A 60,948-nucleotide genomic window follows, 5' to 3' on the forward strand; every position below is an offset into this window, starting at 1 on the left:
GATTAAATGCACCAAATAAAATTTTACCATTATTAAAATAGATATCACATTATATATATATATATATATATATATATATATATATATATATATATATATATATATATATATAATGTGATATTTATTTTAATAATGTTACACCGCTCAAAAGCATATCAAACGATTTTAGATTTTTATACAATTCAACATAGATGATTTATACGATATACGTTTTCAATCCAACGGTGAATTTTATAAAATCTGTATTCGTTAAAGTGTTATTGAGCGGGGGTAACATTACTCAATTGTTACACCAGTGTAATTTAATCCCTCCTATATATATATATATATATATATATATATATATATATATATATATATATATATATATATATATATATATATATATATATATATAAATTCAAAATACAAACTCTAGCCACTTTAGTTAATTATTTTAAAAAGTGAAATTTTATTTATTATACTACTTGACTTATAAATGACAATTTTGAATCATCACAATTTTTATTTTAGTTTTTGTTGATATGTTTAAAATAATCAATGTATATATCTTCCTCAAGCTTATTTTTATCTATCTATTTAATTAAAGTCAACACTGTGTTGTGTGTTTGTGAAATTTGGGTATACTATTTATCGATAGACTTTTGATGAGGTAGTTGCCGGATTGGGATTGGTATGCCTGCCAGTGGCCAAGACAGGTGCTTTTGTTTAATTTATTGATTGATAAATTGACATAATTTTTTCTTTTTGAGGGTTAGTTAATCAAAAGTGATTGACAGAGTTACTTTGTTGTCTCGTGTTAATTATAATTATAAACATGAAATTTGATTAATCTATAACTATCGAATATATTCTCCCATGTCTCATGTTTCATCTGATTTTTTTAGGAGTATTACGATTAGAACAATCTTTTAAATATTTTCTCTAACACTTCTTTTTTCTTTTTTGAGGTATTTTCCTAATTTCCTTTATCTACATGTACATTGTCTAGGGGCGTCAACGTGTGTCACGGAATGTGCGGAACATGTTTCCCATCTTTCTGTCAGTCTTGATAAAATATCAAATTATCATATTTTACTAAATTTTGACTGATTCTAATATTTTTACGATCTTTTTAAAATTTAATAAAATTGAAAAAAAATCGACTGTTTTTATATTCACCTAACATTCATTCAATTGATTTTTTAAAATTTAGTAAAATTGAAAAAGATTCGACTGTTTTTATATTGACCTAATATTCATTCAATCGAAAAAAATTCCACTAACCTGAAATTCAAACTTTTCTAAATCTTGGTTTACAAAAAGTTGTTATTAGTTTTTAAATTATAAACATTGTTATATAAATTTTTTGAAAATGCAAATATGAAAAATTTGCAACTAGCTAGGATGTACACATTTTTGTCAAGACATGTGCGACTCCATTTGCTTGGTACCTAGTAACTTACAGTATAGTTGTCATAATGTCATAATATAAATAAATAAGATAAGTATGTTGTTTAACATGGTTAGGTCTTTGAGGCTGATGCTAGCGTGAGAGACCAAGTGGTATCTCTCACTAGTGAAAAAGTTACTTTAAACCCTTGGATGTGATAAACCGCTGTGATTGTGTACATGTAGAGAGAAAAATTCCTGCTATTATAGCAGGTGAATAATACTATTATTTATTTATATCTTAAATTTTTTTTTTATGCATATCTTAATTTTTTTTTTTTTGACAAATATCTTAAACTTTTTTAAACTTTGATTTATTTACGAATGTAAAAAAAAGTTAGTATTATTTTTTCTCTTTAGAATATATGTTCATAAGCTATGAAGCACCGACACCTTTATGATTAGGCATGTTGCGGTGTCTGATACTCGTATGACACACGTATGATACGTGTCAGATAGCTCATATCGGTGTTAGAAAAAACTCAATATTTCCTTTACTTCGACACTCCTTTGATCGGTGTCGAACACCTGTAAGACACTCATACGACAAGTGTCGGACAAATGTCCCAAAAAATTTTATTTTTTTATTTCTTTAGGCACATATCAAACATATCTAAAAGCGTTAAAGATGTGTCGAAACAATAATATTGATTAATGAGGGATTGAAGACATTACATTTTGATTACCATATTTTTAGTTTTTTTGATAGTAGATCATATCTTGTTTGATAACTTGTTTTATAACTTATTTTAAGAAATAACTTGCTCAAATTTGATTTACATGTATACATTTTGATCATCAATTTATGTTTTATAAATATGTAACGATGTCGGTATCTTATTTTTTTACATTAACGATGTCGCAGTGTCATGTCAGAGTCAGTGCTTCGTAGTTCATAAGTCAAAAACAACACAATAGCTTGAAATAGTTTTTTGGGAACAACATAGTAACTTAACATTCCAAAAAATTCAAAATCAAAATTAGGGATTTTTTATTTTTTATTTTTGACGGAAAATTAGGGAAAACATAAATTTGGAATTTAGGGTATTTTTGCAAAACTGAGTTGGTATTTTTTTTTTTTTGACAATCTGAGTTGGTATTTTTTAATCTGTGTTTCATGTGATTTTGTAGGTTCCGCCACCGTCAACTTTAACATGGTCGTCAATGTCAATTTCATCAGGTTTCGTCGACGCCGTCAACATAGAACGATGGAGGCTCACACTAGAACAAGACAATGCTCTCCCCACTTCATTCGATCTCGCCACTATAGCTACTGCCCTTGCTGCCGACGAAGTTGCGGTGGTTGAATAGAAGACAATATTTGCTCTTATTGAAGAACCAGATCAAAGGTGTTTGAGATTGGGACCATAGATTAAGGGATTGGTCAAAATTAGGGATTAGGGTTTTAGAATTGGGTTAGAGAGTGGAGTTGCATGGCGAGGAAGAAGCGCAATGAATATATAGAAGTAGAGATAAGGAAAGGAATAAGAAAGATGAGTTTTTCTTTTTTTTTTTGGTTACAAAAAGATGAGTTTTTCTGAGAAAGAAGAACATTTTCTGTACTGATTATCAAAAAAAAAAAAGAACATTTTCTGTACCAAAAGAAAAGGAAGAAACTAATTCTACTGTAAAAAAGAGTTTGAGATATAAATAAATAATAGTATTATTCACCTGCTATAATAGCAGGAATTTTTCTCTCTCCATGTACACAATCACAGCGGTTTATCACATCCAAGGGTTTAAAGTCACTTTCTCACTGGTGAGAGATATCACTTAGTCTCTCACGCTAGCATCCGCCTAGGTTTGATGCCACATCTATGTAAAAAATAAACAGTTTAAGAAAGATTATATATATATTTTTTTTAAATAGTCTATTAGCTAGAAAATTCACCTTAAAGCTGAATGAGTGAAGTGTTTGGAGTTCGAACCCCAACTCCTGTACATATAGTATGATATTCCTACCAACTGAACTAAACTCACATGAATATAAGATCTTACTTCTAATGCTTATTTATCTACAATATTGTCTCATCTCATCAACTAATTTATTTGTACATCAAACACTTTACTACCTTCAACCTATGTACTCAAGTCCAACATTTAATATCCCATTTCTTCCTTTACAACTGTATCTTTAATATCCCATGTCTTCCTATTTATTTGCAACTTTTTCCTTAATTGGTTGTTAATTTGCTTGTGTTCATTATGACAACGTTTTTCTTCTATTGCAAGGCAAAGTAAAGACTAATAATTACAACTTTGTATACTTTTTTTAATATAATAAATACATTTAATTTGTTCTTAAAATATATTTATTAGATACTAGTACTTTATCAATACTTTCTTTTTGCATATCAGCAGTGCTAATTTATACTGCCAAAGTAATTTTGCACAAAAACACGAAAGAAGCTTTTATGAGCAAATTTACAAATTTGGATAAAAGAATGTAATCACCTCCCCTTCTATCCCTTGTTCTCATTTGTAGACTAATTTAGATTTAAGAGTAATTTGATTTGATTCCCAATTTTCTCTTCGGGAATCACCTCCACTTTAAGGGTAATTTTGATCTTCAATTTCACTTAAATAGTTAGTTGAAGAATTAAACATATTGTTTGAAACTTTGAATATTTAGAAAGTTCATACAGAGTAAAATGATTTTAATTGAACACTATTAAGGAACAGTAAAATTAATCTCTTAAATACCAATCGTCAGTTAGTCAGTGGTGATTGACGTGAATTTGATAGGGAACATGATTCGATCTCCCGTAACTGCGATCGGGATGGACTGAAATCACTTAATATCAGAACTGACCCCGAACCAGATTAAACTAACGGTAAAAGCCAAAAAAATAATTAATCTCTTAAATTAATCGATTTTTAGACAATATATATACCGAATTTTCTTTAAAAAAAAAAAAACTGACGGTCACCGTTTTAGAAAAATGTTTCCAATGTGTTGGGATTATAGCGATTTAATCACTATGGTGCTAGTTCTCGTGTGCTATCTAAATGACTAGAAATCCTCACTTTGTCACTAGTAGGGCACACTACCTAATTATCTTGAGCGCCAACCTTCATTAAGGATCCTTCCAATCCCGTCAGTGATGAATAAACAATTTTTTCACCAAGATATGGGGCAAAACCAAATCAAACCTAGAAGAATTGAATTCATCGGTGGAAGAAGTTGAAAGAGTTTTCATTTTTTCTTCTATTTTACCCTAGTTCGAGGAAAGGTGAAGAAAACAGGAAATCAAAGAGAAAGGTGAAAAGCTTTTATAAAATAAAACTCCCGCTTCTTTATATTGTTTTAGAAGAAGATCAACGCACCAGATAGAAAGAAAAATCAAAGCAAATTCAAGTATTCAACGACCCAAATGATGTCGTAACTATACTCGGGCGTGTCACTGCACACATACTAACAAGTGTGAAATGTAGCGCTTGGAGCACCCGTAAAAGTCTCTTCACTTCTGCTCAAAGTCCATGCCACAACGCAGTAAGCGAAATAGTCATAAAGCCAAGAATTCGTTACAGGTCACAACGGGCTCAAGTCAATCCCAGTCAACAAACACGTTCATTAGATTCGTCTTGACAAAGCATTTTGGCTCCAGCCTATAATACGATTCAAATCCTTACTATATTCCATTGGAAGATTTCGGGGGGGGGGGGGGGGGGGGGGGGGGGGGACTAAAACTCATAATACTAGGTAAGTCCAATACGTCCCAAGGTCCATGTCAGTCACCCATATCCCAGAACAAGAAAATAACTCATACAGTGGGACCTTCAAAGTTGTTATGCATATCTACTCCTACAAATACACATACTCTTATTGGAATTAACTTAATAATTTAATCATAAAACATGTTCAACGATAAAGATTAAATTCATAATCTTACTTTAGTGCGGAAGCCAAATAAACATATATATGAGCATGTATATAAAATAAGATCTATGACATGTTGATTTATCAAGGATTAATATTAGCAATATCTGGATGACGAATCCATAAGATGAATTAACCGTAGAGTCTCTTGGTAGTAATCCTAAAACACAAAGAGAGAGAGACGGACGACGAGCATCCATTGGCTTGTGGTCTTCCTCAACCGGTACCCTAATGCCTTGTGTTCTCTCCAGATGGGGAGAAGAAATTATTTGCTCATCTACAGTATATTGGGGACCATAGCCTATATATAAGGTGATGACCAATTACGGATCCCATTATCCCGAAATGAGTCATCCTGACATCCACTCATATTGAGCTCATATCTAATTAATTAATTACTTAATTAATTCTAAATAGAAATCTAATTAATTAGCCTTTTACTTTATTTGATCATTTAATCAATTAAGACTCATAATTGATAAATAACTAATATAATTATATAAAGATATTTGTCCACATAATATTATTGGAATATAATAAAATATTCCAACAACTCTCACCCTCAAGATACACACAATTCATCTAATTTCATACACACTCGTCTTAAACTATTACTGATTTAAACATTGAAATGCTAATATTTTTGCATTTTCTATTTCTCCACCGTACCTCAAACTCATCACCACTATCAGCAACACCTATATATGTCACTGGAGGAACTTTTTTTTTCTTTCTGATTATTCAAATACGTAGGGGAATGGCCTTGTATACTAGTTATTTAAATATGTAGGGGAATGTGAAAAAGTTTGTAATTTGGATTCCCTTCACTTAGAAGATACCACAATCACACAAAGAAACACTACAAGAAAATATCAGATTAGCTACCACAATTTCGCTACAAATCATATTTGCGGTTAATTTCAAGTTACAGAAGTGACTTTTTACTACCAAAATAGTTGTAACAGTTATTACTTTACTATTATTTAGGAAAATTCTAAAACACCTTTTTCCAACAAAAAATATTAAATAAAAAAGAAAAGAAAAGAAAGAATCACCCTCTCGACTCTCGAGAACTCTCTCCAACCCAACGATTTCGGAAACTCTCCCTCTCTCACTTCACTTCACTTCACACAGTTACAGAGAGATTCCACCGCCGCAGATCGGAAATGTCTCCGCCGGAATCACAACGCAATCCAATTCCCTTCCTCCATGAACAATCCTGATACCTCTTATCACTACTACTCCATTTCGTCCGTTTCGTTGCTTCGCTCTCTGATTCTCCTCTCTCCGTTAACAGTAACGGACTCCTAACTCCTTCCGTTACAACAATTTTCGCCATCTCTAGGTTTTTCTCATTTCACTTCAACGATTCAACTCCATCTAACTCCGAAAACGCAATTCGATTTTTTCAATTACTGAAGGTACACGAATTTTCGGTTTAATTTAACTGTTTAATTATTTATTTTGATTTTGTGTGTTTTTCCGGTTGTTGATTTGAGATTTTGGTGATAGAAGTAAGAGATTCGAAACGACTTGCAATTTGTGATAAAGTTCCCGAAAATTTCGTCAAGGTATTGTTATTTATCATGCTGCTTTGGTGTTAAATTGAATGTTTATGAACTTAGTTTTTTTTAAAAAAAATTTATACTGTGTTTAGTTGAATATTTTGTGTGTTATGCGCATAGAATCATATGAATTTGTTGTTGATTTTGAATGTTACTTGATTGATATATGACACTGATAGTGACAGTGCGTTACGGACCGCAGAATCACACTGTTTTGGTGTTAATTTGAAGGCTTATGAACTTGAGTTGGCTCTAGGTTTTCTTTTGATAATTTTTATATTGTGTTCAGTTGAATATTTTGTGCATTATGCGCAAAGGATCATAGGACTTTGGTGTTGATTTTGATATGTAAGACTGACTGTGACAGTAAAATTCACTTGATTAAGTGTGATTATCATTTCCATCAGTTGCAAAACATGTTAATAAACTTGATTGGCTTGTGTATGCGGCACTGCATTTGATATGTAAGACTGGCTGTGAGAGTAACGTTCACATGATTTAGTGTGATTATGATTTTTTTTGGCATTTATAATGATGATGATAAAAATGACAGAAAAATGCAGCCATTTAGTTTGACTGATCATTGTTCGTAAACATCTATTTCTTGTTGTATAATTTGATTCCTTTAGTTTTTCTTCAAAAGCTTTGTATCAATGATGTGGTATATCATATGTCTTTTATTTGTCAATTCATAATATGCAAGAGGTAATTTGAGTTTGTATCATTTTGATTAATGCTACAATATCAGTGATGTGGTAATTTTTATGTTCAAATTTCAGATCCATTGAAGATTACCATGGATACATATGCAATTAACTTCTATTATATACTATAATTGAATTTGTGGTTTTATTCAGGTGGGAAGACTACTCAACAAGTTGTAAGAAGGAACTTTAAATTTAATTTTAAAGGTATATAATTGTATTGTTGACTGTAAAGGAACTGTAAGAAGAAACTTTCAATTTGAATCCTAATATTGTTGACTGATTCTTGTCGTCAGGTTGTACCTAGAGAGGAACTTCATCTTGTTGGCATAAGCTTGATGCTTATAACATCCAAATATGAGGAGACATGGGCACTAAAGGTTAAATTCCATTTATATGGCTTATTGAATAAATTTTTATATGATAAGCCACAAGTTGTTTTCATATTAGTGCTTAGCTGTTTTTATAAGCTATATCTTGAAGAGTTTGTTGAAGTACGCTGAAAAGAGCTTATAGACATGATAGGTTGTTTGTTTCCATGTAAATGTAAATGAATTCCATTATAGGTATATCGTGTGGATATCAGGCAGGCGGCATAGTTTAGTGCCGTTCGATGGGTTGTGATGGCTATCATGAATTACCTTGCTGGCTTTTGGTCAGATATGATGATACAAAGTGGTACAAGTGTGACTTTGACTCATAAGATTATGCAGGTATGTCAATACACTTGTGTGCATTAGTTTTAACGGATATTGCTAATTCTAAGCTTTCACTGCAGTCCATTGGTTTTGTTGGTCATGGACTTAGCCTCATTGGTTTAGCAACAGCACAAAACCCCTCGGTTGCTTCTGCTTGGCTTACATTAACCTTTGGCTTGAAATCTTTCGGTCACTCTAGATTTCTTGTGAACTTTCAGGTTTCTGATTTCTGATTACATCACCCTGTGTGGCAGTTGGTAAAAGATAAATCTGGTAGCTATATGTTTGGTTTAGAATTTGCTAGTATAGGAACTAAATTGGTGAGCTTCTATGTTGGACATTTGAACGAAACTATTTGAATATAATTGGCCAAGCTTTACTTTGGTGGTATTATAAACGCTGGCGAAACCCTTCAGTGGAATTTTATGGAACTTGGGCTAATACATACAACACATTGGAATTGACTATTATTAGATTATATGGAATTTTTACTATTGGTAGTGGCATGTATGACTATCGGTAAAATAGGATGAAATATGTGCAAAATTTGGTAAGAGGTTAGAAAATACTTGTCTTTGTACCTATAGATTAAGATTCCTTACATTGAATACTGTCTTGATTTTTTGTTTTAGGAATGGCAAATACTGCTGGAACAGTTGCTTCTATTATTGGAATAGTCGGAGCTGGCTTTTTTGTTGAGCTATTTGGTTCATTCCGAGGATTTTTGTTGCTTACATCACTCTTATATTTTCTTGCTGCCCTTTTCTACTGCCAATTCTCTACAGGAGAAAGAGTAAATTTTGATGATCCTGGTGAGTAAATTTTGATCAACCAATTGATATTGAATCACTTTGATTTTCTTTTATGATTGCTCTGTTGTATATGCTATAGCTTGTTTTGGAGATTGATGCCAAAGACTTTGGATAATCCATGTTATAGATTGTGCTTATGAAGTCTAAAGAGTTCATATTCCTATTCTAATATTATTTTGACCTGAACAAAGCACCTAAATTGCCTCATCTTACGAGGCCCAAAGGGCATGTGATGGAAGGGTGGATTACTCACATTTTTCTTCATCTTCTATAATCCACCGCTAGTTAATTCATGTCTTTATTCTTTATCACATCTTTATTATTTATCACACTTCAGATTGGTCAAGGAACTTACAGCAGTGTTTGTAGAGCTCGCGATCTTGAAACTAACAAAATTGTTGCTTTGAAGGAATAATTACTTCAAAGCTTTCTGGTAGCTTGTACCTTATTTTCGAATATATGGAACCTGATCTTACTGGCCTTTCAACAATGTCTGGCAAGAAGTTTACTCATCACAGGTACATTCTTATGTTTATGTCAAAAACATTGGTTTCTCCTTTTGTATTTGATTTAAGGAATCAAAGCCATTGTATCTGTTGGATGGAAACTTTTCAGCATTTTAAATTGAATATTTCCTCTAGGATTATAGTGAATTGTAATGCAGCCAATGAACTTAATTTGTTTATCATGCAGCCATTTAACTTGTTATTTGAAGCAGACACCAAATTTGTTTTAAGCAAATATGATGGTTAGAAAGTATGCTTATAGCCTCAGTTTCGATTTTTTTAATAGACGATAAATAATTGATAATTAGCTTGGATTTTGGGCATGGATTCATAATTAGCATTTTATAATTATAATTTTTTTGAAAAGCTTGGATATTGTTGCGAAATTGCTAGGATATTTAGCTAGAGATTTATTGTGAAATCGTTGTGACAATATCCTAGCGATTTAGTTAGGAAACACAAATTTTTGAACACTATTTAACTAGGTATTAATTGGGAACTAGCTAGGATATTCTTTATATTAGTTGCAAATTAGCTAGGAAATATTTTGATAGGTGATTTGCCGCCCAATCCATGCTACGCCCCATATGACAGCTAATTCACAACAAATCGGTAGCTAACTCTGTTTTACTAGAGATTAGCTACGAATTAGCTAGAAACGCCGTCGTAGCTAATCCCGTATTTTCTTGTAGTGAAAATGTACAATTTTTTATTCATGTCATGACATAGTATGTGGGTTTGGTAATTTTTCTTTGAATCCTTCTTCGCACTTTAAACAAATCATGGTGCCTTACTTTGTTAGTTCCATATGAGACCAAACAAATTTATTGTTTTCTTTCTTTAGGTAGATAATATTTGACTTTGTAATATTATTGCCAATTTGCTGTCTGATATTGACTTCTGCGTGTTAATTGCCATTTGTTGTCAATTTAGATTAAATATTAAAAAAACAATATATTTTTTTTATATCCTTAAAAAAACAATTTTACACAGTTTTAGCCATTGAAATTCAATTGTGATGATATTCAAATTAAATATGCAGTAAATACTGAGTGCTCCTATAATTTGGAGTGATGACCTAACAAAAAGAGTTTTGCCTTTGCTAAAAAACAAAATAATTTTACCTATTTTTTGAGCAATTTTTTTTTTTCTTTTCTTATTATTAAGAGCAAAAATGTTTTGTGTTTGTTTTTTAAGTGTAAATCCGGTATCCTTTGTATGTAATCATAGAAATTAATCTACAGAGTCTTGTGAAATTCAAATGAGTTATAAATTTTCTTTAAAAGTTTGTCCAAGGTAGATATACAATTCAGGATGTTAGTCAAGTTAAAAAAGATATGTATCATTCCATGTAAGTGCACTTTGGTTGTTTTGTGTTTGTTTTGATTATATGGAAACTAAGGATCGGCATCCCAATTTCGAGTTTGAATTAGGACTAGAAATGAGTCGAATCAAATTTGTCTGAGTTCGACTCGACTCAATAAAAATTAATTCAGCTCAAAATTTGACTCAAGTTTAATACGAATCTTCTTTTAGTTCAAGATATTACAAAACACACTTTACACTAGAGACAAACTAATTTATTATTTTAAAATCTAATTTATTATTTTAATAGTATTTGTCATAAATTTATTAGAAAATTATTCTGGAAAAAAAATATTTTTAACCTCAAAATGAAAGCTAATCATAGTAACTTTTTTATAATCTGTTTTTTTAAAACTAAATAATTTAAGTGTAGGAGCTTTTTGAATTTTTAAAAAATAACTTTTATGATAATAACAAACAGAAAATGACTTTTTTATTTATTTTTAAAAAAGAATATCTATGATTTTTCTAAAACAATTTATCAAGTAGAAATTTCAACCCTGAATAAGTGGGATGACCGGGATTCGAACCTCGACTCCTCCTACATATATAACGCAATATCTCTGCCAACTGAGTTAAGCTCATTTTTTTTTTGTTTTTGTCAAGTAGCTTATGGCTAGAAATTTCACCGTGGATAAGTGAAATAACCGGGATTTGAACCTCTACCCTTTACATATATAATGTAATGTCCCTACAAACTGATATAAACTCACGGAATGACCACCGTTCGATCCTCGCAACTGCGATCGAAAGGGAAACCCAAAACTAACCCACAAACCAAATTAACTTGATGGTAAAAGAAAAAAAAAATTATCGATGATTTTTTTCCCACCTTTATGTGTGTTAAACTGGTAAACTGGAATATATAGATTGGGGAAAGGATTTTCTCCGGTGGATAATCCATTGGATTTTTTCCAGTTTCAATCCCAACCATTAAATCCTCCTCTCTTTTTTTTTTATTTATATTTTTTAATTTTTTTTATTGGATGGCCTAGATCCCACTGGAGGAACTGCTCACGGGAGACAATCCACTCCCTATAGATTGAAGCAGATCGTACTCATTTCGCAGGGATTAGATTTCTAAAACAAAACCTTCTCTTTTTCAAACCCTAAATTCATTCCTTGCTTCATTCTCCATCAATGCTGCCATACTCTCAATTACATCACCAAAAACTATGTGGAAGCAAATATCCATACCAAATAAAATAAACATATACAAGCAAAAACTATGTCAGCAGCGGAACTAGGGGTGGCTGAGGTGGGCCACGGCCCACCCCATCCCAAAAAATAATATTTTTATAAGTATAGAGTATTAGTTTAGGTGTATTATTAATGATTTTAAATTTATTCAGTATATATATTAATACAAATATTAATGAAAATATTAGTTTGGAGTTTATTATCGATGATTGTAAGTTACTCGGTACGCATATTAGTTCAAGTGCAAGTGAACATATTAGTTCGTAAAATATATATAAATTAGTAAGCTATAAGCTCATGAAAAAATGTTACCAATTTTTTTTTTCAATAAAAAACTTATAAATTATAAGCCATAAATTTTTTAGCGGCCCAACCAGTAAATTTTTCCTGGTTCCGCCATTGAGTGCAGGTCACAAATACCTCGACTCGACTACATTTGAAACTCAAAGGATTTGAAAATAAAGTAAGCTGACTTGCATGGGAATTTCAAGAGCATATTATGATTCATCCCCTCGCTTCGCTTTTACATTATTATATAAAACAAGAGCTTCTTCCATTATCCTAGGTCGATCCAATGCTTGGGCTCTTTTTCTCCCTGGTGGATGGGAACTAAGGAAACCTCCGAGCTTAAATTTATTGCGTGACTCTTTTAACTCTTCATATTTGTCAAATTCGTCATATATTATAGGTGCACACCGAGGATCATAGCCAGCTGCTGCCATTAGTAGAAGTCCAATGTAATCAGCTTCCATTTCAAGCCTGAAAATTATGAACAAATTGGGTTGAGACCGAGCATGGAGCAAAATATGTTAATTCCATGCACCAAGATACCATTCAAAATGAACTAAAGAAGCATGTCAAATCATGGTTATATATTGATGCTGTTTGGAATGCAAGTATGCTGCTTATATTAAGGCTGTTTGGATTGACAAACGATTGACTTGAAAATGGTATTGTATATAGTTTTGATTCTATCGGTAGCCATAGCAAATATCACCGGGGACGGAACCAGGTGTATTGAAAATGGGGCGAACGCCGCCCCTAACACATATCATACTATAGTAATTTATACATGAATATAATATCTGCCCCTGTATTCAATTAAAGAACATAAGAAATCAATGGATTAGAAAAGGCAGACAAGGAATTAATCATACCGTCGGTTGAAGGGTAGTAGTGGGACAAGTGGAAGCACTCTTTGGGCAAAATCAATCGTAACAAATCGATTAAGCATATCATGTATAAAATAAACCCATGTGCTCCTTGTTTTTCTTTCAGCATGGTGTCTAGCCACAATATGCCCAACCTAAATAACAAGAAAATCAACATTAGTGAAAAAAAAAAATAATAACAAGAAAATCAACATATTTTCAAAATAACAAAAGACCAGAAACCCAATTACATATTAAATCATAGATCTAAATAGAGTGAGATGTCCGTAAAAACAGCAATTACGGCCGCAATGGCTACATTTTACCGCAATTTTGAATCAACATCATGCATATAAAAAATCAAAGAGTTGAAGAAAGGATAATAATAATGATCAAACACCTCATGTGCAAGAACAGTTGCTAAATATGCATCTGACCCATGGTAAACCGAAGCCGTGGTGGTAACAATCTTGCCACCAGCGTAACACCCGGTAAAAATATCTTCAGGTTCATTGACAACCAAAACCTCCCAATTTAATCCATCCAAATGCAACATAGATGGCGGTAAGCTTCGAGTTAAATGCAACCAAACACTATAATTAGAAGAAGCAGAGCTCATTTTGCTCTTCTCATTATGCAATGCATGAATAATGTGATTAAGAATGTTTGTAACCTTGATAGTAACCGGATGAGTTGAAGGCATAATGTCAAGACTTTGTTTTTGTTCTTCAAAATAGCTCTCACCAGTTATCCTCTCAACAGAAATTGGTATGGAAATAATACGAGTTCGATTGGTGTAAGGAACAGTTTGGTAGTTTCTAATAAATCTCCATCTCAAAAGACCGATTAATCCCTTTGGCATAACACAATCTGGATCATTAGAGTCAAATCCCTTGAGTCCTCCTACTCCTAGTGTTGGATTGTGAGAAAATGAAGAGAATGCATAAAGAGAACTTGCTAGTAGTAGCTTTCTCATTTTGTTGGAAACAATGATGAGAATGAGATAGTAGCTAGCTAGTACGAGAGTGAGTGAGCATAATAATATATAAAAGAGAATGCATAAGGGTTAGTGTTGTTAGGGTTTGTTTGAGTATAATATATAAAATAATATAATATAATTTATTACTACCAAATTTACTAATTTATCCTTATATGTTTTAATAATATTCCAAGTTTTATATCCTTTATTGTAATTTTACTCTATTAATAAGATATGAACAAAATAAAAATATGAATCTATGCATAAAAATACGAAAAAAAAAATTATATATTTCAATTTTTTTATATAGAAATAATATCTACAAATATTTTTTTTTAATAGAGACTACAAATAAAATTATGAACATATCAGTTTTGATAATATGTCTATGCAAGTTTTGAACATATCAGTTTTAGACTACAAATAATTCTATGCAAGTTTATTAATTTGACCATATCAGTTTTGATAATATTTTAATTTTCTACATTCTATGCTAATAAGAGTCAACTACTAATAATAACTAGTTTGAAGACCCGTGCATTCGCATGAGTCATTGACTTTTATTCGATTTTTAAATTTGTCATTAGAAGTGAAACTATTGTGCTATTTTTTGTAAAATTTATTAAATGAATAAATTTAACTATAATTGTGAATGATAAATTATCAAATTTTTTATGTGTCTATAACAAATAATGGACCCGTGTATATTTTTTTAATAAAAACTAGTTTAAAGACCCGTGCATTCGCACGGGTCCATTGAATTTTTTTCGATATTTAAGTTTGTCATTATATTAATGTAGAAAATTTATTTAAAATTAAATATTTAAAAATTTGTTATATAATATAATATTGTTAAAATATAAGTGAAATAATTATGTTAATTATTTTTTGTAAACTTATTTATTCAATTTTTTTGTTTCAGTGACAAATACCCCATGTATATTTTTAATCAAAAATTAGAAATTTTATTAGGAATATTTAGGATAATTTAGTAAGTTTGATACTAACTAACTTTATTATATTACTATTATTGGTTACTAGTAAACTTTGTAGGAATATTGTTTATGTTTCTTTTATAAAAAAAAATTGTTTATGTTTCTTTTCTTTTCTTTTTATGAAAAATATTGTTTATATTTCTTTTTTATTTTTATATTCTTTCTATATTTTTTTTATTTACTAAACTTTCAATAATTTTTTTTATTGTTTTTTCTTTCCTATTTTTATGTATAACTTATTCTGTTTTGTTCCTATCTATAATCTATTTTGTTCCTTATTTTAAGCATATCATCTTTCTATATTTTTTCTAAAAAAAAAAATTATGTAAAACAAAAAATCTTTCTATATTTTTTTTAGTGAAATTACAATGAAGAATATAAAACTTGCAACGTGGTTAAAAGTAATAAGGATAAGTCAGTAACTTTGGTGGTAATCGATTTTAATATATTAGTAATAGATAATAGATTTAGAAATTTGATTATGAATATTTTTTAATAATTTAGTAAATTTGATAGTAATTAACTTTATTGTATTATTATTATATTATTATTATAATTAATAATAATTAATAGTAAATTATTTATGTTTTGGCTTAAATGCAGTTTTGATTCCCCTATTTTTAATCTTTTGAAGTTTTGGTCCCCTATTTCAGAAACCAACTTTTCAGTCCCCTTATTTTAGTTTTTTTTTTTGTATTTTTGATCCCCAACTTCATTTTGAGTCAATTTTCATGATGTGGCAGATGAAACATGGACACTACAATTACACATGACATTATTGTTTATTTTATTTCAATAAATCATATTATTAAAATTTATTTTAATTAATAAAATATTAAATAAATAAATTAAAAGAGATTAATCCCAAAAATCCCTAATTTTCCCAGATTTTTTCATCTGCTATCATCATCTCATCTCAAATCTAGATTTCTTCCTCATCTCATCTTCAAAATTCAGACTTCTTCAACATTATTTATCATCACCACCACCACCGCCGCCAAAATCACTCTTTGTACCACTTTCTCTACCCCTTATAATGAAGTTGTTGTTGCTGAATTAATTGGTATGGTGCTGAAATAATTGGTGTCATTGAAATAATTGGTGTCATTCCTTTGACTATGATTTATATATATGTTAGTTGTGATTCTTTTAGGAACTTTTATTTTAGCAGACGGGACAAGCTAGTAAAGGTGTTGTTGAGATCTACAACTTCAACATGCTTAAGCTGCCTTAATGAATTAGGGAATGCTTTGTTGAGTTGGTTTTCCTTTAGGTCTAGAGTTATGCTCTGAGGAAAGTTATAGGAAAACAATGAACAATTTCCTGATTGAAAAACATGGAAAAATTTCTTGTTCACATTAGTGAGATTTTTGGTTACGAGGAGTTAAGTGGAAGAAATAGAGAATGGTTTTGGTGGGTTGGTGATGTAGTTGAATAAATTTGGATTTGGAGATGAGAGGATGAACACAACTATGATAGTGAAGAATTCTGGAAAAATTAGGGATTTTTGGAATTAATCTTTTTTAATTAATTTATTTAATATTTTAGTGTAATTGTAGTGTCCAAGTGTCATCTGACACATCATGAAAATTGACTCAAAATGAAGTGGAGGACCAAAAGTACAAATAATTTAAAATAGGGGGATTGAAAAGTTGGTTTTTGAAATAGGGTGACCAAAACTTCAAAAAATTAAAAATAGGGGGATCAAAACTACATTTAAGCCTTATGTTTTTTATGAAAAATATTACTCCCTCCGTTTCAAATTACTTGACTTTTTATATTTTTTTTTTCTTTCAAATTACTTGTCTTTTTGATAATTTATGTTATTGTTTTTTTTATTATACCCTCCTTATTTTAAATCTTTTTATTGCATCTTTTTTTTACTAAACTTCTTTGTATCTTTTTATTTTAAGCTTTCAAAAAAAAAATGTTTGTTTTTTTTTTTAAAAAAAAATTGATACATAACATATTAAATTTATTGGAAAGAGAAAGTGTGTGCAAAAAAAATATATTGGTGAATTAAAATAAGGGTATAATAGAAAAATAAGGTGCAAAAATATATTATCTTAATTTTTTTTTCTTTCTAAAAAGTCAAGTAATTTGAAACAGAAGGAGTATTATGTTTCTATTACTATAATCCTATTTTTATGAATTCTGTTAATAAAATATTTTTGTGGTTAAAAAAAAAGATGTATCTTATGTTATGGTAATAAAAGATTTTTGTTGCTGACGGTCGGCTCTGCAAGTGCATATAATCGCTACCAAGTAATAAAGTGATAAGTTATCGTTCTCCACAGAGATTGTGCCAAGGTTACTAGTTTCACTTAGGAAAAAGGATAGTTGTCTTCGCTTTGTGTATTTAAGAAGGTATCATTGCGGGTACTTTAGTAAATTGCAGAAAATAAATGCATAAATTAAATAACTGAAAAATAAAGGGTGTGTGCGTGACCACACATGGTGGTTAATTGTGGTCGGATCCCTCCCTTACTCCTGCTTGGTGGCTTAGTTATTTCTCTCTTTAAGGATTTAGACTCTTGAAATTAGGTATGATGTATTTTTCTGTCTTATTTCTATCACAAGCTTTTACAAGGTTTAGTTTAAGGTTGTCATATCTTTATTTAGACACCATGATCCAGAACTCCACTTTTTCGTTTAAACTTTGGTCTCATCGCCCTGGGGACCCCTAAATTATAAGCTGTTATGCATGTCCTAAACTAGTCACAAACCCTGCAACGTAGAAATTATCGTTCTTTCCAATCCTATAATAACACAGCAGATACTGAATTTAATGGTCTCATGTAGGCCTTAATATGTCATCCTTCGGTCGTGATTACTAGCTTCATTTCCTATACGATATCCACCAGGTCCTTAGATTTTATTCTAATGTGATCAATATTAAAATAACTAAAACCAGACAACAAAAGAGTTTGAATAGAAATAGATAAAATTTATAAATATTATAAATACTACAACCAAGCATTCGTAAGGGAGTTTCTCGACTCCACCTAACCTAGGAAAAATAAATTACAAAGACAGAAAGAAAAAGACCTTGTTGGCCTTGGAGTTCCTTGACCTCCTTGCCTCCTCCTTAGAGTTCTCCTAACTCTCTTGTGAATATTGAATTGTTCTCAATATTTTTAAATGAATAATTGTGAAGAGGAAGACTCTATTTATAGTTTTACAGCTGGGTTTGGGCTTTTTCTGCGCCTCCATCGCACTCATCGTGGCCACGATGGCGTGTATTTTTGCCTCATCGTGGCTACGATGGATCCTATCGTGGTACGATGGAAGATTTACTCGGGATTTTCTGCTTATTTTTTAAGTCATCATCGTGCCATGTTGACAAGCCATCGTGCCACAATGGTAAAAATTTTCAGCAAATTTTCTTCAATTTTATCAGTCTTCTCATCGCGCCACGCCCAGACTCATCGTGGGTACGATGGTGCGCTTCTTTATTCCATATTTTGCCCTTTTTTGTTGCTTTTACCACTTTTCTCTCTTCTGGGGTCCTTGTGTCTTCACTTTTTCCGATATTTACTTTGTAACACCCTTCATTTACCCCTTTATTTTATTTGTGAAAAAGTTAATTTTATTTATTTAATAAGGATGTCACACATACTCAACGTAACTATGTCCTCAAATGATTAAAAATTATGCAGCGGAGAATAAAAATTAAACCAATAATATAAGTTTCAAAGTTCAAATTGAAATGATTGAATCAAAACGACATAGTTCAATTGTTAATAAAGAATTAGTAGCATAATTAAATAAAAGTTTTCCCCCAACAACATCCTAACAGAGCGACTCCAATTAAATAGCAAAACAACAGCTATCCGAACGCATCAGCTATGACTCATCACCTACCTGAAAATCTACGGTTGCACACCGTAGGGCCAAGCCAGAAGGGGGAATGTAAAGGTGAGCGACAATATATCAAGAAAGTAACTGAATTAAAACGTAATAACTAGCAACATCATAAACAACAACAAGACCACCTAAGCGGATGGCCACGCGTATTCATCAGTCAACCACAATCATCAATCAATAATTAAATAAAAAGAAATAACAACAACATTTAAATAAAGAAATATAATTAAAATGCATGCAATGCGCCTAGACTCGCTACATGCATGTGGTACCAATAGCAACGTCATTTCTAGTTTTACATCATAGAGGATCAACATCATTATAAGCAACGTCATTTTCAACTTCATTAGGCAACGTCATTTTCAACATCATTTATACAACTTCAATAAGCAACGTCATTAGACATGTGAATGAATGCATGTCATGTTATAATAAACAACGTCAATAGGCAACATCATTTAACAACTTCGTCATCATTATAACAACATCAATAAACAACGTCCATAAGCAACTACAACAATAACAATTACAACATCATAATTTCGGCACAACTCCAACATTATTAAAATAGATAATTCAACATCGTTATAACCACGTAGCTCAACATCATTATTCAAAGAAACAACAATTCAAACAACACAATTACTATCAACGAGCAACGACTTAAAACAACACAGATACACAACAATTATTAGCAACTCCGATTACAACACCAACTAAAACTCCATAACTCAATTAATCATTCACTCATCTCCAAAACAACAACCTATTACTCCTTTTTAACAGGACTCACAACCCAAATCATCTTGATTTAGTTTACCGACGAAAGGTATGAATTTTAAATCAATTTAATTAATAACAATTGTGAAATAAATTCAAATCCTTAATATTGTATAAAACCAGGGAGAGTGCGATACACCAGAGGGTTCCAAAATATTCAAAATACCGTACATAAAATTATGGGAAATTTTCACGAAATTATAATTTTTTTAATCACCTTTTTACTCCAAATAATTAATTAAAAATAGCTACGAGTGTCCAAAAATTACCAAAGAGGTACCAAAATTTCAAGAAAATTATTTACTATTTTTCCATATAACAAGTTCTTAAAACGGATCATCCCTTCCCTCTCACGCGCCCTCACGCGGCACAACTGCGAGTGGGCATAGCCGGCGCGTCACTGTTCATCTTCTTCACCCGTTTGACTGCAAAACGGGTCGCTCGACCCGGTTCATCGACCCGACTCGTTCTCTCTCATTTCTCAACGAAAATTGACGTTCTTTATACCGTTTTGATCGTCATTGAATTTATGAAAGATACCCGATCATATTTCTTAAAATCGGCAACTTAATCGCTTAAATCTGACAAGGTTTATATGTTTCTTTTTATAAAAAAAAAAACACCATTAAAGGTTGTTCAAAAGCTTTGATTGTTTGTCAAAAAAAAAAGCTTTGATTGTTATTGTTCTTCTACTCAAGAAAATCCCATAAACGTTCCTAAATTGTTTAGGACTCTTAAAGGATCATAAAAACTCAACTTGTGATTAGTTAGACTCAAAAACATCATTTTTAATAAATCTTAGTTTTTCTCAAACTCTTGAACTCACCCCCTCGTTGAACTCATAAGTTCATCTAAAGTCAACCTCAATTACGAATTAATTCAGCAACATCACAGACAATACAACATCATTGATCATAAGGATAAAAATCACAACAACACCAGCACATCATCATCATCATCATAGTAAAATCCAAAATTCAAATTCAATTAACTTCAAACAACAACAACAACTACAACATCATATGCATAAGAGCAACAACTTAAGCACACATATATAATAAAATACATTAAGTATTCATATTGAATTCAGAATTTCAAGAGTATAAAGCTCCCTTACTTGGATTGCAGTGAACTCCCTAGATTGATGTTAAGCTTTTCCTTCCCTTGCTTCCTTTCACTCTCCTACGAGCTCTCTCTCTTCTCTCACTCACTAGCACTATTTTTTGTGTGTTTGTTTTTGTTATGGATCATCATACTTCTTCTATTAACTAATGTCAATAAACAACTACATTATTATTATTATTATTAAAATATGACATTATTATTATTATTGAAATGTTTTAATGAGAATTAAAATTATGTTTCTTCTCATTTATCCCTTTCTCTACCATTTTCATATCTACACCTCCTCTATGCTTCCAATACCTTTTTATTTAACTTTCTACTTCTTTTTCTTCTTTTAATTTTTATTTAGCAATTATTTAATTATTTGCCACAAAATAATTAAATAAACATCGTCAATCAACACTACATAAACATCGTCAATCAACACCACAACAAGAAAATCAACACCACAACAACTAAATAATTAAATAAAATGAATCCTAATTTTTGGGCGTTACATACTTGCTTTTGGTCTTTATTTACTATAGAAACTATTCTAATCTACTACTAAAAACGTCATATAATTTGCTGTCATCACAACCTCACACTTAAACTGTTGCTCGTCCTCGAATAACATGCCTACCAAGCAAAATCATCAGCGAAACAACAGATAACTTAGATGACAGACAATTCACAACCTTTATTATTTTGTCGGCAATGGTACCTCCGATCTTCACTGTAGCGATCATGCCCAATCAGCGCTTGGTCCAAGAGATGTCAATATTATCAAGTACAACAGATGTTCACGAGAGTCCATGTTCAACTTTTTCTCTCTTCTCACATTTTCGCTCAAATTGAAAGGGTACTCTCAATCGACGTGAGACCTGTCATCTTACCATAGGCTTGAAATGACTCTAAGCAACCAATCAAAGTTTGAACAAATACGCATTATAAGAAGTCTTTATGGGTTCTAACGTGGCTTAGGTAAAGGTAGGATATTTTTGGGAAAGTAGGTTTAAAATTTGGAGTTAAGTGTGACTACTTGTCCTTATTTAGGTGCAACCTGTTACCTTGTAGAACCTTTTTGATGAGATACAAGAGAAAATTTGGATGGGGCGTGTCTTTGTGTGGTCCTTATTCTATCACTTTTCTATTTATTATTTTTTTTAAGAGACTATTTTTTTATGAAATTTTTTATGGAATCCGTCTCTTTTTATTTTATTTTTTTCTTTGTGGTAGTTCTCTTGTATACCACTTCACACTTAGATGTTGCTAATTCCAAGAGCAACTCCACACTTAAAATGTTTCCAAGACAAGAGAACTAGATCTCTACCTAAAAACTTTGTTTTTCAGGTCTTTAGGCTTATAATCTGGTTTGTCACCGAAAGAAAGGGATTTTTAGGCTCAAAGTGGTTAGCAATGGATAATGATAAATGGGTGGTTTGAAAAAGGCTCAGAGTTTATATGAATAAATTGCCTCAATGCGTGTCGCGGTGATTTTTGGATATCGAGTTATTAATTAACTTCGAATCGCAATTTGATATTCCACCACCGATCTTTAATTTTATCCGAGGGAAAGGGAAAAAGTTCGAAAAAACCCTATTTATTTTAGAGAACAAGGTTCGGGGGTTAGTTATACAAAGGGGTATTAGCACCCTAAGTATCTATAGTACTCTATAGGAACCTCTTGTTTTTTATTCTATCTACGCGCTTAATTTTAATTGCTTGTAAAATGTATAAGTGTTAGAGTCAAAGTAGTGATCGAGAAAAATTTAAAATGACAAGAAAGAGGGAAAATGTTTTTGTTGATTTTATTTGATTGGAGAGACAAGTCTCATGCCTACGTACCCGAGGGATCAAACCACCGTAGTTCGGGGTAAAAGTCGATTTGTTTGTTGGTTTGTTTTTATGGTTTTTGAAAAAGGTTTTAAAGATGAAAAAGCCAAAGTGGCACAAAATGTGAGGTTGGTTGATTTTAATTTTGTGAAGGAAAGTCTAAACGCTTATCATTGATTGAAATTTGATTGAAAAAAAATGACGGATGCGCTTGGTTGAAAACCAAGGTTTATTTGAGAAAAAAGTTTTAGGTGTTAACAAAAAGACACTTGGGTTAAAGTCCAAGGTTTGCTCGAAAAGGAGTTTAAGCGAAGGAAAAGATACTTGGTTTAAAGTCCAAGATAAAAAGATATTTGGTTTAAAATCAAAACAAAAGAGAAGCCACTTGGTTTAAAATCCAAGACTTCTTGGTACTTGAAAAAAGAAAATATTTGGTTTAAAATCCAAATATGAGAAGCCACTTGGTTTAAAATCCAAGGCTTCTTGTGAAAATGATTTGAATGATAAAAGTCTCTTGGTTTGAAGTCCAAGGTTTATTGTAAAAATGATTTGAATGATAAAAGTCTCTTGGTTTGAAGTCCAAGGTTTTTAGGAAAAGAGTGTGATGAAACCACTTGGTTTAAAATCCAAGAGTTTAAAAAAAGAAGTTTGATTGATTGAGTTTGATTTAGAAAAAAAGAGGCGCGAACACTTGGTTTGAAGTCCAAGGTTTATTGTGAAAAGGTTTAGGTGATAAAAAGTCTCTTGGTTTGAAGTCCAAGGTTTTTTTGAGAAAAGGTTTAAGTGATAAAAAGTCTCTTGGTTTGAAGTCCAAGGTTTTTTAAGAAAAGAGTGTAATGAAATCACTTGGTTTAAAATCCAAGAGTTTGGAAAAAAAAGAAGTTTTGATTGATTGAATTTGAAAAATGCAACTTTGGTTTAAAATCCAAGTGCTTTTGTATTGAAAATATTTTTGTTTTGTGTTTTGTTTTTGGAAAAGGGTTTTGAAAGAGTAAATGATTTTTTTTGAGATTTTTGATGTTTTTGGAAAAAAATATTTTCTTTGATTTGATTTTTTTGAAGAGGTTTTGACCTCAATTTTGAAGGAAAAAATGAGCAAAAAGTTTTGCGCGTTGAAAAAGAGGTTTTGACCTCAAATTTTAAAAAACGCGATTTATTAATTTTATTTGAGAAAAAGAGTAGAAGATTTCTTTTTGAAAAGATTTTGATTTTTTTTGAATATTTTTGAGTTTTTGCAATAAACTAGACTAAACGCGAGGGATTGAAGCGACGTTGGATCGCAAGCACGGCATAAAGCGTAATAAATAAAATGCATGCAATGCAATTACATTATAAATCCTAATTACATTCTAAACTTCAATAAATAAATATGAATGAATGCAACCATACATATGCAATGCAACTTCTCATTTATAATTACATCTTCCTAATTACATTCTAATTCCTTTGCAATTAAATAAATATGACATGAATGCAAGATACATGCAATGCAGATTTTATTTAATTACAAATTTCCTAATCACATTCTAACAGGAGTGTAAATAGCAGGAATGGGGTGCAAAGAATGAACAGAACAATAAGGCCCAGTCCAGAATAGGCCTCTTTACCAAACAAAAAACGCAGGATCAATCATGACCGTCTGATGGATCAGACGGCTCTGATCTAAAAGTAAAAAGATAAGATCTAAGCCATGTGATTGAAATCAAAGGCTGAGAAGAGAAGGTGTATGGTGTGCTGCAATGGACATGCGCACACCGGATCGGGTTGGGGTATAAATACCCCCAAACCCTAAAAGATTTCATAAAACTCTCTTCCTTCTCTTCTATTCTCTGCTAGGGTTCAACCTCTCCGATGAAGATTCATCGGTGGCTGCCGTGAGCCACCGCGTCGGAGCGATTCCGGCGGCGGTTCTGGCGGCCTAACCCCTCCAAAATCACCAAAAAAAAATAACCCACAGTTTCGATTCAACATCCTAAACTCATATACAAATTCGAAATCGAAAAAAAACAAACCCTATAATCTGGATCGAGAGTAAAGGGGAAAGTAAAAACAACCTTTTAGTTTTCAAATCCGATTTGGTTTCTTCGTTTCTACTGGTTCGTATTGATTTCCCACTTCCACTTTCTTCCTCTTCTTTCTTCTTAATTTTGTTCGATTTCGTTTTTTTGGATCTAAATGGAAACGGGTTTTAATTCGGATAGCTTTGGATTTGAAAGAAAAAAGAACGAGGGTTTTATGAATTTCAGTGAAGGTTTTGGGTTTGATCTGGGTTTTTATGGGTTTACGTTTTTGGTTCTGTTTTGGTTTGAATGAATGATGAATGATTTGCTTCTGGATTTCGGATTTGGGTTTGATGGAGGATTTTGGTTTCGGGTTGCTGATGATGTTGTTACGGTGATGCTTGAAATTGTTTGTGGTTTTTTGATTTCTTTGTTGATTTGATTTTGATTTTGGAAAGAGAATTTTGTTCTTGTTGTTGTTGTTCTGCGGCGCTGATGATTATTCTTCCTCTAGGGAACAGTGTAATAAATGCAGTATTTGTACTGTGTCAGGGATTAGGGTTTGCTGATGAAATTTTCCCATTATTCGGACAAAATTGCCCTTTTGGGCCTGGACCAGGATAAAAACAAATGGACCTCAAAAAGAAATTGCAAAAGAAATACTACAAATAAAATAAATAATAATAAAATAAAATAAAAAAAAAAAATAAAGTTAAAATAAATATATATAAAATAACAATAAAAAACGAAAATGATATAAATACTTAAATAAATAAAATAATTAATAATAAAAAACGTAAAAATAAAAGTAAAAAAAAAAAAAAAAAAATTAAAAAATAATAAAAAGAAAAAAAAGAAAATAAAAACTCATAAATGAGGTATTTTAAAATACTTTTCTGTCGAAATTTCGTCAGAGACGTACAAAGAAAAAATCCGTCTAAAAAGACGTAAAAAAAACGATTGGTCAAAAAATGGGGTATGACAATGCGTATAAGTTAAACCAATTAGTCAGCAGAGAATTATCGCAAGTTCTAGAAAATGAACAAGTACACGGATACTCTCATAACTATATTGAAAGAAATTGGTAATACCGTGAAAATATTTGGCTTAAATTCTCACTTGGCTTCGGTATCTGGAAAGTTGAACATTTATCTCATGAACTGTGTAACGACCCAATTTTCAAATTATTAATTTTTATGTGTTAAAATATTTTATTAATGTAGAATTTTAATTAAGTTAATAACTTGAGTTATTTATCGAGTACTTTAGTTATTAAGCGAGTAGTGAGAGTTAATGTGTTATTGGGCCAAGCCAATTGGGCTTGAGGCCCAATGGGCCTTGTGAGTTTAGTGGGAGGCGCCATATGGGCATAGAGGGGGAGAGAATTCATTTATGATGTTCTTTTGTGTTCTTGAGAGAGGAAGAGAGAGCTTGAGGAGCTAGGGCAAGGGGAGAGCTAGAGGTTCAAGATCAATCTTCGAGTTTTTCTTCGAATCCAGGTATGAGAGTAGGTTCCATAATCGTGGGTGACCCGAGGAAGGGGAGAATGTCGATTTCTCCTCACCCGAACTTCCTCCACCCCATTTTCGTTTTAGCTTAGATCGGATTTTCTTGATGGAAATCGTTCCTAAGGTTCTTAATATTTTTAACATGATTAATGAACGGATTTAATGATTAAAAAACGAGTTTATGAAAGATTAAACTCAAGAACTTTGTGTTCTTGAGGGTTTTGATGAAAAAGTGTTCAATCTTTACTTTTTCGATGTTTATGATGTAGATCTGAGAAATGGACTGTCCTTTTGTGTTTATCTATGTTTGTTATGTGTGTTGGAGTAAGCCCTAAAAGCCAATCTATTTTGATAGAATCGTCTTTTGTATGATGACTTTGATTTATATATTTAATATATATAATAAGGCATTTCTTTATTATGTATATTCGAAACTAATAAAGTCCCTAGAATAGCTAGTCTAATTAATGGAACATTAAGTGTGACTTAATAGTGAGACTCCATTAAACATAAGGACACTATTCTTAAAGTATCCATAGTCAAGTTTTACTGTGATGTGGGATAACGATAAAACATAGAGACTATTATGTGAGTAGACTGATGACCTCATCTCACGAGTCATGGATATGAGATATCAAGTCTTCACATAGATATAAATGTTAGGAGTAATATTTATATTGGATTGACCCGCCATGAGAATACTACATAATATGTTATGAAAAGTGTCATAAGTTATTCTCATAGTGATAATGGTGTATTTCACCCTTCGACCTGAAATCACTATGTACCCTAGATGTAGGAGTTTATTACCTTGTTGCCATTAGAACGTTATCCGTAACAGGATGACTATAAAGTTGGTTGATGGGTATTCCACGAATCATGCTGAGGGACATGAGTGATCTAGATGGAATTTGCCCCTCCTACATAACAGGAGATATGTCTATGGGCCCAATATTGAACTTAGCAAGGGTGACATACTATGCCTTGTGTTCAATATAGACATAAGGGCAAAGGGGTAATTATACACACGATCGTTATCACATAAAGGTTTCGTCAGATCACATGACATTCTCGTCACTTGGGTAGCAGTGATGTGTTGCTAGATACCACTCACTGTTTATAATATTAAATATGTGATTTAATATTATTGCCAACGTTACGAGAACCTATAGGGTCACACACAAAGAACAGATAGATGAGAGAAATAAATAGGTAAGACTTATTTATAAAATAATAAGTAGGACTTATTAGTAATTAAATAATTAAGTATGACTTATTATTTAATTTATGAAAATAGAGAAATGCGGTCCACCGTAAGGTACAGTGCAGTGCTTGGTTTGATGACCACACAAGTGGTTCTATAAATAGAACCCTTGTGATGAAGTTTTGTAAGCTTAACCTAATTCACAAGGTGAAACCTAGCCGCCGCTCTCTAAACCCTATTCTCTCTGAATCTCCGTTGGAATTGGCTAGCACCGGTCATCGGAGAAGGTCTGTTCGTGTGGACCGAGTAGAGACATCGCTATTTTGCTTTGTTCGTGATTAGAAACTATTTCTGCTTCAAAGGATCTGTCCTTTGAGAGGTAAACACATGAATCCTTAAAGTGTTTAAGTTTGTGTTTGATTTGTGATTAATGATTTAATCAAGATCCGTTCATCGGGATTGTTCCGCTAAGAGGATTAATTTTTTTTTTGAAAAACCTCTCTTAAATCCCAACAATGTGTGAATACAAACTCTTTTGGGATTTATAACATGAAAAATGGGATTTTTGGGTGATTTGGTGTAGAAAACGCAAGTTTTGAACTGTCCTGACAGGAGACACTCGCTAGGCCTTCGCTCAGCGAACGTGTGGCGAACAGCTCGCCACAGCTCGCCACGAGCAGGTGTCTTCCTGGCGTGGTTCGCTTAGGCTCGCTAAGCCTTCGCTCAGCGAATAGTTCGCTGAAGCTCGCCATGAGCAGGTGACTTCCTGGTGAGGTTCGCCATGTCTCGCTGAGCCTTCGCTCGGCGAAGGCCTCTGTGACAGCAATTTCTGTTGATGATTGTAAGTGTAATTAGACACTTGTAACATGGTTTAATGGTATTCTTACATGATTGTTGATGCTTGTTGATGCTTATAATGATTGTTAATCATGTATGAAGTTGTAAATGACGAATATTAAGGTTTTGTTAATCTTAATAATGACGTATGTTGGATAGTGTTCCATATAGTAAATGACGAGCTTTATGCTAAATAATTGTTGGTGAATTCATGAAAAACATATACATGCATTCATGAATTTTGTTGTTGTATATTGGATATTCCAATAAAGACGGATATCAGATTATATTTATCCGATAAAGACGAATATTAGAGGTGAGATACTCTAATAAAGACGAAACGGTACCACATGCATTAGATATGTCTAGGGTGAAATTGCATGAAGTTGACGCATTAGAATGCATTAGGTTATGTGTGCATTATGTGATAAGTGATATGTGACACATACTTGTCTAATTGTGATAAGTGATAATTGATTGTGTGAGTATTTGATTATATGTGTTTATGTACTTATAATTGAATGGTAGATTGTTGATGAATATGTATGAATGTATGATATATGCATGATTATTGAAGAAGTGTTTAAGTACTCTTTTTACTTGCACTTGTATTTTGATTATGTGATCTAACTCTCATGCTTTGTGTTATGTGCTGGACCGTTGGGGGTTCAGATTCTCAGGTTGAGGATCCCGATCAGAGTTAGAGGATTGCTCGTGCTCGTGGTAGTGCGCTTTTTGGTGAGGAGTTTAGCTTAGACTACTCCTTAGATATATTTTGTATATCTTTTTGACTGGGTTGTATAGAATTGCTCTGATTAGGTATTTACCGGGTCGGGTTATTCGTTGAATTGTATTAAGCCCGTGATGGCATATTTGACCTTGCTAATCCTTTACTTTTTGTGGTAAACATAATATCCTTGTTGTTGATATGGCCTAGAGCCTAGGGATATTATGTGAACAATTTGGATATTGTATGATATGCACTATGTTAATTAATTGTTTTTTTAATTTCCGCTGTGCTAGCATGACGTGTTTATACCGTGATTTCGTATTATAACATGTGACGCCTGAATTTTCTTAAGTGTTTTATTTATTTATATTTAATAAATTCGCGTTAAGGGGTTTGGGTGTTACAAACTGTATCTTCCTTACTCGTCTTGCTATCTCTCGAATTGTTGCGCTTTCTGAAGCAATCACCTGAGTGTTTCTTTGTATCGAGGTGTGAACTGTCATCATAGAAGTTGTTTCTGTCGTCGCACTTGAACTTTGCCTATAGCTTTAAACATGTACTCAATAATAAACAAGCAAACAATTATTTTATTTTTTTATTTGGGAGGTTGTCAGCAAATGACATTATTACATAACTGTTTTGCTTAAAAAGAAAAATAAAAGCACATAAATGAAAAATGCATAAAAATAAAGATAGAAGGGAACAGCGGGAAATCCGCATCATTGTCACGGGTGGGATGAAGATCCACCAGTAGAGAAGAAGTGTGTCGGGCTCTCCTCCGGTATCTTAATCCGACGAAAGCTCGACGATTGCTCTTTGAATCTCTTGCTCTTTGCCTTGCCCTAGCTCTCAAGCTCTTCCTTCTCTCTACGTCTCCAAAAGAACAAAGAAAATGAACTTTCTCTCTCTTCCAAGGCTTATATGGGCGCCCCCCACTTATGTGACAAGGCCCATTGGGCTTCAAGCCCACTAGCTTGGCCCAACTCACGTGTTAATTAAAGCTCTCGATAAATAATTATTCGCTACTAAATTAATTAAAAGTTATCGCAACAATTAATTAAACACATAAAAGCGAATAATAAAAATTGGGTCGTTACAACTCTCCCCCACTTAAAAGATTTTCGCCCTAAAAAATTACGCGACTAAAATAACTCCAGATAACTCCTTTATCCATTTTCCAACAAAACACTCCAAACGCTACACAAAACTAAGTTTGACAAAATTAGTTTATCCCATCCAACACAATTTTTGTCCATTATCAACAAGAGATCAAGGACGGTCAGTTCCTCAATTTGTCGATAGATAGTCAACAATCATGATATCGGCATAAACCATTCTTATCAAACCGCTAAAACATCCACTTCGCACGAAACATCCATAGACTCACATTCTACGGCTCACGACACACTACTCCAAAACAGATACAACTAATCGAACACACTCCAAAAAGATACTTCCGTGGAATACTCCATAACTCCACAAATCCTATAAATATTTGATTCCCTCATGAATCACTTAACTGTGCTACATCACCTATTTATATCTGAATCTTATTCCAACTTATCATTCTATAATGCAATCCCAACAATCACTTGATGACCACCATTCCAAATCTTCCTCGACACATTCTAGAAATTATCGTTTCTAACCGTCAAATTCCTTTTCTCGCATATATCCAATCATTGAGTCGAATCCCAATACGACTACTCTGTTCCTAAGTAATCTCTTAACCAACCTTTGCATTCCTTAACGCAAACATTTTCCAACACCACTCCTCCTGAATCTTTAAGTAATTTGCTACTTCAAAATTAGGCTACCGCCTAAAATTGGTTCCCCAAACAATCATAACTTCTATCTCGTTGATTCCAAACGACATCTTCAATTCGCCCACAATCCATCTATCTATGTTCCCCATCATCTGGCATTTCAACAAGCATACTTTTCTCCGTTCGACCAATCACTAATCACATCGTCGTGACTATCTAAAATTATAAAGTTTGTCTCTATCGAGGAATCGATCTCTTTCTCTCAAGTTTTTGTTAATCTTGATCCTCCGTTTATTCACTCATTGGTTTCTTATGAAGGTGTGAAAACACAAGAAGGGGGGTTGAATTGTGTTTTAGCTAAGTTAAAACTTTTTCAAAGTTCTTAACTTAACTAAGTTAGCAGCGGATAAACAACACAAATAATAACAAGATCAGAGGGAGAGAAAAGCACACAACCAATTTATACTGGTTTCTCTCACAAAACGAGAGTAGTCCAGTCCCCTTGCACTTCCAAGGGATTTCACTATAATCACACAAGATTACAATTGCTTAAGCACACAAGCAAGAGACTTCACCACAATGCTCAAACACACAAGCTAGAGACTTCTCAAACTAACAAAGTAAATAAAGTTCGTTGATTGTAATACAACTGCTCTTATGAGAACCTTAAAGATCAAATACAGTGAGTATATTAAAACTACAAGTATTTGGACTAAGATTGAAAAACACTTGTTCAGAGGTTCAGAGCTTGTATTCGCAAATGTGAATTATTCGAGCGCGTGTTGTAATTCTTGATATCTTGGAAACTGATTCTTCTAGTATATATAAGACTAAGAAAGAGTCGTTGCAAAGATGACCGTTGTTGAAGATAACCTTTTGTCTTCAAGCAGTTTGTCTTGATGCAGTTTGGTCGTTTCCAAAACAGAGTAAGCGTTTCAGCAACTTTGACCATGTGCAGAGAAGACTTTCCTTATTCAGCTAAGAAGTCAGATAAGTCACGTTCTCCCTTGTGGACAGACAAAATGTAAGTAGCTGTTCTGATCAAGGTTGAGAGGTCCTTTTCTTCATTGGTAAGAGAGTTGACCTTCAAAAACGAATCTTCACATAATCCAAGATATACATCAGAGTTTGATTAACTTCAGACTTTAGCAAGTTCTGATATCTTCATCCTCTGATGCATGTAACTTCTGAAGATTCTTATCTTCTGAGTTCATGCGAACTTCTGAGAACTTAACTTCTGAGTCTTCTTCAGAGCTTGTCTGTATCTAAGTTCTGCACACTTAAAATAAATTTTTAGTATCTCTAATTGTATATTAATACTTTGTTATCATCAAAACCTTAATAGATTTAGGGGCAAACATTTTTAAATCAATTTTGTTCCAACATCTTATTCTCTTCTAACCTCTACTAATCATCATCTCTCTATGGATAGCTATCTTTAAACTCCTCCTTAGTACATTCGATACCAAAATCAAACTCTTGAATTTAATCCACCAAGCTCCAAATACTCGTCATACGATCTAATTCTATCCATTAAATTCTAATCAACTTTCGTCTTAGTATTCTTAGTAATGACTCCTTGTCTACTCTCAACATGACATTTCTAGAAAATTTCCGAAAATTCTCGTCCAAAATACATCTTAAGTTTATTCCTCGAATTACTATCGTTCCAACGTCCACGATGAGACCATTTAAAACCCTTTACTTCTTTGCCACAGTATGACCATACCACACCAACCACTATAGATTATGCATTCAATGATATAAGATTAGTCTAGCTAAAGTGTCATAACGCATAAGCAGGGCCGTTCCGAGATTTTGGAGGCCTAGTACAAAAAATAAAAATGACCCCTAATAAAATAAAAAATTAAAAAGAACATCATTTATTTAAATTGTAAATAGTATCAACAACATCAAAAATAGTCATTTATCCATGTAAGAAACATAAATGAAAGGTCATTTCACAACATTGAAATTGAGCTGATAAATAAAAAATTAAGTGATATATCATTAAAAATGAACCGATAATTTTTAAAAACAAGTAATCTCTTATTTAAAGAAATAAAATGTAGTTTTTTTGGAACAATTGCGAAGTTTTTTTTTTTTTTTGTCAAGGGAACAATATCGAAGTTATTTATAAGCTAATAAAGATATTTTTTTTATAGAAAATTCATCATTTCTTAAAACAATTGAAATAATTTGTGTAATGTTTGGACCGACATAGTTGGTTGTAAATGGTTTCGATTCTCTCCTACAACATTTCTTTAAATTTTTAAATTTCTTAAAATGAAATGAAATAATACACAAAAATAGAGAAAATGGCACAAAGCAGGATTTGAACTAGCTACCATAAAATGTTAGCAACTTAGGGACAAAGTGTGCACCACTACACCAACTAATATTACATGTTAAAATATCTCTAGACAAATACTTAACCCAATCTTTTAGTTGCGGGCTTCCAAAAAAAATTGAGGCCCCAAAAAAATTGAGACCTTGGGCTGTGGGCCTACTTGCCTACCCTCAAAACCGGGCCTACGCATAAGCAAATATGAGTCAAATATTAAACGAGAGCAAAATCGAAAGAATTTTAAAATATAAAAGTTAAATTCTAGATTTTAAAATAAGGATAAAACTGCATTTAAATCATCTTTAGTTGTATTGTAAACAAAAAAAAAGTGTGTTATAAATTACTTTTTTTTTTGAAGGAAATAAATTAGCTTATTGTACTTAACAAAAAAGACCGTAAATATGAAACCTAAAAAAAGACAGTAAATAGAAAACATTACGTATTAAACTTGACATAAAAAAAAAAAAAACAGCATTATACTAGGAAGCAGGAACAAAACAATATCGAATGAATCAACTCCGTTGTAGAACTAAAAGAAAACTGAATCGCGCAGGAAGGGATTAGATTTCTAATAAAACCTTCTCGTTTGTTTCCTTAATTAATCCTTTTTCATTTCTTCAAAACCTAAACCACAATGTTGTTTTCAACTTTGAGGCATTTTCGTTTCTCCAATTTTCCTCTTTTTCAACTTTCAAACCCTAAATTCATTCCTTGCTTCCATTCTTCATCAATGCTAATGCTATACTCTCAATTACATCACCAACAAGAAGACCAACATAATCATCTTGTTTCTTCATTCAATCAATTACTACATCAGAATCCAACTCCACCCATCTTCCATTTTGGTAAGATTTTAGGTTCTCTTGTTAAGTCCAATCATTACTACACTGTTGTTTCACTTCATCGTCAGATGGAACTAAATGGAATTGCTTCAAATTTAGTCACTTTCAACATCTTGATCAATTGTTTTTCTCAATTGGGTCTAAACTCTCTTTCCTTTTCTGTATTTGCCAACATTCTCAAAAAGGGTTATGACCCAGATGCCATAACTTTGACTACACTCATCAAGGGTCTTTGTCTCAAAGGTCAGATCCATAAAGCATTGAACTTTCATGACAACGTCGTAGCACTGGGATTTCAGTTGGACCAAGTTAGTTACGGGACCTTAATCAATGGGTTATGTAAAGTAGGAGAAACAGGTGCAGCCTTGCAGTTGCTGAGACGAGTTGATGGGAAACTGGTACAACCTGATGTGGTAATGTACAGTGCAATTATTGACAGTATGTGCAAAGATAAACTTGTTGATGATGCTTTTGATTTATATTCTGAAATGGTCGCTAAGAGAATTTATCCCGATGTTTTCACTTACAATGCTTTGATTAATGGCTTTTGCATTGTTGGTAAATTGAAAGAAGCAATTGATTTGTTTAATAAAATGATATTGGAAAACATCAACCCTGATGTGTATACCTTCAATATATTGGTTGATGCATTTTGTAAGGAAGGAAAAGTGAAAGAAGCTAATAATGTGTTTGCTATGATGATCAGAAAAGGTGTTAAACCTGATGTTGTTACTTATAACTCTTTAATGGATGGATATTGCTTAGTTAAAGAAATGAAAAAGGCCAAGAGTATATTCAATATCATGGCCCAAAGTGGAGTGACTCCTGAAGTTCGGAGCTATAGTATTATGATTAATGGATTTTGTAAGGTTAAAATGGTGGATGAAGCCTTAATTCTCTTCAAAGAAATGCGTTGTAGAAACATTATTCCTGATGTGATAGCTTACAGTTCCCTTATTGATGGTTTGGGCAAATCAGGGAGAATCTCTCATGCTTTGCAGCTTGTTGATGAGATGCATGATAGAGGTCAACCACCTAATATAGTTACCTACAATTCTATATTTGATGCTTTATGCAAAACCCATCATGTTGAAAAGGCGATTGCATTATTAACAAAAGTTAAGGACGAGGGCATTCAACCAAATATGAACACATATACTATTCTTATTCACGGATTGTGTAAAGTTGGAAGAGTAGAGGACGCGAGAAATGTTTTTGTAGATCTTTCATTCAAAGGCTACAATCTAAGTGTTTATACATATACTGTTATGATCCAAGGGTTTTGCATCAAGGGCTTGTTTGATGAAGCGTTGGCCTTGCTATCAAAAATGAAAGACAATGGTTGCATTCCAAATGCCAAAACTTATGAAATAATTATCCGTTGTCTATTTGATAGAGATGAAAATGATAAGGCAGAGAAACTTCTACGTGAAGCTGTCGTGAGAGGTCTACTGTAAGATTGAAACTAGGTAATATGTTTTGTCTACTGTACATTATTATTTTCAATTTATCTTTTAACAATATTGTTTCATCATTTCATTTATGTAGTTACTTCACCTAATGGAAAAAGTGCTTGTGTTATTTCTTTTGGTTAAGTGTGTTTATACTTCCCAACTAATAGACATTCCAACTTGAGGCGAATTGGTAGGATATGAAACATAGTTTTTTTTCTGCATTATTATGCTGCAGCATATGCTTAAGGGTCTGTTTGATTAGGGGGTTTTTGAAGGGAGTGCATAGAATATTTTTTAAATGAACTTATATGGACAAATTTGCTTTATTTTTTTTTTAAAATCCTAAATTATCCTTGTTGGAATATAATTAAAAGTTTAAATTTTCTCTCTTCAACCAAATATGTCCGTCTCTGTGTCCGTGTCGGTGTCCCCATCAACAGAAGCTGGAACAGGAACCTTGTCCGAGATATTTTCTCCTCTTTTGAAGCACAACAAATTCTCAATATTCCCTTATCTCGGAGGCTCCCGAATGATAAAAGAATATGGCACTGGGAAGGAGATGGCAATTTTTCAGTTAGATCAGCACATCACATGATTAATTAAAGAGGCCGAATTAGCAAGGACGCCTGAAAATTCTCCATCTAAAAAGTAAACTTTTTCTTATATTAAGGACCGGAGTAGTAAACTTGGTAGCAATATTATTTATTTATTTTTATAAAAAATATTGTTTATGATTTTATTTTTATATTCCTCTTTTTATGCGTATTTATCTTATTTTTTATCTTTAAAATTTTGTATTGACTAAACTTTCTGTAAATATTTTTTTAAGGCTTCTGTAATTTTTTTATTGTTTTTGTTTTGGTTTTGTTTTTTTGGTTTTTCACCACCAGTTGAATCTGGTTCGGGGGTCAATTCTGGCATCAAGTGGTTCCAGCCCCCTTCCGATCGCAGTTGCGGGGATCGAACCGCGGTCCTCCCTTCCAAGTTCAGCGCCAATCACTGGACCAACTAACGATTGGTTGTTTTTGTTTTGTAATTTTTATGATTCACATATAATTTTTTTTATTGTATTGATCTTATTATTTTTTTTATATTTTTTAGTGTATTCAACGTATAGTAGATCCCCATCGCTTCTTCCAAGTCGCTGATTCCATCACCAGTCCGTTTTCATCGCAAAGGATTGAGCCATCTTCCGTCGTGTTGCTGCTGCAGGTTGGCATCGGTGTTGGCCTTGATATAATTCCTGGTAAGGGTTTTCTCCATCTTGGCTGAGCAGTAGTTGATTGACAATGGTTGTTATTGGTAGTGTGGTTGCTGGTAGGAATAGCGTTCAAAGTCCAGAGCTTTTTCCAAACTAAATTTTGTTGTTGGTTACTTGAAGGACTAGCCTTTTCACTATATACTGCCCATCTTTAGAGTGCATCCACATAAGTTGGTCATCAATTGGCTCTTTTATTAAAGGAAGTTGTTTGAATTGTTCTCCTTCAAAAGCTAAGAATACTAACCAATCGTTAATTGGTTCAGCGATGATTGGTGCTGAACTTGGTAGAGAGGACCATGATTCGATCCCCACAACTGCGATCGGAGGGGGCGAGAACCACTTGATGCAAGAACTGACCCCCTAACCAGATTAGGCGGTCCAGCGGGCCGGATAATGGTGGTGAAAACCAAAAACAAAAGAATACTTGGTCGATAAGATTGACATTCCACTCAGCCGAGGGTTGGAAAAGCATAAGGTCATTTACTGTAGTAATGTTGGAGTGGCTATTTTGAGGAGTCAAAATTTTGAAGCCATTTTGTCTAGGAAGCCAGTTGTCCTCCCAAGGATTTATAGTAGTCCCATTCCCAATCTTCCAGCATCCTCCCTTTTTAAGAATCCACAAAGCTTGTTGAATGCTCTTCCAGACATGACATAACTAGGTTTGTATCCACTCTGTACTTGTAGAACATCAGTATTAGGAAAATATCTTGCTTTAAAAGGCTTTGTCCTAATAAAGAATTAGGATTTGTGTCAAGTCTCCATCCTTGCTTGGCCAACATGGCCTGGTTACAAAGATGCATATTCCTGAAGCCCAAACCTCCATCAAATTTTGCCTTAAAAAGATCCTTCCTTCTTTTTCAATGGATTTTGTGGTTACCATCCTTACTTCCCCACCAGAACTGACATATAGCCTTTTCAATTTGCTCACAAACCTTTTTAGGTAGTAAAAAGCAACTCAGTATATAAATACAATTTGAAACAAATGAACACGCACCAATATGGGACAATAATGCCAACGCTAACACTTTGTTGATGAATGAAATAATATAACTTTGTATATTAATATTCTAAAGAAAAATCCTTCATTCTTTATTTTGGCATTTCATTTGGGCCACTGTCAATAAAGAGCCCAAACTGACGCAGTATTTAGCAAACCTCAATAAAACGACGTCGTCACGTACTTTAGATTTGTCAATTTTTATTATGGATGAAAAAATCAATCTGTGATTGTAATATATGATTTGTTTTTTAGCTTTTTGAACCAATTGTTTTTTCATGAATTTATAGATCTGTTGTTTTTTGTTTAAATCATGTAATTTAGTTTGAAAAGTTATGAGCTTTTAATGTTTTGGTTGCTTGATTTTGGATCTGTTAAGATAAGACTTTGATTGTAATTTATGTTGCTTATTTGATGAAAATGATGTTTTTATTGTTGTTTGATTTGATTGTGTTTGGTTGGTGATACTTTAAACAGTGACATGTTTTACTTATGAATTTTTTTGATCTGGTTTTACTTTTTTTTTATGGTGTAACATGAAGTCATGTTTATCTTATATGATGTTTTTCAAAATAAGATTGGATCTAGTTTATATCTATTTTTGAAAGTCGTATTTCATTACATGTTTTTGTTATTAGTTTTATTGATGAAAATGAGAGTAAAGGAAGAATAATAAACCTGAGAGGTAATGCAATTTGTAACCTCCCAACTTAGGTCAATCCTCTGTATGGCCCAAGTCTAATCTAATGAGAAGATGAGCTTTCTTTTCCTCATCATTTATCTGCTATGTAACCTTTAATTTGAGGACTATCCTCCTCCAACCAATGACCGCCCTTTCTTTTGGCCAAGATTTGAGGATCAAACTGTAGAGGGCTCACTACTAAAAGTCAACCCACATTTTAGCACACAAGTCAAATTAGGAGGATCTAACTTTAGACAATCAAGGAGTAACACATGTAATAGGTGTTAAATATGCTCGGATCTCATCCCCAAAAGCTAGCTCAAAGGGTGAGGTTGCCCTCACATATTTATACACTTCACATCCCGGGAACCTAAGCAATGTGAGACTTCAAACAAACTCCAACATCACAACTAACACATTCAACACCCACCCTCACGCCTAGCGTGGTCCTGGGTCAAATGCCCACATTGCAGTCCTTAACCCGGCTCTGATACCATGTTAAATATGCTCGGATCTCATCCCCAAAAGCTAGCTCAAAGGGTGAGGTTGCCCTCACATATTTATACACTTCACATCCCGGGAACCTAAGCAATGTGAGACTTCAAACAAACTCCAACATCACAACTAACACATTCAACAATAGGAACATTATTACTATTTTGAGATCCAATTGATGAAATTCTCTCTTGTTTCCCGACATCCCGTTCTCTATATGGGACCCCAAAATTCTAAGGAGGTTAAAGAGGAAATTTTGAATCAGAAAAGAAGCAAGGAATAAAGGTGTAGACAAATTCCTGAACTAGCCAGTAGGCACAATGGTCATTTAGTAACCTTAACTAGACAGAAGAATTATAGAATTTTAAATTTATTACATATATTTTGTTTTGAACAAGAAGGTTGTTGTTTTTATTTTGTTAGAAATTGGTTCTTCCATCATATAGGTTCTTCTAGGCCAAATTCAATTTACTTGATCACATTAATATCAAACTCTCTTTGTTTTTATGTGCATAAAACTTCATTTGCAGCCAGCTTGCTCTATTTGGTAACAATGATAGAGCAATCAATAGCAGTGATGATATTTGATGAGACGTATGCATTTAGCCAATGCCTTTGGCTAAATAAATATGATGTGTATTGCACCAAACTCATTAAAAATGTTAAAAATACCTTTTGTAACAAATACCTTTGTTGTGAATTCGTCTTAAATAATCACACCAATAAAAGAACTTGATGTGTGGAGCAATAGAACGACAACCAATAACAAGCGGAATAAGCAATAATAATAACCGATAAATGAGAAGGAAGAACATGATAATTTGTTTACCCAGTTCGGTCCAACAATAACTTAGTCTGGGGGAGAGAGCAGCCCCTCTGTTCTACTATATCAAAGAGTAACTTTACAAAGAAATTCTCAATTGAGTTACAAGGAATTAATCCTAATTCAACCCAAAATCCGAATCTCTTCCCGTGGCCAAGAGATTCAATTTGATAAGTGTTTCCCAAGGTGTACCACAAAGATAGTTCGTCTACCCTAGAGTTGGTTGTACCAAGAGAAAACTCTTCTTCCTCTCTAAAACCCTAGCCCTTGTGTGGTGGCAAACCCTAATCCTTGCCTCTATATTTCTACTCTCTTATTTTTCTATGAATAAAACACTCCCTATTTATAGAAAAATATATGCCTAAAACTTAGTAACAAATCTGTTTTTAAAATAAAACAAATCAAAGTCAGGGTGTCATCCAAGAAAAGATTTTTCCACAAAATCTGCAAAAATGCAAAATTATGGTCCGCGCTGCTCCTCGCGCAGGAGGCAGAAACAAAAAAAAAAAAAAAGAAACCAGAACAAGCCTACGCCTCGCATAGCCGATAGATTCTACACAAATTTTTCTGACTTCTTATAACTGAGATTTCAAGGCATATTTCAACAAATCTCCATCTTGCCTTTAAATTGATGGTGATCCAATCAATCATTGTGCTTCTCTTCATCCTCCTTGAACTCTCCCATTCAAGATCATCGGCCAAGTCCAAGTGCCACTTGAACCTTGCCCTAGGTACCATCCTCCACCTGCTTCCCGCAAGCTGTACCTCCCCTTCATCCCTCGGAATGTCTTCCTCCCTCATGAAGATCTTGCCTCCCACTACCATAAGATGTTTGGTAGCACTCACAAGATTCACCGCACCCTCTTCAGACTTTGGAGTGATCAAATCTGTACCTCCCTGAAGAAACGCTTGTTCCCCACTATCATCGGCATTTGACATAGCTCAACAAGCTCCACCACCCTTCGACCCCCGGAATGCCTTCCATCCTCTCGAAGTATTGCTTGGCTCCGAACCCACCTTGGAATTTTAGGCGGTTCCACAAGCTGCAAGATCAAACTCCCCTTGCATCCAAATACCTCCAACAGTTCTACAAGTTCCAAAGTTTGATCATCGTTGCTTTCAGTTGCCTCCCTGAAGATCCTCTCAAGGTCTTGCACTTCTTCATATACAATTGAAATATAACCCACAAGGTCTCCATGGTCATCCCTCTTTGGTTCAACACTACCACCCTCCTCCCTATCTCCGATTAGATAGCCAAGGGTTAATGTTGACTGACTACCACTATTGGAAGACTACACCTCAAACTGAGTTTCCACCAAAGTATACCCACCATGATCTCCACCTTGTAACAGGCAAAACCTCTCCAATTCCTCTGAAACAGCCACCCCGAAATCCCCTAACTCTCCACCGTCACGAGCATCATCACCAGACACCACTAGTGCCTCTCCATACTCATAACCCTCATACTCCGATGAGCCTTCAACAACATGAGCAGAATTATTGTCCTTCAACTCCGGACAATACCTCTTGAAATGACCTTTCTTCTGACAATGGAAACAATTCCACTTCTCACCGCCTTTTCCCTTAACCTACTTACCTCTACCTCCGCCTTTTTTTCTTTAAGGCATCCATACCGTTCTCCACCTTCAAGTTATTTAACTTAGTTAGCTCTTTCGACCTCAAGGCCGATTGAACTTCCTCCAAGGTAAGGGTTTTCCCTGCCATAGAGCATGGTATCCTTGAAACTTTCATAGGACTTAGGTAATGTACACAGTAGATGTAGGGCTTTATCTTCATCTTCTAGGTCCACCTCAAGGTTGGCTAAATCATCAATAATCTTATTAAATTCCGCCTGTTGTTCCGTCTTAGATTTCGTCTCCACCATTCGATAAAAGAAGAGCTTTTGTTTCAGAAACTTTGGGAACACTAAATTTAAGGCTTAATTAGTTAAATGGTCCCTTAAAGACATTTTAGGTTTCATTATGGTCCCTTAAAGAAAAAAAGGTCTGAATTGGTCCCTTATTGATATCACGTTTGCCTCATTGGTCCCTTCCGTTAATTTATTAACACCAAATATATTAGGTGGACCAACATTACATGTGGTCCACCATAGATCTTAATAAATCATTTAATCTTAACTTTTGATTCTTTTGTCAAAATAGTAACCATTTGATTTTGTATGCCTACCACATCTAGCAATACACCATCAACAACTATTTTCTCTCCCCATTTCTTCATCTTCTTCAATGGACTCACCATGAACACACCATTGACCTTCAATGGAGCTTTCACAAAAAAACTCAAATCGGCTTCAAAAATCACAAAAGAATACACAAATTCGCTTGATTTTTAGCACTGGTCATGAATCTATGCTTAGATTTCATAGTGGAGGCTTATATTTTGAAAATCGAAACAACAACTTAAGAACATAAAAATGACCAAAACATGATTCAAGCAAACTCACGCAAAATTAACGATTGGAAAAGCTTCAAAACGTGATATTGAACATAAATCAACCAATAATTGCTTGGTTTAAGCTTTAGAAGGAAATTGAAGAGACAAATTGAGGAAGAAGGTGATGTTGGAAAATTGGGGAAAAAGATGAATTTTAGAGTTTGTTTGAATATTGATTGAAGATTTGAGTATATTTTTATGATGTTTATGAAAAAGATGAAGAAGAATGGAGGCAGAAGATGAAGAAGGGAGGAGGAAGAAGATGAACAGTATTTTTTTGCACCATTTAACGTTTTTTGTCAAAATCTAACGGAAAGGACCAAAATGACTAGTGGAGATGTCTTTAAGGGACCAATCCAGACTTTTTTTCTTTAAGGGACCATTGTGAAACCTAAAATATCTTTAAGGGACCATTTGAATTATTAAGCCCTAAATTTAATACTCCCTCCAGTCCTTTTTATAAGGAGCACTTTGGGAAATTTTTTTGGTCCTTTTTATAAGAAACTTTAACCAATTTTCAAATGTTTTAAATGTTCAATTTCACTTATGCCCTTATTTATTATGAGAGAGAATTTAAAAATAAGTAAGTTAGTTGAATAAAGAGTAATTAAATAAGGGTATACATGAAATATAAATTTAAATTCATAAGAGTATTAAATGAAAATAACTATGTTAAATGTATTTTCTTAGTCTGTGTGATTTTTCTAAACTGTTCCTTATAAAAAGAACCGGAGGGAGTATCATTTTAGATTAACAACTGTGTGTATTCTTGTTATCAGCATTTAATGTACTAGCTATGAACACATGATCCAAGATAAAATATTGAATTTAGTTATTTGAAATCTACATTGGTCCTCCAATTAGCATTTCATTTCGTTAGTGATTCAAATAGTCTTCTCACCAAATTAATCCCTCAAATCAAAGACCTGCATATTGTAACATACTAACATTTATATTTTTAATGAGTTATGTGCTGGAAAAACCTTTAGAAAACTAATATGATGAAACCATAAATAATTTGTGTTTGTCTGCGCAATTTTGTTCATTTGTTTAAGTATCCTAATATATACTTATGTTTTTTCAGGTAACTGAATAAGAACAGTCGAGAGGTAGGTGTTCTGAGTCAGGCTAGCACTAATTAATGATCATGAAGCAACATCATATACTAGGGAAGTTGATGTGCGACGGTTGTAAGCTTGTGAATTACTTTAATTGTTCTTATGGTTACATAAAATTACTGTCAAATGAAAGTTACTTTAATAAGTATGCATTAAAGACATGTATTGAGAACTGGAATGGTCTTCAAGTTGTTTGCTCACTAGGTTGAGACCTGAGAGTTTAGAACTTGAATGCTTTGTAGGGAGTGGGATTCTATTTTCTACATAATTGCTGGTGTTGTAGTTTTGGTTTAGGATGATATGATTTGTATATAGTAATATCAAGGTAGGCTAGTATGCTATCTTTTTGCTCCTGTTTGGTTCAAGAATTAATAAGGTTCTAAAAATAGTATATGTGATAAGGTTTTAAGAATTAATAAGTTGTTTGCGCATTGTGCTATTTTGTCGATTCGAAATTGTGGAAGCAAATATCCATACCAGATAAAATAAACATATACAAGCAAAAACTATGTCAATAGTAGAGTTTTTAGTGCAGGTCACAAATACCTCGACTCGACTACATTTGAAACTCAAAGGATTTGAAAATAAAGTAAGCTGACTTGCATGGGAATTTCAAGAGCATATTATGATTCATCCCCTCGCTTCGCTTTTACATTATTATATAAAACAAGAGCTTCTTCCATTATCCTAGGTCGATCCAATGCTTGGGCTCTTTTTCTCCCTGGTGGATGGGAACTAAGGAAACCTCCGAGCTTAAATTTATTGCGTGACTCTTTTAACTCTTCATATTTGTCAAATTCGTCATATATTATAGGTGCACACCGAGGATCATAGCCAGCTGCTGCCATTAGTAGAAGTCCAATGTAATCAGCTTCCATTTCAAGCCTGAAAATTATGAACAAATTGGGTTGAGACCGAGCATGGAGCAAAATATGTTAATTCCATGCACCAAGATACCATTCAAAATGAACTAAAGAAGCATGTCAAATCATGGTTATATATTGATGCTGTTTGGAATGCAAGTATGCTGCTTATATTAAGGCTGTTTGGATTGACAAACGATTGACTTGAAAATGGTATTGTATATAGTTTTGATTCTATCGGTAGCCATAGCAAATATCACCGGGGACGGAACCAGGTGTATTGAAAATGGGGCGAACGCCGCCCCTAACACATATCATACTATAGTAATTTATACATGAATATAATATCTGCCCCTGTATTCAATTAAAGAACATAAGAAATCAATGGATTAGAAAAGGCAGACAAGGAATTAATCATACCGTCGGTTGAAGGGTAGTAGTGGGACAAGTGGAAGCACTCTTTGGGCAAAATCAATCGTAACAAATCGATTAAGCATATCATGTATAAAATAAACCCATGTGCTCCTTGTTTTTCTTTCAGCATGGTGTCTAGCCACAATATGCCCAACCTAAATAACAAGAAAATCAACATTAGTGAAAAAAAAAAATAATAACAAGAAAATCAACATATTTTCAAAATAACAAAAGACCAGAAACCCAATTACATATTAAATCATAGATCTAAATAGAGTGAGATGTCCGTAAAAACAGCAATTACGGCCGCAATGGCTACATTTTACCGCAATTTTGAATCAACATCATGCATATAAAAAATCAAAGAGTTGAAGAAAGGATAATAATAATGATCAAACACCTCATGTGCAAGAACAGTTGCTAAATATGCATCTGACCCATGGTAAACCGAAGCCGTGGTGGTAACAATCTTGCCACCAGCGTAACACCCGGTAAAAATATCTTCAGGTTCATTGACAACCAAAACCTCCCAATTTAATCCATCCAAATGCAACATAGATGGCGGTAAGCTTCGAGTTAAATGCAACCAAACACTATAATTAGAAGAAGCAGAGCTCATTTTGCTCTTCTCATTATGCAATGCATGAATAATGTGATTAAGAATGTTTGTAACCTTGATAGTAACCGGATGAGTTGAAGGCATAATGTCAAGACTTTGTTTTTGTTCTTCAAAATAGCTCTCACCAGTTATCCTCTCAACAGAAATTGGTATGGAAATAATACGAGTTCGATTGGTGTAAGGAACAGTTTGGTAGTTTCTAATAAATCTCCATCTCAAAAGACCGATTAATCCCTTTGGCATAACACAATCTGGATCATTAGAGTCAAATCCCTTGAGTCCTCCTACTCCTAGTGTTGGATTGTGAGAAAATGAAGAGAATGCATAAAGAGAACTTGCTAGTAGTAGCTTTCTCATTTTGTTGGAAACAATGATGAGAATGAGATAGTAGCTAGCTAGTACGAGAGTGAGTGAGCATAATAATATATAAAAGAGAATGCATAAGGGTTAGTGTTGTTAGGGTTTGTTTGAGTATAATATATAAAATAATATAATATAATTTATTACTACCAAATTTACTAATTTATCCTTATATGTTTTAATAATATTCCAAGTTTTATATCCTTTATTGTAATTTTACTCTATTAATAAGATATGAACAAAATAAAAATATGAATCTATGCATAAAAATACGAAAAAAAAAATTATATATTTCAATTTTTTTATATAGAAATAATATCTACAAATATTTTTTTTTAATAGAGACTACAAATAAAATTATGAACATATCAGTTTTGATAATATGTCTATGCAAGTTTTGAACATATCAGTTTTAGACTACAAATAATTCTATGCAAGTTTATTAATTTGACCATATCAGTTTTGATAATATTTTAATTTTCTACATTCTATGCTAATAAGAGTCAACTACTAATAATAACTAGTTTGAAGACCCGTGCATTCGCATGAGTCATTGACTTTTATTCGATTTTTAAATTTGTCATTAGAAGTGAAACTATTGTGCTATTTTTTGTAAAATTTATTAAATGAATAAATTTAACTATAATTGTGAATGATAAATTATCAAATTTTTTATGTGTCTATAACAAATAATGGACCCGTGTATATTTTTTTAATAAAAACTAGTTTAAAGACCCGTGCATTCGCACGGGTCCATTGAATTTTTTTCGATATTTAAGTTTGTCATTATATTAATGTAGAAAATTTATTTAAAATTAAATATTTAAAAATTTGTTATATAATATAATATTGTTAAAATATAAGTGAAATAATTATGTTAATTATTTTTTGTAAACTTATTTATTCAATTTTTTTGTTTCAGTGACAAATACCCCATGTATATTTTTAATCAAAAATTAGAAATTTTATTAGGAATATTTAGGATAATTTAGTAAGTTTGATACTAACTAACTTTATTATATTACTATTATTGGTTACTAGTAAACTTTGTAGGAATATTGTTTATGTTTCTTTTATAAAAAAAAATTGTTTATGTTTCTTTTCTTTTCTTTTTATGAAAAATATTGTTTATATTTCTTTTTTATTTTTATATTCTTTCTATATTTTTTTTATTTACTAAACTTTCAATAATTTTTTTTATTGTTTTTTCTTTCCTATTTTTATGTATAACTTATTCTGTTTTGTTCCTATCTATAATCTATTTTGTTCCTTATTTTAAGCATATCATCTTTCTATATTTTTTCTAAAAAAAAAAATTATGTAAAACAAAAAATCTTTCTATATTTTTTTTAGTGAAATTACAATGAAGAATATAAAACTTGCAACGTGGTTAAAAGTAATAAGGATAAGTCAGTAACTTTGGTGGTAATCGATTTTAATATATTAGTAATAGATAATAGATTTAGAAATTTGATTATGAATATTTTTTAATAATTTAGTAAATTTGATAGTAATTAACTTTATTGTATTATTATTATATTATTATTATAATTAATAATAATTAATAGTAAATTATTTATGTTTTGGCTTAAATGCAGTTTTGATTCCCCTATTTTTAATCTTTTGAAGTTTTGGTTGTAACACCCCGAACTAACTACCCTTAAAAACGTGATCTTAAAAACTTTTTAAAGATAAGTAGCCGGAGCGCTACGGAAAAACATTTTCAAAACGATCGTGCACATGACACGAAACGTCGCAGCGGAAAACATAACATAAAGGATTTTCAAAGCAATGAACAAAATAGTTCAAAAGATAATTCATTAACATAAAACATAAGTTAAGATGTTTGCATCGATATACGACGGAATACAAACGATCCCCGACTCGATGTTACAAACTACCAGAGCACTAATATACATCTCAACCAAACTAAACTTAACAAAACTATACAAAGGTAGCCTACACTAGCTCCTCACCAAAAGTGCTCCACACCAAAACGATCTACAGCTAAAGCTCGATCGAAACCTCGACCTGAATACCTGAACCCCCAAAGGTCCAGCACATAACAAATAGGTAGAGAGTTAGTAAACATAATCACATACATACGAATATAGAAACGCACCTATATTCAACCTATCACGTAATACTAACTCACACACATGCCTCGATAAGCAATACACCAGATAACACATACTCACAAATACACAACCAGATAGTTTCACGTCGTTTCGGACAACACAAAGAACTCACATAACACATAACACGTAATTGCACATTTACTCAAATGCGACTAATGCCAAACATTCAATGTCATGCCAACCTAGACACGACTAATGCATGTGGTACCATCTTCTTTATCAAGGAACTTACCATTGATATTCTTCTTTATTGGACAAGTCCAATATCCTTCTTTATCAGACAAGTCTGATATCCCTAAATAATGCATGAATCTATGAATGCCATGCATTTACCAAACATATGATAATCACTTAGCACGAAGCTACTGCTCATTACATGGATAACATAATCCATTAAACTTCTTTATCAGGCAAACTGATATTCTTCTTTATCGGACAACCCGATATACAAAATACATATACTTCTTTGACATTTTATATAAATGCCATTACACAACACAATTATTAAACATATAATAATTCCAAACCAAAACGAAACCAAATACATGGATACACACACTTTACAAACATTAACAAAATTGCTGTCACAGAGCTGTTCGCTGAGCGAATCCGTAGCGAACCCGTAGCGAACACGTAGCGAACACGTAGCGAACACGTAGCGAACACGTTCGCTGTAGCGAACAGGTAGCGAACTACATCAGAGGGTTACAGGTACATGGCGAACATGTAGCGAACACGTAGCGAACTTATTCGCTAAGCGAATCCGTAGCGAACTTATTCGCTAAGCGAATCCGTAGCGAATCCGTAGCGAACTACACCAGAAAATATCTGTTCTTGAGTTTCTAAGGCGGTTTAACATTGATTCCACTCAAAAATACATCTAAACATGTTATAAATGCATAACAAGTGATCAATCATGTATATACCATACATATATACATGAATCAACAATCAAAAACACCAAAACACATCACACATACAAAATCATGTCAATTTCTTGCAAAATAAGCAAAGTTGCATAAACATGCAAAACCATCATCAAACATAAACATATTCCCTCCTAGATGTTCATTAAGCATACTAAGATGAAAAGACATGTTTATGATAAAGAAACTTCACCCAAACCCCAAAGAAATTGGATGAGAGAGTTCAGGAATGGAGGCTAGACACCTCCCCTCTCTTGGATCACCCAAGCTTATGCTTAACCACTCTCACCTTAGATTGAACGATGATTCTTGGCCTCTAAACTCTTCTCTTGCTCGAGTTCTTCTCCTTGCTCTCCTAGCCAAAACCCTAGCTTAGCTTTCTCTCTTGCTAACTTCTAACTTCTCATGAAAAGTGAATTGTGAGACTATTCATGGTTTTGACTTGCTACTTATACTACTCTCCAATGGTCATGAACCAAGCCCAATAGCCTAAGCCCATTAAGCTCTCACACGCCCCAAGCCCACTAACACGACAAAGGTTTCGCTCACAAACTTATGTTCGCGATAAATAATTATAGGTCGCGTAAATAAATATTTAACACTAACCCAAAATATATGCAAATATATAAAATATCGATTTACTAAAAAAATCGGGTCGTTACAACTCTACCCCCCTTAAAAGAATTTCGCCCTCGAAATTTCCTAAGAGATAAAGCGGAGAACGAACCTTCAACGCGGCATCTTCGGTTTCTTGCATACCGGACTCTTGTGACCTTCCTCGCCACAATTGAAACAAAACACTTTCACCCGACAAGCATCGGCCTTGTGCCCAAACTGTCCACAATTGAAACACTTGTCGCTTTTCCTCGGGCAATCATATGACATATGACCCCGCTCTCCACATTTGTAACAACTTCCACTTCCTTGCTTCTTCTTTCCATTTCCATTACCCTTGTTCTCATACGGCTTACCACGATCCAAACCTTTCCCTTTCCTATCATTCAGAACCTTATAGTAGTTGGTCTTAGCTTTGCTATCTTCATCACAAATCCTTGCCTTGGTCATAAGGGTCGGAAAATCCCTGATTTCAGAAAATCCAATCAAAAGCTTGATATCCGGACGAAGTCCACTCTCGAACTTGACACACTTATCCTCTTCGGCTTCCACCGTGTTGTAGTGTGGACTAAACACACACAAAGCTTCAAACTTAGCCGTATACTCGGCGACTGATAAATTTCCTTGCTTGAGCTCCATGAACTCGATCACTTTCTTATTCTTCACATCAGCCGGAAAATACTTCCTTAAAAATTCCCTTTTGAAAGTTTCCCAAACGATAGCAACACCGTCCACTCCTATCCTGAGTCTCACATTCCTCCACCAAACGATTGCCTCATCTCTAAGGGCATAAGTTCCCAAAGTAGTCTTGTTCTCCTCAGAACAACACATTGCTTCAAAGATGATCTCCACCTCATCTAACCACTTGATAGCCCCCTCCGGGTTATAGCCTCCGGTAAACAGAGTCGGTTTATGCGACATAAACCTTTCCAATCTTTTCTCACTATCCCTTCCCGGGTCATTATCCCTTACCACCAATGTAGTCAAAGCAGTCAAAGCTTGTGCAATCTGAGCGTTGGTCCTAGCAGCAGCCATGATTCCTGAACGAATCACAACTCAACGTTAGAATGTATTAACAGTGTACCCAACACATGCTTCATACAAGAGAAAGAAAATCCTAATGGCTCACATGAACCGACCTGCTCTGATACCAACTATTGTAACACCCCGAACTAACTACCCTTAAAAACGTGATCTTAAAAACTTTTTAAAGATAAGTAGCCGGAGCGCTACGGAAAAACATTTTCAAAACGATCGTGCACATGACACGAAACGTCGCAGCGGAAAACATAACATAAAGGATTTTCAAAGCAATGAACAAAATAGTTCAAAAGATAATTCATTAACATAAAACATAAGTTAAGATGTTTGCATCGATATACGACGGAATACAAACGATCCCCGACTCGATGTTACAAACTACCAGAGCACTAATATACATCTCAACCAAACTAAACTTAACAAAACTATACAAAGGTAGCCTACACTAGCTCCTCACCAAAAGTGCTCCACACCAAAACGATCTACAGCTAAAGCTCGATCGAAACCTCGACCTGAATACCTGAACCCCCAAAGGTCCAGCACATAACAAATAGGTAGAGAGTTAGTAAACATAATCACATACATACGAATATAGAAACGCACCTATATTCAACCTATCACGTAATACTAACTCACACACATGCCTCGATAAGCAATACACCAGATAACACATACTCACAAATACACAACCAGATAGTTTCACGTCGTTTCGGACAACACAAAGAACTCACATAACACATAACACGTAATTGCACATTTACTCAAATGCGACTAATGCCAAACATTCAATGTCATGCCAACCTAGACACGACTAATGCATGTGGTACCATCTTCTTTATCAAGGAACTTACCATTGATATTCTTCTTTATTGGACAAGTCCAATATCCTTCTTTATCAGACAAGTCTGATATCCCTAAATAATGCATGAATCTATGAATGCCATGCATTTACCAAACATATGATAATCACTTAGCACGAAGCTACTGCTCATTACATGGATAACATAATCCATTAAACTTCTTTATCAGGCAAACTGATATTCTTCTTTATCGGACAACCCGATATACAAAATACATATACTTCTTTGACATTTTATATAAATGCCATTACACAACACAATTATTAAACATATAATAATTCCAAACCAAAACGAAACCAAATACATGGATACACACACTTTACAAACATTAACAAAATTGCTGTCACAGAGCTGTTCGCTGAGCGAATCCGTAGCGAACCCGTAGCGAACACGTAGCGAACACGTAGCGAACACGTAGCGAACACGTTCGCTGTAGCGAACAGGTAGCGAACTACATCAGAGGGTTACAGGTACATGGCGAACATGTAGCGAACACGTAGCGAACTTATTCGCTAAGCGAATCCGTAGCGAATCCGTAGCGAACTTATTCGCTAAGCGAATCCGTAGCGAATCCGTAGCGAACTACACCAGAAAATATCTGTTCTTGAGTTTCTAAGGCGGTTTAACATTGATTCCACTCAAAAATACATCTAAACATGTTATAAATACATAACAAGTGATCAATCATGTATATACCATACATATATACATGAATCAACAATCAAAAACACCAAAACACATCACACATACAAAATCATGTCAATTTCTTGCAAAATAAGCAAAGTTGCATAAACATGCAAAACCATCATCAAACATAAACATATTCCCTCCTAGATGTTCATTAAGCATACTAAGATGAAAAGACATGTTTATGATAAAGAAACTTCACCCAAACCCCAAAGAAATTGGATGAGAGAGTTCAGGAATGGAGGCTAGACACCTCCCCTCTCTTGGATCACCCAAGCTTATGCTTAACCACTCTCACCTTAGATTGAACGATGATTCTTGGCCTCTAAACTCTTCTCTTGCTCGAGTTCTTCTCCTTGCTCTCCTAGCCAAAACCCTAGCTTAGCTTTCTCTCTTGCTAACTTCTAACTTCTCATGAAAAGTGAATTGTGAGACTATTCATGGTTTTGACTTGCTACTTATACTACTCTCCAATGGTCATGAACCAAGCCCAATAGCCTAAGCCCATTAAGCTCTCACACGCCCCAAGCCCACTAACACGACAAAGGTTTCGCTCACAAACTTATGTTCGCGATAAATAATTATAGGTCGCGTAAATAAATATTTAACACTAACCCAAAATATATGCAAATATATAAAATATCGATTTACTAAAAAAATCGGGTCGTTACATTGGTCCCCTATTTCAGAAACCAACTTTTCAGTCCCCTTATTTTAGTTTTTTTTTTTGTATTTTTGATCCCCAACTTCATTTTGAGTCAATTTTCATGATGTGGCAGATGAAACATGGACACTACAATTACACATGACATTATTGTTTATTTTATTTCAATAAATCATATTATTAAAAGAGATTAATCCCAAAAATCCCTAATTTTCCCAGATTTTTTCATCTGTTATCATCATCTCATCTCAAATCTAGATTTCTTCCTCATCTCATCTTCAAAATTCAGACTTCTTCAACATTATTTATCATCACCACCACCGCCGCCGCCAAAATCACTCTTTGTACCACTTTCTCTACCCCTTATAATGAAGTTGTTGTTGCTGAATTAATTGGTATGGTGCTGAAATAATTGGTGTCATTGAAATAATTGGTGTCATTCCTTTGACTATGATTTATATATATGTTAGTTGTGATTCTTTTAGGAACTTTTATTTTAGCAGACGGGACAAGCTAGTAAAGGTGTTGTTGAGATCTACAACTTCAACATGCTTAAGCTGCCTTAATGAATTAGGGAATGCTTTGTTGAGTTGGTTTTCCTTTAGGTCTAGAGTTATGCTCTGAGGAAAGTTATAGGAAAACAATGAACAATTTCCTGATTGAAAAACATGGAAAAATTTCTTGTTCACATTAGTGAGATTTTTGGTTACGAGGAGTTAAGTGGAAGAAATAGAGAATGGTTTTGGTGGGTTGGTGATGTAGTTGAATAAATTTGGATTTGGAGATGAGAGGATGAACACAACTATGATAGTGAAGAATTCTGGAAAAATTAGGGATTTTTGGAATTAATCTTTTTTAATTAATTTATTTAATATTTTAGTGTAATTGTAGTGTCCAAGTGTCATCTGACACATCATGAAAATTGACTCAAAATGAAGTGGAGGACCAAAAGTACAAATAATTTAAAATAGGGGGATTGAAAAGTTGGTTTTTGAAATAGGGTGACCAAAACTTCAAAAAATTAAAAATAGGGGGATCAAAACTACATTTAAGCCTTATGTTTTTTATGAAAAATATTACTCCCTCCGTTTCAAATTACTTGACTTTTTATATTTTTTTTTTCTTTCAAATTACTTGTCTTTTTGATAATTTATGTTATTGTTTTTTTATTATACCCTCCTTATTTTAAATCTTTTTATTGCATCTTTTTTTTTTACTAAACTTCTTTGTATCTTTTTATTTTAAGCTTTCAAAAAAAAATGTTTGTTTTTTTTTTTAAAAAAAAATTGATACATAACATATTAAATTTATTGGAAAGAGAAAGTGTGTGCAAAAAAAATATATTGGTGAATTAAAATAAGGGTATAATAGAAAAATAAGGTGCAAAAATATATTATCTTAATTTTTTTTTTCTTTCTAAAAAGTCAAGTAATTTGAAACAGAAGGAGTATTATGTTTCTATTACTATAATCCTATTTTTATGAATTCTGTTAATAAAATATTTTTGTGGTTAAAAAAAAAGATGTATCTTATGTTATGGTAATAAAAGATTTTTGTTGCTGACGGTCGGCTCTGCAAGTGCATATAATCGCTACCAAGTAATAAAGTGATAAGTTATCGTTCTCCACAGAGATTGTGCCAAGGTTACTAGTTTCACTTAGGAAAAAGGATAGTTGCCTTCGCTTTGTGTATTTAAGAAGGTATCATTGCGGGTACTTTAGTAAATTGCAGAAAATAAATGCATAAATTAAATAACTGAAAAATAAAGGGTGTGTGCGTGACCACACATGGTGGTTAATTGTGGTCGGATCCCTCCCTTACTCCTGCTTGGTGGCTTAGTTATTTCTCTCTTTAAGGATTTAGACTCTTGAAATTAGGTATGATGTATTTTTCTGTCTTATTTCTATCACAAGCTTTTACAAGGTTTAGTTTAAGGTTGTCATATCTTTATTTAGACACCATGATCCAGAACTCCACTTTTTCGTTTAAACTTTGGTCTCATCGCCCTGGGGACCCCTAAATTATAAGCTGTTATGCATGTCCTAAACTAGTCACAAACCCTGCAACGTAGAAATTATCGTTCTTTCCAATCCTATAATAACACAGCAGATACTGAATTTAATGGTCTCATGTAGGCCTTAATATGTCATCCTTCGGTCGGGATTACTAGCTTCATTTCCTATACGATATCCACCAGGTCCTTAGATTTTATTCTAATGTGATCAATATTAAAATAACTAAAACCAGACAACAAAAGAGTTTGAATAGAAATAGATAAAATTTATAAATATTATAAATACTACAACCAAGCATTCGTAAGGGAGTTTCTCGACTCCACCTAACCTAGGAAAAATAAATTACAAAGACAGAAAGAAAAAGACCTTGTTGGCCTTGGAGTTCCTTGACCTCCTTGCCTCCTCCTTAGAGTTCTCCTAACTCTCTTGTGAATATTGAATTGTTCTCAATATTTTTAAATGAATAATTGTGAAGAGGAAGACTCTATTTATAGTTTTACAGCTGGGTTTGGGCTTTTTCTGCGCCTCCATCGCACTCATCGTGGCCACGATGGCGTGTATTTTTGCCTCATCGTGGCTACGATGGATCCTATCGTGGTACGATGGAAGATTTACTCGGGATTTTCTGCTTATTTTTTAAGTCATCATCGTGCCATGTTGACAAGCCATCGTGCCACAATGGTAAAAATTTTCAGCAAATTTTCTTCAATTTTATCAGTCTTCTCATCGCGCCACGCCCAGACTCATCGTGGGTACGATGGTGCGCTTCTTTATTCCATATTTTGCCCTTTTTTGTTGCTTTTACCACTTTTCTCTCTTCTGGGGTCCTTGTGTCTTCACTTTTTCCGATATTTACTTTGTAACACCCTTCATTTACCCCTTTATTTTATTTGTGAAAAAGTTAATTTTATTTATTTAATAAGGATGTCACACATACTCAACGTAACTATGTCCTCAAATGATTAAAAATTATGCAGCGGAGAATAAAAATTAAACCAATAATATAAGTTTCAAAGTTCAAATTGAAATGATTGAATCAAAACGACATAGTCCAATTGTTAATAAAGAATTAGTAGCATAATTAAATAAAAGTTTTCCCCCAACAACATCCTAACAGAGCGACTCCAATTAAATAGCAAAACAACAGCTATCCGAACGCATCAGCTATGACTCATCACCTACCTGAAAATCTACGGTTGCACACCGTAGGGCCAAGCCAGAAGGGGGAATGTAAAGGTGAGCGACAATATATCAAGAAAGTAACTGAATTAAAACGTAATAACTAGCAACATCATAAACAACAACAAGACCACCTAAGCGGATGGCCACGCGTATTCATCAGTCAACCACAATCATCAATCAATAATTAAATAAAAAGAAATAACAACAACATTTAAATAAAGAAATATAATTAAAATGCATGCAATGCGCCTAGACTCGCTACATGCATGTGGTACCAATAGCAACGTCATTTCTAGTTTTACATCATAGAGGATCAACATCATTATAAGCAACGTCATTTTCAACTTCATTAGGCAACGTCATTTTCAACATCATTTATACAACTTCAATAAGCAACGTCATTAGACATGTGAATGAATGCATGTCATGTTATAATAAACAACGTCAATAGGCAACATCATTTAACAACTTCGTCATCATTATAACAACATCAATAAACAACGTCCATAAGCAACTACAACAATAACAATTACAACATCATAATTTCGGCACAACTCCAACATTATTAAAATAGATAATTCAACATCGTTATAACCACGTAGCTCAACATCATTATTCAAAGAAACAACAATTCAAACAACACAATTACTATCAACGAGCAACGACTTAAAACAACACAGATACACAACAATTATTAGCAACTCCGATTACAACACCAACTAAAACTCCATAACTCAATTAATCATTCACTCATCTCCAAAACAACAACCTATTACTCCTTTTTAACAGGACTCACAACCCAAATCATCTTGATTTAGTTTACCGACGAAAGGTATGAATTTTAAATCAATTTAATTAATAACAATTGTGAAATAAATTCAAATCCTTAATATTGTATAAAACCAGGGAGAGTGCGATACACCAGAGGGTTCCAAAATATTCAAAATACCGTACATAAAATTATGGGAAATTTTCACGAAATTATAATATTTTTAATCACCTTTTTACTCCAAATAATTAATTAAAAATAGCTACGAGTGTCCAAAAATTACCAAAGAGGTACCAAAATTTCAAGAAAATTATTTACTATTTTTCCATATAACAAGTTCTTAAAACGGATCATCCCTTCCCTCTCACGCGCCCTCACGCGGCACAACTGCGAGTGGGCATAGCCGGCGCGTCACTGTTCATCTTCTTCACCCGTTTGACTGCAAAACGGGTCGCTCGACCCGGTTCATCGACCCGACTCGTTCTCTCTCATTTCTCAACGAAAATTGACGTTCTTTATACCGTTTTGATCGTCATTGAATTTATGAAAGATACCCGATCATATTTCTTAAAATCGGCAACTTAATCGCTTAAATCTGACAAGGTTTATATGTTTCTTTTTATAAAAAAAAAACACCATTAAAGGTTGTTCAAAAGCTTTGATTGTTTGTCAAAAAAAAAAGCTTTGATTGTTATTGTTCTTCTACTCAAGAAAATCCCATAAACGTTCCTAAATTGTTTAGGACTCTTAAAGGATCATAAAAACTCAACTTGTGATTAGTTAGACTCAAAAACATCATTTTTAATAAATCTTAGTTTTTCTCAAACTCTTGAACTCACCCCCTCGTTGAACTCATAAGTTCATCTAAAGCCAACCTCAATTACGAATTAATTCAGCAACATCACAGACAATACAACATCATTGATCATAAGGATAAAAATCACAACAACACCAGCACATCATCATCATCATCATAGTAAAATCCAAAATTCAAATTCAATTAACTTCAAACAACAACAACAACTACAACATCATATGCATAAGAGCAACAACTTAAGCACACATATATAATAAAATACATTAAGTATTCATATTGAATTCAGAATTTCAAGAGTATAAAGCTCCCTTACTTGGATTGCAGTGAACTCCCTAGATTGATGTTAAGCTTTTCCTTCCCTTGCTTCCTTTCACTCTCCTACGAGCTCTCTCTCTTCTCTCACTCACTAGCACTATTTTTTGTGTGTTTGTTTTTGTTATGGATCATCATACTTCTTCTATTAACTAATGTCAATAAACAACTACATTATTATTATTATTATTAAAATATGACATTATTATTATTATTGAAATGTTTTAATGAGAATTAAAATTATGTTTCTTCTCATTTATCCCTTTCTCTACCATTTTCATATCTACACCTCCTCTATGCTTCCAATACCTTTTTATTTAACTTTCTACTTCTTTTTCTTCTTTTAATTTTTATTTAGCAATTATTTAATTATTTGCCACAAAATAATTAAATAAACATCGTCAATCAACACTACATAAACATCGTCAATCAACACCACAACAAGAAAATCAACACCACAACAACTAAATAATTAAATAAAATGAATCCTAATTTTTGGGCGTTACATACTTGCTTTTGGTCTTTATTTACTATAGAAACTATTCTAATCTACTACTAAAAACGTCATATAATTTGCTGTCATCACAACCTGTTGGATATTTGAATTGGCTTAATTTTGCTAAAACAAATATACTAACAAGATGTTGGAAAACATGTTACAACATCTTATTCATTCAAGGAAATCTCGCGCATTTATGAGAGCATCTGCTATTTATGGAAATCCACTTAAAGAGCACGCTCAATGGAGATTTGATCTGATCAGGAGTTTTAAGGATAAGACAAACTTAATGAAATAGCTGGATGACTTATCCTATCATATAAAGTCCTTTAAACACTTTTGGAAAGTCTTGATATATCCTTAATGAAGATTGAAAAAGTATCAGATCATCCTTTATGATTCTCAAGGAGCGTCTGAGCATTTGTGAAGAAAGAGGAGCGTGCCTAATCATTATATATACGAAGACCAAGCTCAAGACCAAGTATCTCATTGAAAATATTAGTTCACATATTGAGTCTTTGTTGAGTCTTTGTTGAGTCTTTTATTGTTTGATTGTAATTCTTGCTTGTGGATTCTATAACACGAGTTAAGAAGTAAGTTTATTAGTTTAAGGTGACTCCTAAGCTTTGAAGTACGGAGTTTACCGTGTGTGATTCACTTGAAGCTTTTAAGCAAAAGTGAAGTGTTGTCTTGGCAAGTTGTCGCCACATCATTCTTAACATTGTATAATCAACACAGGTTGTGTTGTGTGAGTGGAAGTGAGATGGGATCTCATGTCTAGGAGTTCCTAGGCAGAAGTTGCATGAGTAGTGTCGAGGTTATAAGGCGTAAACCAAGGGTTTGCTGGAGGTCTTAGTTTAAGGCGTAAATCCTAGGGTTTGCTGGAGGTCTTAGTAACTAGAGCTATTAGTGGATTTCCTTCCTGGATTGGTATCCCCCAGAGTAGGCAGTTGGCTGAACTGGGTTAACAATTACTTGTGTCATTTATTTATTTTCTGTCAGTTTTTATATGTTATAAGATGTGCCAACAATAGAAACAACATTATTCATAAAGTAGTTGTTGGGACATCTTCGGTAACATCATTCTAGTCATACCAGAATTTCAATTGGCATCAGAGCAGGCACCCTGTTCTGTTATTTTGGGTGAGCTCCAGGGAGAGTACTTTCTGGTACAATGGATAAAGAAGGAGGGTCAGTGTCTAAACCCCCCTTACTGACAGGTCCTGAGAACTATGATTATTGGAAAGCTAAAATGGAGGCTTTCATAAAATCAATTGACAGCAGGACATGGAAGGCTGTGTTACGCGGATGGGAACCACCAATGGTTCTTGACAAAGATGGCAATAAAACTGATGTCAAGAAGCCAAATGATGAATGGACTAAAGATGAGGATGATCTGGCACTTGGCAACTCCAAAGCCTTGTATGCAATTTTTAATGGTGTGGATGCAAACATGTTCAGGCTTGTTAAGAGATGTATTACTGCTAAGCATGCCTGGGAAATTCTGAGAAAAGCTCATGAAGGAACATCAAAAGTTAAGCTATCTAAACTCCAGATGCTCAAAACCAATTTTGAGAATCTCAGAATGAAGGAGGAAGAAACCATTCATGACTTTCAGATGAATGTGCTTGACTTTGCAAATTCGTTTGATGCACTTGGAAAACCTATCTCAGATGAGGAGCTAGTTGGAAAAATACTCAGATCTTTGCCTAAAAGATTTGATATGAAAGTGACAGCTATTGAGGAGGCTCATGATCTTTCAAGTCTAAATTTAGATGAACTCATAGGATCACTTCAGACCTATGAAATTGGCCTAAACAGGAGAAATGAAAAGAAAGATAAAAATCTAGCCTTTGCTTCGAAAAGTGCTGCTGATGATTTACAAATTGAATCTGAAGGTGAAGAAAGCTTAGCTGAGTCTATGGCTATGCTTGGAAGACAGTTCAACAAGTTGATGAAGAAAGTGGATCAAAGGCACAAGCCAAATGGTCGACTCAACAACAACAAACAGTCCAGCTTTCAGAAAAAGACAAATGAAGATGAAAGAGGAGTGAAATGCCACGAATGTGAAGGTTTTGGCCATATCAGACCTGAATGTCCAACCTTTCTAAAAAGGCAAAAGAAAAGTCTTGTTGTTTCATGGTCTGATACAGATTCAGAGGAGGAAGAATCTGCCAAGTATGTTAATGCTTTAACAGGAGTATGTGAATCTGATTCAGAATCATGTGATGAGGAGGTAACTTATGAGGAACTAGCTGCTACTTATAAAGATCTTCATACTAGAAGTATAGAAGTTTGCAAAGCATTAGAGAAACAAAAGAAGATCAATGGTAAACTACAAGCTGAAAAAAATGACTTACTCATAAACATTGATAATCTCAATGCTAAGGTTGAAGATCAGAGTAGTCAAATTCAACAGCTGGAAATGGAGAAGTCTAACCTCCTGTGTAAAGTTGCTGAACAGAATGAAGAAGTAACCAAATTAAATGCTGATTTAGATCAAGTCACAAAAGTGGCTAAAATGATGACCAAAGGTACTGATGCCTTTGAGGAAATGTTACAGAGACAAAACTATGGGAAACCTAAGCCGATTGGTTTTGAACATGAAAAAGTAAAGCAGCAGATGAAGTTCAACAATGCTACTATACATACTCCAATCAGCAGCACGTTTGTGTCAGGAGGATTGTCGCAACATCTGATGGGACATTCTATGCCCAGGTTCTATAACTGGACATGTCATCATTGTGGCAGGAAAGGACACATTAGGCCTTTCTGC

General features: G+C 33.4%; 2 protein-coding genes and 1 long non-coding RNA gene across 12 annotated transcripts; 2 read left to right on the forward strand and 1 right to left on the reverse strand.

The window, feature by feature from the left end:
* Positions 1 to 6,306: 6,306 nt before the first annotated feature.
* On the forward strand, positions 6,307 to 9,934 carry LOC123907032. Of its 6 annotated transcripts, XR_006809078.1 has the most exons (8): positions 6,307 to 6,732; positions 6,824 to 6,882; positions 7,734 to 7,787; positions 7,877 to 7,960; positions 8,147 to 8,293; positions 8,497 to 8,828; positions 8,911 to 9,090; positions 9,428 to 9,932. It is a non-coding gene; the product is annotated as an uncharacterized LOC123907032 (long non-coding RNA). The 6 variants fall into 6 exon arrangements; XR_006809079.1 differs by having other exon boundaries at positions 8,497 to 9,090; positions 9,500 to 9,934; XR_006809081.1 differs by having other exon boundaries at positions 8,167 to 8,293; positions 8,497 to 9,090; positions 9,428 to 9,933.
* A 23,807-nt stretch (positions 9,935 to 33,741) lies between these two features.
* On the forward strand, positions 33,742 to 43,659 carry LOC123907033 (pentatricopeptide repeat-containing protein At1g12300, mitochondrial-like). Of its 5 annotated transcripts, XR_006809084.1 has the most exons (4): positions 33,742 to 35,576; positions 36,002 to 36,209; positions 36,663 to 36,807; positions 43,358 to 43,659. XR_006809084.1 is itself a non-coding variant. In XM_045957099.1 (2 exons), the coding sequence occupies exon 1, from the start codon at positions 33,900 to 33,902 to the stop codon at positions 35,562 to 35,564; it is 1,665 nt and encodes a 554-aa protein (XP_045813055.1). In that variant the 5' UTR covers positions 33,761 to 33,899; the 3' UTR covers positions 35,565 to 35,576; positions 43,358 to 43,659. The 5 variants fall into 5 exon arrangements, 2 of the variants coding, with proteins under 2 accessions (XP_045813055.1, XP_045813056.1); XR_006809083.1 differs by lacking the exon at positions 36,002 to 36,209 and having other exon boundaries at positions 33,748 to 35,576; XR_006809085.1 differs by lacking the exons at positions 36,002 to 36,209; positions 43,358 to 43,659 and adding an exon at positions 39,145 to 39,326 and having other exon boundaries at positions 33,748 to 35,576; positions 36,663 to 38,782.
* Positions 43,660 to 44,014: 355 nt separating this feature from the next.
* Positions 44,015 to 45,644, reverse strand: LOC123904835 (mitochondrial metalloendopeptidase OMA1-like). The gene is made up of 3 exons (XM_045954445.1): positions 45,069 to 45,644; positions 44,675 to 44,823; positions 44,015 to 44,276 (listed from the first exon to the last, which is right to left on the reverse strand). The coding sequence occupies exons 1-3, from the start codon at positions 45,642 to 45,644 to the stop codon at positions 44,015 to 44,017; spliced, it is 987 nt and encodes a 328-aa protein (XP_045810401.1).
* Positions 45,645 to 60,948: the final 15,304 nt, after the last annotated feature.

The sequence above is a fragment of the Trifolium pratense genome, linkage group LG2, assembly GCF_020283565.1.
Source record: "Trifolium pratense cultivar HEN17-A07 linkage group LG2, ARS_RC_1.1, whole genome shotgun sequence".
NCBI lineage: Eukaryota > Viridiplantae > Streptophyta > Magnoliopsida > Fabales > Fabaceae > Trifolium > Trifolium pratense.

Coding starts and splice junctions, on each gene's coding strand:
- LOC123904835 (XM_045954445.1), bottom strand. CDS start 45,644: ATGAGAAAGCTACTACTAGCAAGTTCTCTTTATGCATTCTCTTCATTT. Junction 44,824..45,068: donor CAACTGTTCTTGCACATGAG/GTGTTTGATCAT, acceptor CTTGTTATTTAG/GTTGGGCATATTGTGGCTAG. Junction 44,277..44,674: donor CTACTACCCTTCAACCGACG/GTATGATTAATT, acceptor CATAATTTTCAG/GCTTGAAATGGAAGCTGATT.
- LOC123907033 (XM_045957099.1), top strand. CDS start 33,900: ATGTTGTTTTCAACTTTGAGGCATTTTCGTTTCTCCAATTTTCCTCTT.